Raw genomic sequence first — 72,089 nt, forward strand, 5'->3', positions numbered from 1 at the left:
TGGTAACAAATTAAAAACCTTTGGTCCTACGTACAAAAAACATCTTTTAAACAAAGTCAAATTTGGTTGTGGTAAGGGCACACTTATTTTACGCAGGGTAAAGGGAGAAGGCAGGGACTGAAATATTTTAGAGTTGCCACTTCTAGCATAAAAACATCGTAGGACCTTATAAATATATAGATGCCTCAACGGAAGCAAACCCAAATGAAGAAAAAGTGGGATGGATCTTTCAAATCTGTCCTTTTTCAAAATAATACGTACAATTCTTTTTTGTAAAAAAACAGCAGGTTTCAAGGAGTTTAGATATGCGCCACCCCAACAAAAAATGCCATAGCCAAGTCCTTCAATATGTTCTGTAGAACGTGAGCACCAGGAAAGTAGGTAGTGAGCAGAGAATGAGATCAATATTTGTGCGAGCGGAGTTTATTGGAAATACTTTTCGGCTTTTTTCTAATTTTATTTATCAAAAGTTTTTTGGGTAGCCGCGGTGAAAAAGAGAGGTGTGAAGTTTGGAGAGGAACTTTTGAAGGTCTTCAGGATTATTACAAATACTATGTCCCCGGACAGAGAGGGAATAAGGGATGGAACGTTTAAGAATGTAAGTAAAAAAATTAAAATACAATTTTCTTCTTTAATTTAGAACGTGCAGATGTAGTTATTTTTAACTGAGCAAAATTGCAGGCAAAATTGATTCATCAACACAATCATATCCACAAAAAATTACTTACATTCTTAATTTTCTCGAAGTGTTGTGCATTGAACACGCATGCTTCCAGCCATGTTCCTAATCTCTCGAGGACTGGATCCGGAGGCAATGGCAGATTATAGCAAATTTTTTTGTATATTTCCAAGCGCCATGGTGCTTTCAAAAATACCTTCGAAAATATTAATTATTATAGTTCTGCAGTTATATATTTGAAAATTTATTTTTAGTTTTATTAACGGCAAGTACCTACCTTCTTAATGGTAGATACCCACTTATTTACAAAATTCTTAAGATATTAATTATAATTATAAAAATCGTCAGATTCAAAAGTTGTATTGATACTCACGGTTTTTTCACAAGCATTGCAGTAAATACTGTTGCACAGTACTTGCAGGTTCTTGCATAGTGAAGCATACGCAGTCAGCTTGGCTTCTGAAGACACTGTCCTTTCACCTTGTACATTTTCTTGGGCTGGGCTGCACAAACGAGCGGACGATGGTCTTGCGACGCTTGGGCACCCCAGCAAATGACTGAAACTTTACGCGGGTTACTCGAATATATAGAATCGTGTTCATGCAATGTGTATACATTCTCCAGTCCTTGTGGAGCCTTCATTTTTCCTGCAATGAGCATTGTGAATGCCGAGAGGAGAGCTAACCTTATCCGGCGATGTTGCGTGTTCCTTTAGGATATTTGAAAGCGATACTAGCTGAATGCACAATATGACCTAACTATCTCGATAAAGTACTAGTATTCACGTAATCAGCTAAAATCTTGTTTGAATCCTTTAGAAATATCATAATTACTCGCGAAAATGCTGTGTTTCCTGGGAAATAGGCAACCTAGCCAAACATTCCCGCATTGATCGTTTTCCCGCATTCGTCCAACCCCTGCAAAGCGATAGATCGAGGTTCCACTGTGTAGATTCTAAGTGGCACACCACTTCCGGAGGAGCAAATGCAGACTAGGGAGCCTGTGACAGGTATATGGCCAAGATACAGTGATGCACTTGGAAAAGTACCCAAAGTCACCTTAGCAAAAACTGTTGAAGCTGAAGTGGAAGCTTATTTATCAGAGGTGAATGCACCACCAAATTCCTTCCCTGTGAAATACTGCGAGACCTGCATCTCCTACCCAAGGTTGAAAGTAGTAGCGAAAAAGTTTCTTGCCATACATTATATTACATTGCCAGACACTATATTATAATTACATGGTGATGATATGAAAGATGCTTTTGTCAACTGATTCTTTCACAGATGTAATAATTTTTAAGTGGTGATCTTGTTGCCTGGAATTAGGTGATATTTTTCTTGGAGCGTATGGCATCAGAATCCTTGGAACCGGTATCAGTAGAATCGGAATCGAAATGTCATAATCAGAATCGGAATCGTTAAAATTTTGGAATTGACCCGTCACTAATTATAACACAATAATATCCATCTATCCAATGGTCTGCATTTATGTAACACTAAAGTCTCTTAACTTAATCACTTCACCGGCCTCAGGCATCAAAAGCCATCCTGTCATACGTCTCCACGGTCTCGGGAAAGATAGCGAGGATTCTTGCTAAACACAATATTAGTAGCATTCACCTTCCTCCTGGCAAACTCTGGGATCAGTTAGTCCGAGCCAAGGACCCTATTGGTCTCAAGACAGCCGGCATTTACCGCATTCCATGCGAATGTGGTAAAGTGTAAATTGGAGAGACGGAGAGGACCGTTGAGACCAGGAGCATCGACATCACCTCCGACTCGGTCAATTTGAAAAATCGGCCATCGCTGAACACTGTGTCCAGGAAAATCACAACATCCACTGGGAAGGAACTTGGAAGAACAAGAGGCTATTAGGACCGTATTGCTAAGAAAGCCGTGCAGATCCGTCTTCACCCAAACAACATCAATAGAGATTGAGTTCTGCAGCTAAGTAGCGCTTGGAACCTGGCAATAAATAGGACGAGAAAGGAGGAAAAATCACGGACGAATCAGAGACCACCTAGGTGAAGGAGGAGGGTATATATATCAAAACACAGCGATATTGGCATCATCAGCTCTGAGGATGTTGGGAAAGTCTCCCAACGAAACGTCGGCCTACACAAAGCAGACCCTGACCCCGTTGGAAACCTGAGAAGCTTTCATCCATAATCACTTCACAATAAAGATCGTTCCTGAAAATGCACGGGAAAGTAAAGCATAAATATATAGACACTTGAGGTCTTGTAGCTTCGAGATACTTTGCATAGTATACATCTTTTGTAGGACAAACGAACTGATATAATTAACATTCTCATCATTTATTCCCAATAAATCATTATTATTACTAAGAAAAAATGACCTAACCCACCTGCACGCAACAATCATGAAATCTATCCAAACCACAAACAACAACAAACAGCTGATTTTCTTAATGAGATTTCCAGAGGGCATTAAATACATCCAAAATTTTTCTTAAAAATTTTTTATGTTAATAAACCCATTACTTATGTTTGCGACTCAATAATCATTTGAAATAAGAAAAATTTGTAAAATCTCATCTCCCTCATTGGTTGCCAAAAACTGTTTCAGAAAGTTTTTCACACAGGAGGAGGCGGAACTTCCAAAAAATATTAAGATTCTTCTTAGTATTTCGAAAATTGGCAGAGGAACTTTTTAATTTCTTAATCTGCCCGTAGTGCACTGGAAGGAAAGGGAGGCTCCCAGATCACTTCTTTAGTACTCCATGGAAACCTACCTTAATCGGTAGAATACTGTAATAATAAAGCAACTATATTTTTTAGTTTAACCAAATCAATTTTTTAAATAAGTAGGTACTTCACACTCTCCATTTTCATAGTATAGATAAGTAGGCATGTAGATATTTTTTTTCACCATCTTGAATAAAATCAATGTTCACCTTTCCATAAATATGTGATAGTGACTTCATGCCGCTAAATTGTGTCTTAAGATTCCCTTGAAGCTCTCATGATTCTTATGTGTGGGGCCATAGTGAAGATCACAATGAAATGGGAAGGGTGTTTCAACCAATTCTTAGATAAAATATAATAGAATGCTATAGTTCTAGGTGAACTATGGACAGACAACTAAGACATTGTTGCTTTTAGTACAGCCTTTTGTAACCGATAAAGTTAATTTTGTGATAATTTCAATTCACAATGCTCTATATAACTCCAACCATATTATATTGTATACTTTATGATGTAGATGACTCAGGATACCCTCACTTGACCTGGTTGCAAACCCCCATAATGCTAATGAGGCAATGTATACACACTGCAAGGCTCGATCCACTGTTGAGAGGTGTGTTAGAGTAATTCAAAATCACTTTAAATTTCTTTTAAAACACCACCTTTTGAATGCTCTACACTAAGGCTGGTGGAATAACAACAGTATGTTGCATGCTGCATAACATGTGTGTGAGAGGAAGTGCACCTCTCCCTTAGCATATATGTACAGGAAGATGATGAACCCCTCCCTGCTCCTAACTCCCCAATTATCCAAGAAAGAGTGTTAATTAATGAGGCACAATGGGTGAGAGAGGAAATAATGTTGCGAATTATTAGTTAGACCATACTTAAATATATTTTATGAGGGATATTTATTAATTGTTCATGCATTGTATTTACATCATTTACTTTTGGAAATAGACACATATGAGAAAATAATAAAATTTATATAAGGTTTATTTAGCAAAATATTGAGCCTAATGTCTCTATAGCCATTAAACTATGCCATTATATGATACTGAAAACTTACCAAAGGGTTTAAAGAAACACTATTGAGAAATGCATGTGTTTTACATGTATGCTAATGAGGCCATAAAACTAGCAAAATTGTCATACCAAGGTAAGGTGTTATCATTATTGATAGGTCATTAAGAGAATACCTTTTTCAGAAATTATGATTGATATTGTCAACAACTCAACATTTACATATATGTGTAGAATATTTTATTGAAGCAAATGATATATTTACATATGAATTCATGTTGGCCCTCCTCTGTCTATGTTGGGGACGAAAATAAAATATTTAGCCTTCATTGATTAAAAGATGAATGTACATTTCAATGTTATGCTACATTGAACCCTCCTCCCAGCATAATCCTTTACCTTGGAATACTTTAAAATGGAGATTTTGATGGGAATAAAATGTGCTGGAGGGATTTACTTGCATTTTTCATAAAGTTTGATGCATTAAATTCAATACTGAATTAAAATCCCACACTTGCTCTGGCATCCAATACTACTTGGCAGGCCATTATAATTTATTCTGATATTTCTTTCATAGTCTATGCCAAACTAATTAAGGCTATAACCTTTGCCTTGCCGTCGTCTACCCTTTCCTTTGATGCCATACCAATATAATTGGAATAATCATCTGCAAAAATAATAGCCTTGTTCTATAATTATCTGAAGACATTCATTTAATTATGTATTACTCCCCAGTACCTTAAAAAATTGTTATAACATCATGTACTTTCTAATACCTCAATCATGGATTATTCTTAGATTGTGTATTGATACAAGAATAATAATATTAACTAGAGGTTGTTCATGAGTTGTAAGGCAATACGACAATATTTCTATTGCAACAGCAGCTAAGCAATGAGGGATATACTTTGTCCCCTGTGTACCTACTAAATCTGTAATTAGTATTTCTCAATATTTGGTGAGAGCAGAGCAGCTCATTTCTCTGACCCTTGATAAGACATTAGGAGGCTGTTGTGCAGCAAAGTGGTGGTTAGGAGGATAACCCCCCCAAAATCTCAGAGAAATTTTTAAGTTAATCCGTTTTATTTAATTTGATTGATAGTACTAATAGAATAGTGCAAGAATTAATAAAATTTCCCTCATAAAATGTAAAACTCACTATTTTTTACCGGTTAGCTCAGTATTGCGCAATTAATTAATCTCGCACCTACCGCTTACCCTGGTGGGTATTCCATACCCCCACACAACCCGGTATTAGTTCCACCTAAACCCCCCACCAGCCTTAATTCCTAGCTGTGCCCCTGCTTGCAGGATTTGGGTAAGGAAGGGCTGCAGGGGAATTATTCTCTTCTGCTGAAAACGTTTTTAAGGTTGAAGCCATGGTTACATTTCAATATGCCTGGTAATTGTATTTTCAATGGCTGATGTATGACTCTGGATGAATTAAAAATTTCCTGGGATTTGGAATGGAAGTTGGTGGGATTCAGTTGATGTAATGTGATGAAATGCTATGATTAGAGTTTTTGTCTGGTGATGATGGAGGGAGAAGGTTATTCAGGTGCTGGGAAGGAATGTGATTCTAGGTTTTTGAATTGCTGAGGAAAGTAAAAAATTTTGTTAGACACCAAACCATGACAATGCAATACTTCAGCTATCATTAAGAAATCTTGGTTGCTCATGTCTTACATAGCCTGTTGTCTAAAAATATTATTATATAAATACTTTATTTAGATACTTCATACTAACTACCAGAAATATTTCCATACCATATTTACCATTTTTTCACTATCATAGAAGTTTAATGTCATGTGGTGCAACAAATAACCGCTCACAAATTTTAAATTCCTCATCAATTCATTACAAGATCTTTCATTATATTTAAAAGTGGAATGTTGGTCCAGAAAAGAATGGATAAGGTGAAGTGGACGGAGAGGAAGACGAACGACGAGGTGGGTGTGGAGAGGAAGCTTCTAGATAAAATATGGAGGAGACAGAAGTCATGGATGATACTTAGCGGGGAGGGGATGTTTAAAACGGTGTTGGAGGGGTGAATGTAAAGAGGAAGGAATAGAATTCATTCAGTAAAATAAATGATCTTACAGTCAATTGAAAAGAAAAAGTACATTTTTAAGATGTCGGACTAACTCGCAAAACGGTCATCTATGGACACATAACCCTGTGGAATACTGCATTTATAATAATTTAATAATCATGATCACTTTCACCAAAAACAAGATATTCTCATTGAGTTGCCTTTCCCATACTGCAACCCACATAGCACAAAATATCTTCTAGATGTCTAGAAAATATCTAGAATGTCTTCAGCTAATGTCTAGAAAATGTCTTGTAATATCTTCTAGATATTTTGTAGATATCTGTCCGCTTTTCCGATATCTTCAAGATATCTTTGAGATTATATTTTCTAGACTTTGATATCAAAATTGGATTTATTGGGAAAATTCGGGGTAAATGATTCGCTAATGATCCCAGCTAACATAGGAGGATTTATGGGGAACCAAGGGGGCATGTGCCCCCCCTAAATGGTTTAAAATTAGGCAAGAATTTCAACACAGTTTATCATTATGATCGTTTTATTTTGTGCATTACAGAGCCTCAATCAGGGGAATAGCGAGTAGGTGGGTCTGGGGGATCCAGTTCTCCCCCTTATTCCCCCCCCCAAATTTCAAATTTATTTTCTTTTATAAGGCAGGAAATGTGTTTTTATATTTTGGTGGGTCAGGGGGGTGGGGGGGATCCGGGTTCACGGGACCCCCCCGAAATATAAAAATTGACGATTTTTTCAATTTTTCCTCTTAGGAGGCAAAGTGAATGTTTTTTTATGTTTCGGATTTTGGGAGGGGAGGGGTTGAAGGGGGTCCGGACCTTCCCCCCCTCCCACGAAGAAATATAAAAATTGATTTTTCATTTTTTTTTCTTTCATGAAACAAAGTAAATGTATTTTCATATTACAGAGGGGTTCGCACTCCTGAAACCCCCCCCTAAATTTAAAAATTAATGATTTTTTTCTATTATGAATCCAAGGAAATGTGTTTTTATTTTTCAGGGGGGGTCTGGACTCCTGGAACCCCCGCAAAATTTAAAAATTAATGATATTTTAATTAAATAATGATTTAAAAAAATTAATGTTTTAATATTTCGAGGGGGGTAGGGAAGGTCCGAACTCCCTGGTCCCCACTGTGCAACACAAGAATATTCTAGGCATGATAAAGTAGGATGTATTATTTAGAGTATCCAAGACATTGAAGATATTTTCTAAACATATAGCAGATATTTAAAATATCCAAGATATTGAAGATATCTTCTAGATGTCTAGAAGATATCTAGAATGTCTTCAGCTTATGTCTAGAAAATATCTTGTTATATCTTCTAGATATTAGTAGATATCTGAATGTCCTCTTTCTAGATATCTACAAGATATCTTTGAGGTTTTTTCTAGACTTTCATATTCAAATTGGATCCATTGGGAGAATTCAGGGTAAATGTTTCGCTAATGATCCCAGCCAACATAGGAGGATTTATGGGGGACCAAGTGGGTTGCCATTATGGCCCCATAATGGTTTTGACCCCTGGTCATAGTGTGGCCCGCCATAATGCGGTTTATGTGTGGATAATACACTTTCTATATGTAAAGGCCGCTATACACGGCGAATGATCTTGCGTATGATCATGCTGAATGATCATGCGAATGAAATCATTCGCCGTGATGTAAATTTATGGGGTTATACCTCAGAGTAAGGATGTGGGAGAGTGCGCTTTGGCTACTGCGCATGTACTCAAGATCCCGCATATACAGCATATACATCCCACACTTCCCACAATTCTTCCCACAGGGGATTCCCGCACTACTTCCCACGATCACGTGGTAACCATGTTGACTACAAGAATCTGCTACTGCGCAGCCTGAAAGCGCCCTCTACCCCAATCCTTACTCTGAGGGTTATACACGGAGCATGACGACGCGCATGAAATTCGCGAATGATCTGCGCCCAGGAATGCGCAATGGTACGCCTTAGCAACAATAGAGCTGTTTTGTTTACCTTTGTGTTTACCTTTGCGGCTTGTGTGGTGGTGTAAACATGAACAACAGGCAAAGAAGAATAGCCATTCCTTCGGCCGTAGCCGTTATTGCTGCCGCGGCCGTGCTATTAATGCAGCGAAACCGAAGAAGAAGAAAGAGCGTGTGGACGAGGCCGTGGATAGAAAGGAGAGATAGTGGCCGAGGGACGCTGAACATGGTTCAGGAGGAACTTCTTTTGGAGGACCGGGCAGCCTTCCGGAATTTCCTCAGAATGACGGAGGAACAATTTGAAACTGTGTTAAATGTAACCCGTAGGGATTATGAGAAGGTCGACGCTCTCATGAGAGGAGCCATATCCGCGGACAAGAGGTACTATGTTTGCTCCATTGTCATGGTGAAAGTATGAATATTGTGCTGCTTATGTTGCAAATAAATAACTGATTTCAGGCTTGCGTTAACTCTACGGTTCCTTGCCACTGGCGAGTCGTTCCGGTCATTAATGTATTCGACAAGAATCCATGAGACCACGATTGGACGAATAATTCCGGAAGTATGCTCGAGCATTACAACTACCACCTTTCAAGGGCCCGTCGGGTGGTGGAGAATGCCTTCGGTATTCTTAGCAATAGGTTTCGTGTCTTCCTGACCACCATGAACCTAGCTCCAGAGAAAGTGGAAGTGGTGACACTGGCTGCCGTGACTTTACACAACTTTTTGTGTGGGAGTAACGTACCTACGCCTTATGTGGAGGACTACCTGAATGCCCTACCTGGATTACCTCAGCAAGGGGGAAACAGGCCTGGCAACTTGGCATTTCAAATTAGAAACGAATGTTGCTGTTATTTTAATTATTTGGCAGAGTGACTGTAATTTTTTAAATGTGCGCCCATAATTTCATTAATAAATAATTTTGTGATTATTTATTAATGAAATGATGGGTGAAATTATTTGTGATTTTGTAATTATTATTAGCATATTAATGAAGTTGATACCTAGTGCTGATTTCAATATAACTGCAAGTATCGTAATTCCTTGTCTTTGGATGAGCTGCTCATCAGGTAATTTCCCAATCTTCATAAAATTATTTACTCATGTTAGTGAGGGACTAGGGAAGAGCATAGTCATAGGGCACTTCAGTGAAGATGTTCCAATTATTCTTTTTTCCTCAAAAGCAAAAGTCACCCTTGTTTGAATGATGGCTTCCAGTTCAGTGATAATACAGGACTTTTAATACTCTTAAATAAATAATAAGGTAAGCACCCATGGCTATTTAGAATAGAATGCAAATAACTATAGTAGATAGAGCGTTAAAGGTAATAAATCATAAGGGCTTATTTCATTGTATAAATTTATTAAGTATATAATAGGGATTCCTCCCTCCTCATCATTCCATCAATAAAAACTTTTTCAATCTCAAACATTAGCCTGCTCTTCTCCCTCCTATCATTTATGGCCTTAAGCCGCTGGGCCACCAGCCTCCCGAAAGCGTCTTCCTCGGAATCTTCATCCGACCCTTTGGCCAGAGTCCCCAATGCTGCCGCCGCCGCTTGCAGGAGCTCTGCAGCTTGCTCCGGCTTAGGGGAATCCATCCTTCTCTTCTTGCCCCTAGCAGCAGAAGTGGATGGGCCGGCCATCGACTTGCTGCAGTCGGAGGGGGCAGGTGAGGGAGTGGCAGATGAATCTTGTACCTCCAGCACCGACCCATCGTCATCGAGGAGGAGCTCCCACTCCAGCTCCTCAGCAGGGACACCACTTTCCTAGAAAGGATGAATGCATTAACTGTAGAAAAAGTGTCCTCTGAGAAAACGTCGGCAGAAACAAAGAAGCCACAAATTCATGCAATTGTGCATTTATTTAGGCACTGCAGGAAATCCATTTTCCTTATTACCCTAGCGGGCTTGAGTAAATGGAATTATGCAGCGGAGGTATAACTCCTTTTCAACACTCCAAAATGCTTATTGTTTTCATTAGCTATTCATTATGAAATATCGTTGTAACATTATGAAGCAGAGCAAATAATGCAATTATAGCAACTCTTGTTCATTTCCATATCACTGCTTACCTCGGTCAACCCCAAGGGAGAGGTATGGGGCCTAACACTAATCATCTCCTCCAAAAACTGCATGGCCTTGAAATAATATAGCGAGGGTGTTCGCACCTGCAAGAAAAGCATGTGAAATTAAATGCGTGAAATATACATACCACAGGACATATGTCGACATAAACTTATTGAAGAGAATGTACGTACCGTATCGGCGCCTGAACCACTTTTCTTTGTGGCATCCACCTTCCTCTTCTCCGCCATGTAATTTGTGCGGAGGGCATGCCACTTCTTCCGGCACTCCTCCGCTGTTGTGTTGGGCCTGCCCATAGTGAAAAAAATGTCAATTGGATCATACCTTTTTCTGATATAATTGCGTAACTAACGCACCACAGTGGTCCCAAATCGAAAAAAGCTGGCCAAAATTAATTACGCCGTTGGTATTATGTATATATTTGACCTAAAGGTCTATTCTTATTGTTTTTGACCCGCTTATTCTGAATTTATAACTATTTTTTATGTATTTGCAATAATTTTATTGCTATTTCACATTTTGTTTAAACAATTAATTTTTTTAACATTGGAATTTGAGATTATACTGGTGATAGTAAATCAAAATTATACATATCATAAAACTGAATTAGTTATTTAAAACATACATAAATGCATATAAAATGACTGCATTGTTTATTTTTGGACAAATTTTGAACAACTTATTTTGAATGAACCAAGAGAACATTTTCTACTTTCTCATTTGTTTGATCGTATTTGATACGAAAAATAAGTTAATATTAATTGGAAATTTATATTATAAGTATATTATTAATATTATTGTACTGCATTAATTGTTTAAAAATTATAATATCTAATTCTAATTAAGTAGACAATTTTATAGTTCCTTGTAACGTGCCAATGGATTTGGAAGCAATTTTAAACGGGGTTCCGTATTTCACAAGTTTCAACGGAGGCATTATTACAATCATTAAAATGTTATAAACAATATTTAATAACTCCTATAACTCAAGTTAAACGCCAAATTTATTGATACGCTTGCAATAAGCTCTTTACGAAATGAGGCATCAATTTAACGAGCACATGATTTGGTACGAAAAATTAAATGAGATTTTCCATTAATTTGGGCTTTTTTAATTATCAAAAAAATAAGTTAACATTTCTCCTTATCTTTCTCAGTCATTGTTACGAAAAAAATTTAAATGCATTCATGATCACTATCCGACAAATCCTCATCACAGTCGTCATCCACTCAATTCTTCCAGGATTAATAAACTCTTTACCTCGACTGGTAATTGAAGTAATTTCCTTCTTTGAGCCTTAGAAATACTTGATATCATTGCATCTGAAGTTAGGAGTAATCTTTTAAACAGGTCTTCATTCGTTGCTATCCAGGAAAATTTCCTTGCATGGTGCTCCCTGAATCTTCTTATGTCCTTATTCCTCGCCTCCATTGCCTCCTCGGACAAGTGGACAATAGGAAAGGCAGCTTCTTTAGATGTCCGTCGGAGGAGCAAGTACTGATGTTTCGTGAAATTACCAGAAACGATCATGGAAAGGGCTTCTTCGTGGGAGATTTTACTTTGCCTCACATCCTTGGCTCTCCATTTTGATAACACTCGCCGCGCTCTTGAGAGAGTGGTTGTTGTCACCTCATTTATTATTTTCGCCACGAACTCATCACCTTTGCTTCGATAACTCATGGATGCTCTACTGGCGATGTGCTAGCTCTAAGATCCTCCGTTTTCCATCTCTAGGCCCTTTCACTGGACTTCTCAAATTGTTTAAATAAAGGTGGAGGAAATTTCAACTTCTCATTTAGGCAGTCAGCGAACTTTCTTCTAAAAAACCTGTCATTTCTTTTTCTTTCCTTCCACCGGCGAATATAATTTGAGAGAAAAAACACTTCTCCGCAATTTTTTTAGGATAACTTTTGAATTAACGTCCTCATCTAACTCTATCTTGTTGCTCCAGCAATCCAATAAGTATTGGTTTTTAAACGATACGGACCCTTTTCCACTTTCAAGAAATTTTTCATGCATCTCAAGACGCGTGAAAATTTTCAGAGTTATCGAACTAAAACACTATGGGCACTCTTCTTTAACCCCACAAGTCTTCTTTAAAAAGTTCGAGGATACTCGACTTTTTCAAGACTCAATCTTAACGCTTGAGGAAACTAACTTTCACGTCTTTCGTTTGGCAAAATCTGAGTAAAACTGAGTTTTGGCGAGAAAATTTCGGGCAAGCGATGTCTAGAAGTAATTTGGGGGTTCCACAGTGTGAGGTTCGCGATGCTATTATCTATATTTTCTAGTAAATATCACATTTGAAAGGTGAAAAGGCTTACTCCGTTCATCCCCGGTGGCCAAAGTGCAATTCATAACAAGTGTACGGAGAGCGGTGGAGTCGTTTTCCCGATGGGCGCAATCAATAGCCTAGGCCTTTTCGGCCGTCGTTTGCCCTGCATGTGGTTGAGGAGGCCGCTAAGGAGGCGACAGAGGGACAATGTGCCGCGTGAGGGCGAAAACTAACCCGTCTAACGGAAGGAAAGGGTGGAGTAGCATTTGAGGGATTCTTTTTTGTTTTGAATGCATTCATGTTTTTCAGGATTACTATAAGCACAGCTGCGAACTTTCGTTCCATAAATATATCCTTCCGCTCGAGTCCTTAAGCAATTTTTATGAGAGCATGGGCACGCGTAAATAAAAGGTAAGGTCAAATGGAAACTATTAATGATAAAACGTTCTACGTATGACAAGAGATTTTTATTCATATGGTAAATATTTTTTTTAGAAATAAAATATCCAACAATGTTGAATAATACCCATAAATACTGGATTTCCTCGAGCCCTACCACGCGCCAGCCAGGCCGCCGCCCGCGTCAGCGCATTGCATCATTATAGTTAAATCAATGCTGAGGTCGCAGTAGCAACTAGTAGCAAAAATTTCCTTCACTACTGCGTTGCATATACTTTTCCCTTTGTATTGGTGCAAAAGACACCGTGCATTCACGTGCCTTTCTAAACGATATTGTACATTTTATTTGAAAATTCGGGTAAAAAACACTAAAAGTTACAAAATATATATAAAATAGTAAACATAGTAAAATCCGAATAACATTTATGTCCCACTATGTAATAATGTTTATATTTGTAGTTAAAAATATTTTTGGCCAAATATATCGCGTAAAATTTGTCCTGCATGACGCTGAACTTCCTCAAAATCGACCGATTTCACGCAACTGTGATTTTTACGGTGAATGCTCCATGTTTGACGGATCACTGCAGCCGCTCTGATGAACAAAAATACTAACTTAGTAGTGTATTATGTAGACCATATCCTGTAGAATCCGAAAATAAGGTTCAAAAATTCCTTGAAAATTTTCGAAAAAACGACTTTTGGCCAGCTTTTTTCGATTTGGGACCACTGTGCGCACTTATTTAAAAATTCATCTTCAACGGTGCTATTGAAAAGCCCATGAGTATTTCCCGATTTGAGGCGCTTGTGTAATAGTGACGTATTGCAGATATTCATTAATATCATCCATTAAGAATTTGTTAATTTAACCTAATCAGAAATTCCGAACAGGTAGCGGCAACATCCTTATTACAATAACAACTCTGTTGGTCAGCCACATCAATCTACCGATTTAAAAACTGCTAGTACTTTATATTTAAATGTTTTTATCTAAGGTTCTTTCTATTGATACTTGTAACTTGGCACTTTCGGATAAATTTGAATTACGGGATTCATCACTTATGTATTTCATGTACATGTCTTTCTATATTACATAAAATAATAAATTTATGTACACAATAGCACCGTTGCATTTCAATAAATGAAAAACACTCACCTTATCGCACCTATTTCTTGTGCCACCTTTTCCATCTCCTTTGTCCGCAGCACCTTATTTTTATAATTAACGTCCTTGACGTTGTACAGCGTTGGCCGCTCCCGCACCAGCTGAATTAGGAATTCCACTTCGTCCTTTTTCCAAGCCATTTTTCCGTCTCTGTTGCTGCGAAAGCGTCCACCGTATCAAAATTGTCAACAGAAGTCCCGTTACTCCTAGTGAAAAACACCGCTTTTTTAATAAAAGACGGTCGAATTTCAGTATATTGATATGAGAAACTCCATGGGCAAGTCATGGTTCACTGGTTCCGTTTCTTCATCCATAGTTCCGTTTCCGAAAACAGACAAGATGGTCGCCGCGCGCTAGCGCACATCCATCATTCACAGGATCATGCGATCAAAAATAGAACATGTTCTAATTTTCGTTGAATGATCATGCGCATGACGGATCATTCGCGAATTTTTCCGTCATACACGGCGAATGATTTCATTCGCATGATCATTCAGCATGATCATTCGCCAGATCATTCGCCGTGTATAGCGGCCTTAACAATTGGATCAACCAACATCCATTTTCATAACTTACCAACTAACCTGTATCAATAGCAACCGTAATATACTTATGTTTACGAATGTTTGATTTGCCAATCTGTGGCCTTCCTGAGACGAACCAAAGTGTGGCCATAGTTGCGCATGTTTGGCAAGCCAAGCTATGGCTTGCCGCATGGCAATCACAGTCTCGCCATAATATGGCAAGCTATGGCTAGCCATAGCCATAGTTACCACAGGTAAACCACAATTTGGCCACAGTGTGGCCATAATTGTTGTGTTGACCATGTATGCAATGTTTCACTGTAAAATAAGTAACTAGGTATGTTTTTAACACATCCACCTATGTGGATATTCAGGCCTGCATGAATTTTTTCTGGTGCTAAGGGCAGAGAAGGAGAAAGGCAAAAAAGGAGGCAGTAAAAAACTGCTGTCTTATCATTTAATTGAAGTAATAGGATGTTATAAGATATTTTATTAGCCTTAAAAGTTTTATTTTATTTTTACTGTCTACATGAAAGAAATGTATTGTTTATGTGTGGATGACATATGATATCACTTTCATACGGGAATATTATATTAGTGTTTTCCATTTGTACTTTGCTTGGATAAATTTTGTCTCTATTTTGTTGGCATGATGGAGTCTTGGGTTTCACTCTGAATCATAACTTTAATTAGCAGAACTTAAAGTTCTTTTGATTCATCTTGTTATATACATGGCCCTATTTTGACAGACAATGTTGGAACAGTAACCTCCAAAAAATTATGTCCATCAGCAATTGAAATAAAACATTTCCATTGAAAACTCTGATCATTAATTTGTGAGACTTCTGTGCTCAATTCAACATATTTCACAAAATACAGAATTAATGTTAATTCGGAAAGCAAATAGATAGCATGAATTTTCTTTCAAATTGCTTTGTGCACCATTGGCAGGCAATCGGGAAACAATTGCAAAGGATGTGGAAAGCAAATTTTTTTCTGGTTCTATCTAATCTATCCACATCTCTCTCTTCTCATCTCTGCGTTCTCTAAAAAATCTAATAATTTAATAATGTATTATGTAATATAATCATGTAGGTATTAAAGGTTTTAATAGATGATAATTTTCCATGACATTTCTTCCCTGCATAAATGTTACCTGCTAGATATAGGTATTTTAGGCAGTCACATACAATTTCTAATAGTAAAACGAAATGTTTTCCCAGAATTAAGGATAATATTCTCACGCTGGAAAATACTCTTTTCTTCTTTCCTCCCACCCATGAGAATTCCATTGCTGCCTCATCTGTAAAAATTCTTCTCACAAGTACTAATGTGACACCTTTCACTCCATGTCCTCCCTAATTCTGCAGTCGTTTGTGCTGAAAACAAGAGAATGAAGGTAATAATTAAAAAGGGAAAACCACCAGTAGGTACCTCTTAAAAACTGAAAAGAATTAGATAATGCAAAAAGTTTATAATAAATTCTTTTTTCCTTGCATAACACATAGTGCAATTTAGTTTTAAATTAAATGCTTAAATAGTTATACAATTAAAAAGTGTTCCACAGAAGTTTCGAAAACATATTGAAACATATGAATTGTGAGGACGTGGTCAAAAATAGTCACCATCAGTTTGTGCAGGCTTGAGGCACTAATTATGAAAGATTGGCTGCCGCCGCCGTCAGTCGCAATGAACTCGCTGTAGCGCAGGAGGGTGACAGCGAACTCGCCGAGCTGCTCTGCTCAAATTCCTCCTTGCTCGTCCTGCGACAAGTAATACTCCCGCACAGTGAAGTGGCCCTATACTGTGATGTTTCTAATTCGAAAGACCGCCCCTTTGTGCTTTCCCAGTTACGCTGACGAGTCTTCCCCTCCCTTCACGGCCTGTCCCATCTGGGTGGAAGGGCGTCCTCGGGCCTGGTCAGGTCCTTTACGTTTGGCCCTTCATGAGGAAGGATTGCATTTCTTGGGCAAGAGAGTGCCTCCCCTGTCAGCGCGCGAAGATAACACGCCATGTGCAGTCCCCTATTGGTACATTCCCAACACCCTCCCACTGCTTTGAGTACGTCCACATGGACATTGTTGGGCTATTACCGCACTCCCGGGGCTGTAAGTTCTGTCTCACGGTCATCGACCGTTACACTTACTGGCCGGAAGCCATCCCCATAGCAGACATAATGGCGGAGACGGTGGCCCGATGCCTTCTTTTGTGAGTGGATCTCACGTTTTGGTGTCCCACAGCGCATTACCATCGGTGTTCAGAGTCTGATTACGTCTCAATCGCCCGTACTTCGGGCCTTATATGTACATAGTAAGGTTATGGGCCTAGATCATATTTTCTCTATAAGCTCATACTGACTTTTTTCTTTACCAGGACTGTGCATTCAAATAATAATATTAACTGTTGATGATTATTTACAGGTAAAAGTTGCAGCTTAGTACTTTGAGTATCCAATCTATTTCAAATCAAGGGAGCAATAGTATTAAAAAAGAGTAAAGAAAATATGTTATTCATTTATTTTAAGCATTAAGTTGCATCATGCGTTTTAACATCCTCTTACCAGATATTCTTTGACAGTCTTCTTCTCCAATCCAACTCCAATACTGCCACACCTGTGGCATCTAATGGGAAACTATTCCATAAGGTTTCATCTTCATTACTCTCTTCTACTGTACTAATTCCTTCTCTATTATTCACTTTAGCGCTGATTTCTTTTACTTCCTCTATCAGGATATTTAATTTGTACTTCATTTCTGATAAACCCCTCTTGACTTCTTTTAAGAATGCTGTAAAATCTGAAAAAATGCAAAGTTATTGGCTTCACTACATAAATATTCATATGGAAGATTTTTAATGTCAAGCTCATTACAACATCAGGGAATGATATGCTACATTATAGAAAAAGGAAAGAGTAGCTAGTTTGCATAAATGCTATATCCTTTTTAAGCACTTTAAAGTCATTCATACCTGTATCAGAATGTGAATTTGAAACAGAACATAATTCTTTACCTTTGAGGCCATCATCAGCCAGCATAACATTAGCTGAACTCTTTGTAACCCTATTGGGCACTGCCGGCGGAGTAGGAGGTGAGGGGAGGGTATCCTTTTGGGATTCTTCATCTTCCGTTGATTGGTATCTTGCAGGTTTTTTTTCTGTATGAGGCATCCTTGTCTGAATCCAGATTTGATGATTCCAATGATGTTGGTAATTTCCTTTTGGCTTTCTCGAAGGAATCTGCAACATTATCAATGAATAGATAAATGCTCTTAAATATGAAATAAAAAAAATACAGCTATCCAAACATCCAAATGACTGGGTACGATCCACTCAAAAATGATTACTATAATTTAAGGTAGTGACTCACCACATTTTCCAAGGATACTTATATCTACTCCAGGTATCCTCATTAACGTATTCCTTTTTATAAATGGTCCTGTTTACCCTGTCCCTCGACTTGTAAGGAGGCCACCAGCAGTCACATGTGCTTTTGAGCACCGGTGATTCATCTGCTATCCATTTTAATGGTACAACCTCAGATTCTCGGGTCCCTACAAATTCACCTACCAGATACATCTTCCTTCATTAAGGAAACAAATTTGAAGAAAAGTTCCATCAGCTATTTCTTAGTTTCCACAAACTCTTAGCTCAACTTATAATTTAGGATCATAATTATTTCATTTTTATTAAAATAATTATTTGAAGCCATTAAATCTTATAAATATTGTTTATTAGTTTTTAAGTCTTATTGCAAGATCTGATGGAAGCATAAACCATCGACCATAGAATTAAGGAATGCAAAAGGCAATAAATTATCATGTAAATATTATACATTGTGCAACAAGGAATAAGCAATATGGCCATGGTGCCCTTTCAAGTAATGTGGAATGCAGTAATACTTAGAGATCATTTCACTTAGTGGCCATGTTTTCATGCTGGACATTTTTCTTACAAAATATACCCCTGAGATGCTTGATAGAAATGGGTTTGAAAATACATCCCTCTTCCCCAAAAACTCTCCTCCAATCACATAGACAATCTGGTCAGTGCTGGAGATTATATTCTCAACTTTAATAATCTCACCACTCTGCAAACCAAATATGCTCTCTCCCTTTTTCGTGACATCCAGTTTATAATCCCCATTTACGTTTCTTTTCTAAACTGATAACAAACTGAGAGATCAAGAATAGGCCCATTGGAATGTTCAGAGTTTTGAATGACATTGCTTTTAACTGACCTGATTAAACCTGTTTGCTTCATTCCAATATTTTCAGCATACCTTCTACTTAGCTGCTGCAGAGGTTTATCACTTTTCCTAGTTTTTTTAAAGATATGTAAATGGTTCTCAAATTTAAATCCACTGAAACTGTCCAAATTGCCATGATTATGCACATCTGCAAGGTGTAAGGTTCCATGAATATTATGTGACATATTATGGGTGCCATATATTATTTTAAATGTTTTCACAAAATATTCTAAAAGGGAGTTTGAATATTTTAGTAGAGAAGGTTCAATACTACTGCTCCACAGGATTCTTATAACACCTTGAAGACAAAGGAAATTTTTTAAGATTCTGGAATCAACCACATTGAACAAAACTACATAGCATGTGTACATCAAAAACTGTCTGAATTCAGTTGCTTTCCATAATTTCACATATCCAAGTGATCTTAGTTGCCTTGAAAACTCACTAGGAGTATATTTCTTCAGACTTTCTAATGTCTGAGACATCTCTTCAATTTTTCGTGAGGGTAAGCAAAATCTCAAAACGCCTGATATCCACAGCATTAATAGTTTTTATCATGACACCCTTGATAAAAATAAACTCCTCCATTGTGGAGAGGTGTACCCTCCAATGAGGGTAAGGGAAGGATTGGTGTACCCTTCCTATACCCTTCAGCAAGGGTACACGAAGGGTATTTTAGAACATTGGGGGGTAGGCCCTCTCCTTCCTGGAGTTTAGACGATAGGTATTTTAGAACATTGGTGGGTAGGCCCTCTCCTTCCTGGAGTGTAGGTGAAGGGTAGAGGAAGGGTTGGGCCAGCCTCAATGAAGGGTAAAGGAAGGATAGGTGTACCCTTCCTATACCCTTCAGCAAGGGTACACGAAGGGTATTTTAGAACATTGGTGAAAGGCCCTCTCCTTTCTGGAGTGTAGGGGAAGGGTTGGGCCAGCCTCAATGAAGGGTAAAGGAAGGATATAGGTGTACCCTTCCTATACCCTTCAGCAAGGGTACACGAAGGGTATTTTAGAACATTGGTGGGTAGGCCCTCTCCTTCCTGGAGTATAGGGGAAGGGTTTGGCCAGCCGAAATGAAGGGTACAGGAAGGGAAGGAGTATTATAAAAACTAAAAATTCATAAATTAACATAATGTTAGAACGTAGGTTTCCGTGGCGATGGTTTGATCTCTGCATTTCTTCATGGTTTCCTTCCGCATCAGCTTGTTTGTAGACAACAGTTTCGCTGGCTATCCTGCCAGCGTCTTCAGGTCGAAGGTGTCGGCTGTCGGTTTCTGCCTCGCTTATATCCCGTAGGCTGGATGGGAGCTGCACTGTGATTGGCTGTCTGAATGGGCGCTTCTCTCTGATTGGCTCCTTGACTTTGTCTCTTCATCAAAATTTTCTGAATCTTTAGCATCGATTGTGGAAACATGATCACCTTCACTGACAATTACTTCCTGGGGCTTTGTAGAGGCATCGGCCTTAATTTCCATGGATGTCAACCTACGCAAATGTCTGCCACTTAGTGGCGCAGCGAGGGGGGGGTTTTTGGGGGTTAAACCCCCCCCCTCCAGAGCTCAGTGAAATATTTAAGTTTAATCCATTTTACTTAATTGGATTGATATTACTAATAGAATAGTGTATGGATTAATAAAATATCCCTCAGAAATCCGTAAAACTCAACATTTTAACCGTTTATCTTTAAATTCCGCAATTTATTCATCTCGCACCAACCGCTTATCCTTGTGGGTATTCCATACCACCACACACCCTATTAGGTATTAGTTCCACCTAAACCCCCACCACCCAGCTTTCATTCCTGGCTGCGCCCCTGATGCCACTAACTTCCACATTTCCTTTCCGCTTCAGCATGCTGGAATTCAGAGAGGCCTATACATTACCTTTATTTGTATTTTGGTTCTCAATAGGGTGGTTTCCTATTATTTTTTTTATTACCTAAATCGAAAGATTATTACTCCTGGAGTACCTATTTCACGCTTTTAGATTTTTAAATGACGACATCTATTTTTCGCGAACTGAAAATGAAAATTTTCAAGCGCGCGAAAACGCGACGGGTAAGTATGAATGCCGGGAAATCTCTCCGTGTGACGTTTTTCTCGTTCCCGCTGCCGCCCTGTGAGGTGACCTTGAGGGAGGCTTGAGCGCTGATACGACGCAGGCTGCTAGTGGGTAGCTGAGTACCCTGCTGCCTGGTAGCGCTTGGCCTAAATAAGGATAATTAATACCTTATCAAACGAAGAAAACTTTCCGACATTAGCCAGTTTTAATAGGTGATTATTAAGACATGTTTCCATGAGCTCTGCGCCTCATACATGCATTGGTAATCTAAGACGATGTATAACTCCTATCTTCTCGTATAGAAACTAGGTTCCTGTGACGTCACTTGGAGTGGCATCGCATGGGCGCCAATCTTGGCCTTTGCAAATGAGGATGAAAATGGTCCATTACCATTCGTCTAAACCGGTATTTCTAAAACGAAATAATTTGTATATTATGAATACACTAATGGTGGGTAACGAATCGCAATCAATGCCTTTCGTTTTCTTTGATGAAGGAAACTACCCTATTGTGATTTTGATGAAATGGAATGTACTAAAGGGTGCATTCCGAGAATTATGCAATTAAATTTTCCGCGACGCTTCTATTGGTTGGAGCAATTATTGGAGTGGGATCAGATCTCTTGGAGTTAGTGGGGTGGACAGTAAACTTAACAGCAAAAACAGTCTCGGTGTTCTCTAAAAGCATTGTGGAAAAGGCAGAACATCAGAAGTGGCACAGCAAAGGAGGGGTTTTGGGGGATAACGCCCCCCCCCCCAAGAGCTTAGAGAAATTTTTAAGTTTAATCCTTTTTTCTTAGTTAGATTTACTTAATAATATTACCCACAGAATAGTTTAAAGATTAATAAAATATCCCTGTGAAAGCCGTAAAACTCATCATTTTGAACCATTTATCTAATAAAAATTTCAGGGGGATGGCCCTACACCTCACACTTACTCTAGCGGGTTTTCCATATCCCCCAGACCTCCCAGTATTAGTTGCGCCTAAACCCCCCCCCCCAGCCTTAATTGATCCTAGCTGCGCCCCTTAATGTCAGTAATTGCAGTAAACCACTGCGTACCGACAGTGTCACGAAAAAATGTAATCCACGATATCGAGGAAAGCTTAAGTTTATGACTCATGAGGCTTACAGGGTCTCTGCTCTGTCACATCAACAAGTTTTGAGGTTATTAAAGTCCTTCAATGAGGGCCGGGAAGTCGTTCACGTCGGCATAGATAAGAATAAGCAAATCAAAAATGAAATCAAAGTTCATTGACTTTTTCGACAGCAAAGAAGTAGTCCCTAAGGCATTTTCTTATCAAGAACAGGAAGTTAACGATGTCTATTACATGGATGTGCTAGAAAGATGTCTAAAAACGATCATCAGGGCGAGAAAATACATCTCCGCTTCAAGACAAATCCATCTCGAAGTCGCTCCCTACCGTAATGCGCTACGAGAGCGCGAGTTAATCCTGGCCGAACACTAGGTTCAAACTCTGCCCCATCCCTCCTATAGTCCTGAGGTCGTACCATCAGACATTTTTATGTTCCCTCGCATTGAAGCAGCCATGAGAAAGGGCCCATTTTTTCGGCCATTGGAGAGATCTAATCAGCCGTGACGAAGACCTTGCGAGAGGTCTCCGAAGTAGCCGTTCCGGGTATGGCAGAGTCGCCGGAAAAATTGTGTAGAGGACCAAGGAGAGTACTTTGACGACTTATAAGTATTTGTGCAATTAAGGCCGTTTTTCGCGGGGCACAGGTTAGAACTACATTAATTTCTCTTCATGGCGTGGAATTGCGCGAATGTACGAACGAAATTAGAACTATAATTTATATCACTTGTAAATTACAATAAACAATTTTATAAAAGTGTACAGTGTAATTAATGCAGTTTTTACTGCACCTTTTCGATCACACGTCAGATTGAGCAATTGCGCGGCGCGTATAAAACGACAAAAAATAATGGGATAATTTCCGGAAAGCACCCTGTGTATACGCGATGCATATTTACTAAAATAGCATTAACTCACCTTGAGAAGAAGGATTCCAGTGAAGGATAGTTGCTAGATAGATCCCAGTGAAAAATAGACGCTATTAAAACATGTCTGACAAAAATAAGAAAGCTAAAATTAAATAATTATTTTGTTAATTTACATACATTAGCTTCAATTACGGAGAACAATCGTTGATTCCTTTTCAAACAGTAACTTGACGGGAAGCGCGTGGCGTTCAAGCTTGGAGGCAGTAACTATAGAAGAGAAACTTTATCATGCCTGGAATATTCTTGTGCTGCACAATGGGGACCAGGGAGTTCGGACCTCCCCTATCCCCTTCGAAATATTAAAACACGTTTACTTTGCTTCAAAAAAGAAAAAAAAATCATTAATTTTTAAATTTGGGGGGGGGGGTTCCAAGAGTCCGGACCCCCCCTGAAAAGTAAAAACACATTAATTTTGCTTCATAAAAGAAAAAAAAATGAAAAATCATCAATTTTTATATTCCGTTTGGGAGGGGGGGTCCGCACCCCATTCTACCCCCCGCCCGAAATCGGAAATATAAAAACACATTCACTTTTCTTCATAAAAAGCAAAATTTTTAAAATCATCAATTTTTATATTTCGGGGGGGTCCAATGAGGCCGGATCCCCTCCCCCCAGATATATAAAAACACATTTCTTGCCAATTATTAAAGATATTTATTAAAGTATCGAAGACATTGAAGATATCTTCTAGACATCTAGCAGATATTTAAAATATCCAAGACATTGAAGATATTTTCTAGATATCTAGAAGATATTTTGTGCTATGTGGGTAATGTAATTCTTTTTTGACTAGTCGCTTAAGTTGCACTTGAGGGGTAATTCAGGTTCTAATTAAGGATCGTCGACGAAGAATCAATATTTTTATAACCAAGCTACGTATAGTAAATAATGGCATCATTCCATAATTTCAGGTTAGCTCTGAATAACTTTATCATTGAGAGGAGGAGATAAGCGGAAATATGCAGGTATTCACTCAAGGGCAGCCAAATGGAAATATAACGATCAAACTTTCTCGGTGATCAAAATTTCACGATGAAACCGAGGGTATTTACAAGTACTTTGCTATGGAGAAATACAAAACACGACCGGCTAAATGTGAGTGGGGCGGACTAGATATATCGAAAGTTCCTTATATGATGCTCACGTTTGGTAGAACAGGGAATTGGCCAACTTTCCTCTGGCCAAATGCTTTCCAAAACTTCCAATGTACCATGCAATTAATCTCGGAGCAAACAAGCAATCCAGTGACCACTTTGTGTGCAACCAAATTTTTGGTTCTTTACTTTTAGGCGAAACTTTGCAACGAAAACTGTCAATCCTCAGTTTATTTTAAGAGTAGGGTCGTCGTCCACTCTTAAACCCCGAAATCGCAGTTTAAGTAAAAGAATTTTGTAGATGAAAGGTAAGAATAATTGAATTAGACGACAAAAAAACGTTCACTTGTGTGTCAAAGACACCGTAAAAGCATGCAGAAATTCGTGAGGCGCAATATAGTTTTTAAACCTCAAGTTTAAAAGTGATATTTAATGGCAAATAGTCAATTGTAATATTATCTTTAATATTATATATGTTTTGTGCAGCATAATGTATACGTTTTCATTCACAATTACTTATACTATAAGGAGTTATTTTCTCAACTCGGTCTCTCAATGTGTTGTCACAGATTGCGCATTTAAATGGGTTTACCAAAGTCATCGCTAACGAACAAATCGAGTTTCAGGGGGAAATAAGGTGTAATTAGGATATTTACATTAATGATGATACGATGTGTCAAATTCATAACTTTTCAACGCTATTGCCCATAATTAAAAACATTATACTGAAAATCATTGGAATATAATTGGATCGCATTGCACTCATCACATTGCCGCGGACATTTTTGGGAGCCGATTAAAATGCGACCGAAGTGGAAACAGCAATCAGCCTCCTATGTGATGGAATTGGGCCTCCTCTACGCATTGTCCTTGGTATCAATAATCCAATCGAGGTTCATCCCAGGGCTGTGACATTCGCCCACTCAGGGAAGTTTATGTCACGCATGAAAGTAATCTTTAGTTTTCAATTTTTACCCTATCCGATTTTGTTAATTCTAAGGGGAGAATGTCATAGGTACTAAATAAGATCAATTTTCATTTTTAAATCCAAATTCAAACTGCATCGAAAGACAGCTTTAACTTGGCAATCTACTTATCTCGGTTAATGCATTTTACTCTCATACGATAATAGCTTTCCTGGAAAAGATAAGTAATTTCAATAACATAATTGAAGAAAATACTTTTGATTCGATGGTTTATTCTCATGTGCACTCACGATAGACATGTTGCTCGTGTTTTATCATCTTATCCATGCTTCTTCTTGAAGGTCGTTTTCATCCTTAATTCTGATTTAAAATGCGATCACATTTTAAAATGTGTCAGCTTTTATGCTTTGTCATTATGATTGACGATCATGAAATTGTATCACCTAGTTGTCAAATCCATAACACGTAAGCCTTTGTTGCTGATAAAAATTATAGTGACAGAAAAAAAATATTGTCAGCCTTAGATGCCCCTTTGTGGCACTTATTTCTTACCCTGTTATTACTAAGATCTAACCCGGGATTTCCTAGCTAATTTCCTCGGCTGCTGGCTGCGGGGATTACCCTACTCAACGGTTGTTGGTAAGTGAATCTATTGAAGCAAACGATTGTTATAAAATCTATAACTAGACACAAACTCCTTTTTCGAGTGCTACTTATTTAAACTAATAATCACATTTAGAAACCTACTACACTAAAGGCGGAGTTCTTTAACAATTGTACGACATGAATTGAGTCAATGAATTTTAACAAGTGCAAAGAGAATGTTTATAATGTGTTTTTAAGGTAACACTCTGGGGGTCTGGTTGAGTGATAACTATAGTGGCTTCATACTCTGTGTTACCGAATATAAATACTAGTTATGAACAGTTATACTACCGGATACAAGTACTGGTAGGAGGAGATTTTTCAAAGATTGCACCTTACTTGCCGTAGCACTTTTAAGGAGGGCGTTTGGAACACATCACTCCTGTTTATCGGATGGCATTACAAGCTTCCATTACTATGAATAGTTACCATAAACGCTAACGTGATAGAACAGATCTTTACCTCTTAATTATCTCTGCCGCTGCTGCTCCATCGACGCTTATGTTTTGTCTTTATTTGTTACTAAATCAATGTTATACATTTAATCTGTTTAAATCAAATAAGACATTTGGATGGGTGGTTACAAAATGCTAATGGTACAAATTTTGGTATCGACATAAATTATTGCATTACAATATTTAACATCAAAGTTGGGCATTTCCCCAAAATTGAGCCATGAACGTCATTTAATAAGTTATAATAGATAGTTACAACAAGATCCTCGCTATAGTGTCCATTCGTCGTCAAGCCTTGCCAATAAGCTATTATTAATTGATACATTTATAAATGACCGTGTGGCAGACAGTGTTAAATCAAAATCATCCGGAACTCTTTTCTTCCGTGATGCCTTGTGATCTGGTATTTGTCCGAAACTTAGGGAAGCCGATAAAACCCCCAAAGAGACCACCGTGTCCTCATCAGGGCTGGTGAATAGATGACGTAGAGTGCTCGCTGTGTTGTCTTGCGATGCGCTCTCGTTGTCCATCGCATTATTCGTGCAGCGGATGTCATGGTGATGCCGTTTGTGAGGTGCTGTGATTTAAATTAATCGAAATTAGTCCACTACATTATAACATAACAAAGTTACCGCTAGACTGTGAAATTGCATGCGTTACAACGATATTCAAAAAGGGAAACAGGCATGACAGGCATCCACCGTCCAGTGTCATTAACCTCAAATGTAGGCTAGATACTTGAGCATATCGTCGTGAGCAATATTATGACTTTCTTGGACAGAGGTAACTCCCTCCGTGACTGTCAGCACGGATTCCGAGAGGGAAGTTTGTGCGAAACACAGCTCGCGCTATTTCTTCACGTTTTTCTAAAATCTGGTGAATCGAAAAGACAAGTTGACGCACTATTTCTACATTTTATGAAAGCTTTCGACACGGTACCTCACAACAAACTTTTATAAAAATTACCGTCATGCCGATTAAACGAAACAGTGGTGAACTGGATTCACGACTTTCTCAGTGACCGTACTCAAAAGGTATTTCATGACGAAATTAGGTCTGACGTAGTAAAAGTTACATCATTTGTTCCACAAGGAAGCGTAATCCGCCCCATTTTTTTCATTGTATACATTAATGATCTCTACTCCCGCATTAAATAAATACGGTTATCTGCTGACGACGCTTCCGTCTATCGCGAAATTAGTGATCACTCTGACTATGAAATTCTATCATCGGACTAAACAACGGTCATTTGTGGAGCCAAGAGTGGGAACTCGAAGGTAACCTGAGCAAATGCAAACGCAAGAGCGACACGGAGAATATATTATCAGAGCCACACTATATTTCCAGGTCCAATAGAAGCGATAAATTAAGAGATATTTTTTTCCGAACGTATAGATATGGGAATTCATTTTTCCCCCGAACCATAAAGCTCTTTAATAAACGCTAGTCCCATCTTCGTTAGGGCACTTCATTTTTATTTGTAAACGTATCCTAATCCCTACACTAAATCCTAACACCCCCACCCACATGCCTTTTAGGCGGCTTGCGGGGTAAAATGTAGATAAAGATGAACACTTCTTCATGTTTGAAAAACTCGTCCTTTTTGTTATAGCCTAGCCAATAAGGCTCAGGTCATTGAGATAATTTACAATATATATTTGAATTCAATGGTGGAGAAGAGTTTCCACAAGTTATCATTGCCAAATCAATTGTTTTATGGTCACACGTCCGTTTTCATGAAGTAATTGAACATTTATTAGGCGATGGAATCATGTATGCTCTCAACTATAGGATTTGATAATTTCAGAATAAAAGATTGACAATATGCAGCTGAAAAAAAGTAGAAGGGAAATACATGGTGCCTAATGGGCGTAAGATGAAATTTAGAATGATTTAATTAAGTAGGTTTTACGCTATTTCAAATAGGAATTGTAAGTATTTCATGTTATCGTAATTTGCCTAGGTCGCGAAGAAGTTTCTTTCAGAAACATGTGGCAGATATTAACTTCGATATTGTGAATCTTGGATTAATTTTATCTCGAGCAAGATACCTTACATGACATTCTATAATGGCCTGATGTCCATTGAAGAATTACTAATTAAATGTTAATTCAAACGTCTGAAAGGAAGTTACCTTAAATTTTAGGATGAAGTAGAGCTCAGGTAGTATGAGAATCATAGAAGACTATTTGAGATTATAATTTGATGAAAACAAAGATTTCTCCTCATTCGTCCGCCTTCCCAATTCGTCCGCTCATTCCAGGAACACACCGACTTATCTCCTTCCTCCAACACCATCATAAGCCGTTCTGTCCTGGACTTGGGCCACAGATATTCTCTCGGCTGGACATGGGGAGATAGCAGGTTCACTTTGGCGACCACTGACTCGGATGCAGGATCTGGGGAAGGGAGAAGGCAGAAAATGATAGGTAGCTCTGCTCCGCTTAATGCGAGTAGCAAGCCTCATTACCAAGATTACAGCCATTGATTCTCTCGCTTGGTGAGAACAATGGAGTGACAACAACGAAACTTGTTGAATAGGAATTGAAATTTCTTGTCATTTATGCGGATAAAAGAGAACTTTTTAAAAAATCAACTGAGTCTATTGATTAGACGGATTCCATAAGACGCACCTGAAACAAAGTTACAGTCAAAGGAATGGAGGCATTAAAAGTCAACAAGCAAACAAATGAAATTCAGGCGATCCTTAAACAATCGAAATATTATTCTTCTCTGTTTTGGAACCTATATGGCGAGTTACTTTTTGAATTCATTCTGGCGGGTTTAACGACAAATGCAAGTGATTGGTGTGAAAAAACAAGCTGATTGCGCAGATCCATTCGAAATAAAATGAGAGACGTTCTGAATTCTGTAAGTGTTCTGATACATGACAACGCCCGTCCGTCAAGCGGACGATTAGATTCAGGATGCCGGCATTCGCAGCAACGATCTATGAAGAACATCAATCGCCTGGGAGGTAACGCCGAAAGTTAAGCAAAAGCATACTTATATTAAGCAATGTAATGATTTTTAATCAATGACTTCGTGTTTTATTCATGACCCATTGGAGATTGAAAAAGACGGCCCTAGGAAATGAAAAAGAACATACAAAAAATAATTAAAAATACTCAGGCCCAGAATATTAACTCAAGTCAGGAAGATCAAAAAGAAAGAAATAAAATACTGAACACGCATGAAGGATATTCAGGCTTAAAATATTAGCCATTTTTTAAAACTATTTATACTTGAGGTGGTTGGTTTCCCGGGGGATCAAAATACCACAAACATCGTCACCTACCGCCATCCCCACGACCTCCACCCAGGTATAAAAATTTTGCTATAATATTACATATTAAGCGGTGATAATAATAAGTAATTTATTCCAGTTCTTGGTACCACAGTTGACAGTGACTACGAAAATTAATTGAAATTTGAATGGAAGTTAATCACTTGATATTTTATAGTTGAGTTGAGCCATTTAAACTTACTATAATAATCCAGTTAGGACTTATCATTGGAAATATTTATCACATGTTTCTTACGTGTGATTTCTTTCGTGGACCTTCGATAACCTCTAATGATTAAGTACTTCTCCTTGCTGTTTGTCTGTGATAATAGGATGCATTTAAACGTGGAAGGAAATGTGTTAAGTATTAATTAAGAATTCACCGCCAAACCGACCTAATTGTTAAGGCAATTGAACAGAAAATAATGCATGTTCTAATTCTTCTACATCAACCTAATTCTGTGCGAGCCACTTTTAGGGTGTTTGGCAGGGGGTGATTATTCACCAACCTGCAGTATATAAGAGGACCACCGCATTGCCATAGTAATATTACGCATAACAGCATAATATATATACGTCCATTTTCATGTTTTTTGGTTCATTTATTCACGTTTAACTCCTACTCGTAAATTCATTGCTTTGACACAATTAAATAAAAATAAGAGCTCACTGTGCGACTATTCGCCGTAAAGCGACCTTGTGACCTAAGTATGTGACGTCACGAGAGTAATTCAGAGGGTCTCTTTTGTGGCGCCTTGACTCCCCTTTCCCCATCCCCTCTCCTTCACCTTCAATACCTACCCTTAACAACCAGCTCTCCACCCTATGACGGGCCACCCGACCCTCTCCCCAACGCCTTCGCGATGCACTTTGACTCGAAATCGGGCCAACAATTTTGACTCTGCCTTGAACTATATGTGCACGGCAACCTCCCCTTACATCCTTAGTGATTCCCCGCCCTCCATTGCCTCTCAGGGCTGTTTGTAGGAAGTAATGCATCACTTTGGTATTCCTCCTCATTCTAACATGCCTAGTTAAGTTTTAGTCTCGCAGCAGTTCGGTCGGAGGTGAATCCTCCTTCGCTGAGGTGAACGGGTAAGTCCTATTCTCGTATATGACCTATCAATACATGATAATCTACAAATTTAAACATACTTGTTGATAATTTTGTTCAAGAATGATACATTCTTTGGCATTATGATTGGGTACAATTATAGGAGTTTCTGTGCCCACATTGTTCGCTTAGACTTCATGTTCCTTCCTAATATAATAATTAAGAACTTCTTCTTTCATCAGTTCCGAATTTTTAGTGCTATAGCTGAAAGATATATCTTTTTTATTTACAGTTTACGAAAGGTTGAGTGCACAATTCAATAATTCCAGTAGATGACACTTCAATCCTCAAATCAAGGTGTCAACTATCTCTTCAAGCCGTTTCCTCAACGCTTGGATTATTATCATTGGTTCTTCATTATCATGGACGCAGTGTGAATGTCTAATGGAATTATGTGAAGTTACCTGAATGTGTTACTCATCCCATTGAGCGAGTGTTCATTCAGCGAAAGAGTGAAGTGAATGTGTGTAGGGTTCATTGTCAGTGTTGTGTTCACTTGAAGTGCAGGTGAATATAAGTATTTTGGAGAGTCGCTGTTGTAAAGCTGAGCTCTGTCGACGATGGACCCGGAAGCAAATAAAAGGTAGGGAGTCTTCTCCTCTTGCAGCTTGATTCAACATGGAGGTTAAACAGTTTTGCAGAAAATAATTTTTTTAAATTGATTTAGCTCCATTTTTTCCTGATGAGAAGGAAAATTCTTTGACCCAATTCGTGGGGTCTCTTTGTAAATGAAATATACTCTTTGAATGTTGGATCTATCGTTTTTTTAGTACAGCGGGGTAAATAAAAAAGGATTTTCAGCTTAGTTCAATAGGTATTAAATGCTATTATTGCTCTTTCGGTATCGCCTGACCCGGTCACATATTTTCACATGCTCGACTAAGTTAATGTACGATACCTTGGAATGCATAAAGAATAAAGAATAAAGAAATATTTATTGTTCTTGGACCTTTATGGTCCACTAAGAACATACAAGGGCTTACATTCATATTAGAGCTCAGTGCACAGAAGAATAAGATACATGCAAAAAAATAGAAAATAAATTGTAACAGAATGTAGTGGCATATTGGTACAATTACATTTTTTCTTGTAATAGCATTTTAGTGAACATTAGATTTTTAAAAGACATCAGTGATTTTGCGGTCTTGATTGGTTTAGGAATACCATTCCATAGCCTTGACCCAACAACTGAAAATGAATTATCAAATGCAGTGGTTCGATGTTGAGGAACAATTAAAAAATCAGCTGATAATCTAGTTACAACATTGCGATATTTCTCTTTACTCTGAAAAAATTGCATAATGTATTCTGGCTGTTTGCAATTAAAAAGTTTGTATAAAAAAGAGGCAAGCATGTATTGCCTCCTTGTTTTTGCTTTAAGCCATTCTAATTTAGAGAAATAAGGGGATATATGTTCATCTTTTTTAAGATCATAAATGAACCTAACACACATATTTAATTGCCGTTGAATCAGGGTGTTAATCTTTTCGGTTAGGTCATTATATACAAGGCAACAGTAATCAATATGGGGGAATATTAACGAGGATACAAGTTGCTTGCGTGTATGAGAGGGCATAAGGTTTTTATGAATTTTTAGCTGAAACAAGATCATGTTGATCTTATTGCTGATGGCTTTAACATGGTTTTGCCAAGACAAATTAGGCATCAATAAGACTCCAAGATTTTTAACGGAGTTTGCATATGATATTTCGGCATCACCAACAAAAATCTTGGGCAGAACATCAAAGTCGACATGTTTGAGTAGTTTTGAGGTACCAAATAACATAGATTTTGTTTTCCTAGGGTTAAGCACAAAGTTAGATAGGAAATATAGGAATAACAGAAAAATCGAAATCTTTTAAGAGCTGAAGTAAACCACGAGACCTTTCCTGTTGTACTGCCATAACTCGTGAGTTGCGCCAGAAAATTCAAGTATATTGACCGAATATTTTGTCGGCTTATCTCATGTCTCAAAGTTATTAGGCAGACGAAGGATCTCTCCCCAGAAAAACTACTATGTGTTTTATTACTATGTGTTCTACTAATTATGGTCGTAGTCAACTATGTGATGACTACGACCATAATTATTAAATTACACAATAATAATCAGCATACCTCGCTTGCAAAGTCTTAATTACACATAAAGAAATATTACCTTTCAAAAACGCGTCTATTAAAATGACCGAACTCAATTAGTAAGTATTTATCAATTGACATTTCATTGTAGTAGAGGTTACCATGCTAATACCAATGAACTTGGCTTTTGCTGAAGCGGAAATTCATTGATTATTTCCGTACAGCTTTTTCTTGAAATTTGCAAGAATGTTAGTGTTGAATCACTGCTGCTGCGAAATCTCCATCACTTAACCTCTCTAAACAGAGAACATCTTATAGGCACGCCTGGTGGCGCCAAGAAGTGGCGCCTAAAATCCGCATTAATTCTAATTGACCTTGGTTTTATTTCGGGGAAAATAAAACCAAAAATGTGTATTAATTTTAAATATGTTTAAAGCAACTCAAGATGCCAGTTTTTATGCCTTCACTGAAGAATAAAATTTGTCATATCAAAGATAATTAAATTTAGTCGTTACCAACGGATTAGTTCTAATGATTAAATCATAAAGACTTACCTTGAGTAAGACTCGACGATGAAGACCAAGAATGTTGACTGTCTTCACGGAAAGAAATGAAACTTATCTGTTCGTTCTTATGCTCTCCTTGAAGTAGATACTTTCGCAGGTGACTTTTATCTTCAGTTGGTTCGCAATGAACCATTTAGCAATGTCTTTGTATAAAGTTGACGGCATCAGGTTTCTCCACCCGGATATGGCTCAAGTTGAGCTTGGCTAACATGGAAACGAACCTGCGAATGACCAGAAAAAATAAATACTACTATATTATTTTTATAATTCAATCAAGAGCTATTAATTTAATCGGCGTGCACATGCAAGATGATCGATCACATTGATGACTTAATTGAATATCACAGATCATATCGAAGACTGAAGATCTTCGAAGCAATTGAAAGCTCCTTATTTGGCTCTGTATTGATTTCATTGTTTACCATCGACCATTTAAAAAGATGAAAAATATATTTTGGGGGTAATTTGAAAGTATTTCTGCGATTAATATTATGGCACCAATTATGAGAATATCGAATAACACATTCGCAGGTGGCGTACGTCAATAGAACATTTCCGTTTCATGGAATCTTTTCCACCGAAATACTACGTCTAAATCTAAGCAATGCATACGACCTTGATTGAGTCGAAGCTATTAATGTTCAGTGTGGTTTTTATATTTAAATCGTCGCTAAATATGAAAACTCGATGACAATAATTGGATCGTAAAGTAGAGAATTTTTATGCACTAAAGAGAACACACAAATACTTATCCCTAATGTACTAATCGCATAGTGTGATTAGCAATGCTCTTATCGTTTGTGAACTCACTACATATCTCCGCTATTCACTTCCGTATGCAAACATTTTACATGATGAGCTATATGAGAGACATGTTTATGGGTAAGGATAATCATGATTAAAATTACTTTCTCTGTTCACTAAGTATTTCATAAAAATTACATGACCTCACTTACCTCAGTCAATACCGCTGTATTTCTTTTTAGTATTTCTGTATATATGTAGCTTGTAGTAATCGCTCTCCATCCTCGTTTCCGCTTAATGAGACGGCGACTTCAACGAACGGAGGAATGGCTGAAGCAGTCCAGGAAATTAATTTAACAAATTTAAAACATTCAGAAGAGTGACTCGCAGAAAGGACGGATGGTGAGGGAATGGGCTGTGCTTTCTTCGTAAGCAGGGGGAAGGGGAGGTGCTGCTTTGCGGGCCACAGTTGAATGCGGACCGTTGACACCCTGCTATACTGTTTTTCGTAATGCGATGACGTGTTTTGCAAACGTAGCTAATGACCTTCGCAGATGAATAGAATATTCTGGAACATTGATCACGTGTGTCTCGACCGTTGGGCGCTTGAGAATTTCCGCGCTATTTTTCTATAATTGCGGCAACTAATGAACGAATCTCATTGGCTAATCGTATTATTGATTTTCCGCGCGATATATTTTATTATTTATAATGTTTAACAAGACCGTATTTATTGATTTATTTTATAGGATAAAATTTCAAATGACCTATACGATATCCAGCGTTTTTTTAAAGATTTATCGTTGCCTAAATAAAGAGATCGGTTCGAATTTATCGTGACGTCACAGGCACACGTGACATGGCTTACGGAGTGTCGGAACATCCCCTCCCACTTTTTCTGGACTTCAGTTCGCGGCAAGTTCTCTTGGGGTAAAGAGGTGAGTACCATAACTTCTTCTTTGGTGAATCCTTTTCATATTATTTTCAATGCACTTTCAATTTATTCTGTGAAGTGTAGGATACTTCGCAAATACAATGTGTTAGACCTCATTCCGTTATCGTGATATTAGTGGTGTATATTTTGAGTGACAGTATTTATTACGCCAGCTGTCTTCACATTCCACCTTTTATTACCACGTGTGAAATGTGCCTAAAAGTTAATATCAGTGTCAAAGTAGTTTTTTTAAAAAACGCTAGTGATAGGGAAATACCCTGGCCGATTAATACCGTCCTGTTTTTACTCATTATCTTGTGACCTAAGAATTGAAATTTTGCAGTATTCGTGGAAATTATATCGGCAATGGACTAAATCCCGCACTTGGTTTGTTGCAAGAGTGAATATTCGATCATTAGACTCGGTACGTAATATTTGTTTCCGAGTGTAATAAGTTTAAATTGTGATGTTTGCATTCCATCATGAAGTGCCGACTTTTGAAATGAGTAAGTAACCTGTGAGTAGTTTTATCTTTACATTTATCGTGTTTATTAGAACATCAAAGATAACGGCTAGATTGCAGGAATTACGATCCTCACGGCAATCCGGTAGCTTGCTTCTAGTACTTCAGCAGATAAGTTACTTTTTGACGAAGGTTAAAGTGATGACTTTAACTCAGTGACTGTAAATATTAGGTATTAACATTAGACGTGGAACAGTGTATTTCATGCCAACCACGCTTCGTCATTATTGATTGTGAGAGAAATTGAAATTTCAAATTGAAGCTCCTAACCGCGAGTTCCTCAGTTGTTAGCCAGAATCCCTTATTCACCCTTCAAAATTTTTACCATAATTGGTTTACCTCAATGGCGAGTTACTCCGCATAATTAAAGTTGAAACGAGGCATTTCAAAAAGTGCTTGATATTTGAACCTAGGAAATTGCAACCAACTTAGTTCGTTAAGAAATGCATCTGACACTCCGAAACCGCTCTGCAATAATTGGTCATATAATTTTATGATGAGGAAAAGTAATATAATATTGGCGATCATAATTGGATTTGCAGCACTTCACTCGGAACTTTTTTATTCCACTTAATTCACCTTTGTGGTCGTTTGGTATGTTACTTTGTTTAAGCCTTTAATTTTACCATAATCCTTAAGTTATGCTCCATAAAAAGCGTGAACCTTTATTGCGTGAATATTGCTAGCCTTTAATGCGAACTTTTACTTTTCAGGTCCTCGATTGAATTAGGGGTAGCGGATCAGTTCCGTGGAACGGTTGGGGTTGAATGGGGCATTAGGATGAGGTTTCAAGGAAGAGGAAGACTGAAGAAATATGGTGAGTCAATATCATTCACTTCATTTGATAGGCCTTTGAATGTTCCCATACACAGATCTTATGCAGGTCTTTGTCTCTATTAGTACCAGAAGCTCGTTAAGATCTAAATCCAGCGTGGTGCGCAAGATGTAACTTATTTTGTGATAATTTTTAGGACGATATTTCATCATTTCCTATTTTATAGTAGTGTTTTATGCTACGAATTCTCAGCTGTTTACTGGTATGAATATCCGTGACTATGGAGGCAACTAGGAGGATTTAAAGCTGTTATAATTTTACGTAGTTCGGGTGAATTTTGAGAGGTTCATTTTAGCATTTAAACATGTCACGGTCTCTCAAATGCTCTTTCATTTCCTTCATTTTTGGTTTCTTAAATACGAAATCAGTCGTCTTACTTTTCCGCTCTTAGTAACCACTTGTCATTCGAGGATTGACTTCATTAGACCATCAACATCAGTTTTTAAAGATATGTTCGATTACAATGGTGTGTATTCTACTTTAAGTATTGACTAGGCTTTCTATTTTTTCCCACTTTTCTGAGGAATCCCGCAGTCCTCACTCGAACGATCCCTTTCATTTTCATACAGCCGAATATCCATAAGTTTCTTCACTGCTGTCATTGCCCATCAGTCCTTGCCATATAGAGAAGCATACTCGAATTGTATGTTCTTATAAAAAGTTTCCAAATTTCATAATAAAATTTCCTGCTTTTATAAGCAAATTGATACTTTATTTTTTCTGAAAAGTATCTTTGCCCTGGGCTGTTCTACTGATTATTTCTCTTTTGTTTCTACACTTCCTTATTCTGCCTCCGAAATATTTAAACTGGTCGACCTCTTTCAATGTTTCTTTCCCTAGTTTTATACTATTCTTAACCTCCTGTCGTTTGCTACACTCTAATATTTGATGGTGATTTTCAGATGGCATAGGTCTTTGTTCTACCCATCTTTATTCGACTCTTTTTCAATTTTGTAAACGTTTCAAGCGTGTGCTGATTTCTCCTCGGTGATAATCATAAATGTAAACTCCCAATTTGTTTCTGTAATCGGTGCCCTTTAAGTATTAAACTTTGAAAATTCTGGGAGGATTAACACAGCCTCAGATGACTTGACCTTGTTCCTAATTCTTGATTCCTCATAGCTGGGCCCTATAAAGTATCACTCCTACTTTTTTTAAATGAATTGTGGATCATTCACACATTTGTTCAGCTTTGCTAATTAACTTCATTCAATATTATAAGCATTGAATTTCAATCCACACTACTGATACGTCAAATTATTTAAGGAAGAAGAAGACTAAAGGAATTTGGTGAGAAACTGGTCGACCTCTTCCAATGTATGTTTCCCTATTTTAATGCTATTCTTTTGCTACACTAGTATTTAATAATCGATATCCATTTAAATTGATTTCGTACGTAGTCGCTCTCCTATACACGTCTCATCCAGATATTCAATACATGTCTTCAGTTTTATTAGTCACCAGTCATAAGTTCTTTGTTTTTTTCACTTACGGTATTCATCTAACGTTCATTAATTTGAAGAGGTTCGCCTAGCCAGCCTCTACTTTTCCATTCAAACGATGTTTTTATATTCCTCGACCATGTTTCTCTGGCCTCCCTGGCTTTATGTCAAAATCCTTCCTTATTCTCCTTTGATACTCCACAGCTTAAGTATTCTTGTACTTAAGTGGTGCTTTCAGTTAGACTCGAGACTTTTTGCGTGATCCATTCAGATGATTTTCCTTCTGCCAAGAACAACTTCAGCTGCTTCCAATAGCCCACTGATAACGTGTTTCTGACTATCTTCTTCTGATTTCTCGGTCACATCCGATGCTACTTTGGTCTACTCTGCGTCCTGAAATTACACTTGATACCGAGTTTTCTTAAATTTCTACTTGCCAAATGCTTTTCACCGCTTTGTTCAGTTTTTAATTTTTTTATTTCGGGTGAAATAGCATTGTCGCTGATGAGAGTCTTAGGGTAACTTTTACCGTCAATTTTCTAGTTCCTCAATTGTTTTCTTTTCGCTATCGTATCATCCCTGAATCGTTTTTTCCGTTTTTTCCTTAGAATCGCTTCGCCTTGGCTGTTCTACAGATTATTTCTCTCTTGTTTCTACACCTGGTTTTTCTGCTTCCGAAATATTTAAACTGGCCGACCTATTCCAATGTTTGTTTCCCTGGTTTTCTGCTATTCTTGACTCCCTGTTTTTTACTACGCTGTAATATTTTATGGTGATAATGTTTCTGACTCTCTTCCTCTAATTTCTCAGTCATTTCCGATGCTATTTTGTTCTCCTCTACCTCCTGAAATTACACTTGATACCGATTTTTCTGAATTTTCTGCTTACCAAATACTTTTCACAGCTTTCTTAAGTTTTTATTTTATTATTTTGGGTGACATGACATCTCTAATGAGACTCTAGTCTCGGTCGTTTTAAGCCTTAGGGTAACTTTTGCCGTCCCTTTTATAGTCGCTGAATCGTTTCATCTTTGAAGAATTTAATCAACTTAGAATCTATGAAGTCTACTATCACTTTCCTTATCTTCTTCGACTGTGATCATTTTTATTTTGTATTCGCAACAACTAGCTTGTGTTCTTTGTCAGTCTTTCATTTTGGATACATCATCCCTGTTTCTCGGCTTTCCAACCATCTTAAACATCGTCAGTGATGGTATTAAATTCACCGAGAATAATTACATTTTCTTCACCTCTAATCTGCATGATTATTCCCGCGGTATCTTGATTCACTTACTCCACTTCTGCATTTCTTAGCAATTTTTTAGGTTTAGAAACATTCAGAGATGCAGTAGTAATGGGCTTTGCTTTATATCTTAACCATTACCTACCTTTCATCATACATTTGGTGGCTTTTTAATTGGCGCTTTTGATAAGCATTATACTTATTCCAGCATTAATATGTAGCGATCCCTCGTGTATTAGTCTGTAGCTTACACTCCACAAGTCTCCCACTTCGGGCAACTGTATTTCGCCGATTCGTAGCTATGACATAAATGGATAGACGTGGTGGTCGACCCTTCCCTTCTACGTCACAGTATTTTAGCCATTTAACTGATATTACGGCGCCTGTAGTGAGAAAAGTATCGATTTTTTTGATAATGCTCTCGGATGTTTCGTTAAATTGCTTACTATCATTTCTTCCGTTAGTGTGTTGCGAAGTTCAACCTAATAATACTTAACAGCCCCACTAACAATGTGATAGCGATAATCACTATGCCAATGAAAAAAAAAGGCTATGTCACTGCCTCAATTTTCGGGTGGCCCTAACATTTCCCGACGAATGATGGTCGCCTTTCAAGTGAATCAAATGAAGTAGGAATTTTTGTTCTTATATATTTATTGGTATTCGTTTCAGGGGGGAATGTGAGTTGGAGGTTAGAGGAGTAGGTTGTTGAGTGTTTTTCCGAATTACGGTTGGACAAGTACGAATTATTTGAAGGCCGATGTCTCTGTTAAGATTGTTCTACTCATTTTTATTTCAATGGCTTCTCTGACGAGTATTTATTGAAAGCCTTTCACATAGGGGACCATTTCTGTTCCTTTAAGGTCGATTGCGTGGCCCAGCGCTGCGTGTTCGGCTGCCGTGGACTTAGTTGACTACCCCAGTTGAATTGCTCTCTCGTGTTCCTCCTGGCATGTTCTAACTGATCTGCGAATGTAGTTCTTCCCACGGGTTTCACAAGGGATCCGGTAGACTCCTTTGACTTGTTGTGAAGCTCTGTTCTTGAGGGTTTAAGGTGATTTTTTATCTGCACGTGAGGAGAGAAGATTGTCATTATCTGACATGTTCTTAGGATATTTACAAATCTGTCCGTGGTCCCCTTTATTCGCAGTAGACTTTATTTCGGTCGCTTACGTTATTTGTTGAGGAGTTCGCTGTTTCTGCGGTGTCTCCTTTGTCCACATCATTCTTTTTCATGACCTTATTCAGTGCTCGTGAGGTAATTCTTTCGTCAAATTCATTTCCCCGCAGAAAGGCTTCTAGTTTCCGCCTTTCTTCGGCAAAGTTGTTTTGGTCGATTTTTTGTTGGAGCGGTGACTCAGGGTGTTTACCACTCCATTTATTTGTGCGGAGTGATGAGTATATGCCCATTTTCCACTCTCCTCCCTTTCCACGAAATCGTCTAAAAAAGGAAGTTCTCCGTCTTCCTTCACCTCCGTTGTGAACTTCATGTGGTCGTTCATTCCGTTCAAATAATTTTACATCGATATGTTTAGTTCTAGTTGTATTCATCGCATTTTCTGAGCAGGCTGGTTACTATAGAAGTTACCATGAGTACACAATTCATCTTTCCAGTTAATTTATGCAGAAGATTAGTAAAGTATATCCTTTGGTACTTACTTTTAGTGAGAACTTTAGAAGTATTCTGCTTCTGTGCTGGAAATCGCTGCATTGTATTTCTTTCTGCTGTTTCATTAAAAAATACTCTTCTATTTGTGACGATAATATCGAGCCTTGTATATTATTTACGATTTAAAATATCATTAGCATGAGACGCCCATGATTATTATCTCATTTAAAAAAATAATCCGTAATCACAAGTCCCCTTTTAATAGCGCAGCACTCTCGTTGCCCACTAGAGATTTGGTCAACACTTCATTAAATCATTTGCTTTGATTTACCAATATGCCATAACTTTTATTTGTTACTCTCATATCAAGAGCAGTTTTCACTGCATCGAGGTCTTTCAATTCAAACATCATCAGAAGTTTTCTTTTGAGCACAACAAGCCTTTTCAACGCAATCATTGCAAAAAACGGAAATACAAATATCGCAACAACGGGAATACATTTCCCTCTCACCCTTTTATGATCACATGGTTCTCATTCAATTGACGTAGAACAATATATCATTCCTCATTCTATTCGTTAGACGTTTATTTTTAGAACACACAAAGCCTTTTTTTAACGTGCATACATTCTATTCTCCTGCAATTTTCTTACCCGCTGGTTGCATCTTCTTTCAGTGCTCCATTTGGAAATGCCGTCTTAATGTCCCAGTGGCCCATATGCCAGCCAAAGTGAGCTGATAGATCAATTAGTTCCTTCAACGCTGAGTTCTTAACATTTGCAAAAAAAAGTCGCAAAAATATAAAAACTTCTTACAATTAATTTGCTCAAGACCACTGCATTTACCTACGCGCCCTTTGCCCATTTTTTTTTACCTTTTTTCTTCGCTGCGATGGGCCGCAGGGCCATATTTTCACGGTTTTTTACTCCACTGGATTGCCACCGGTCACTCTCAGATAACATATTATTCATTAGTTCTTCAATATTAACCACTTAATTACTATTATCAATGGGCATGGTCAACGGTGCGTAATGATCAGTTAGAATAGATGAATATCCGCCTTTAATTATCGATATGACCCAATATTCGAAACATTGGTGTCTATATCTTTAAGCCGATGAACAAGATGCATTACTTTCGACAAATAATCGATCGGGATGCTTCCAATTTGCAGTGTCTCTGATATCTGCCTCAACAGTTGTCCTCAATACAAACCCGCGTCAAAGAGATCGCGTTTCGTGCTTCGGTGAGGAACACAGGTTCTAACAGTGTGCAAACGGTTGTACGAGCTAGTCTTTATCTCCATTTATCGGCAATTCATTACCGTCGTTATCGGTTTTGGGATCCACTGCTTTCTATAAGTTCTTGTTCTTGAGATAATTCTTTACTAGGAATTTCCATCCTTGTAATGTCTTGCACGCTTTTCAATTTAGAGTTCTCGCCAAGGAAAAATTTTTTCCAGCACATTACTTTCATTTCACTCTTTCAATCGCACATCCCACAGACATTGAAAGTCTCCAGACTATCTTCAAAATGATGATACTTATGAAAATCAATTTATAGCTTCACTAGTTATGTTGCCTGAAACCTGTTGGGATTACAAATGTCAATCGTTATCCGTATGCCTTGTTACCAAGGTCACTTTTTAATTTCCCATTTGCTTACCCTTTTTTCTGATAACCGTAATTGCGGTAGCCTAGTTATACCTGAAGGAAACAAATTAATACGGTGTGATTATGTGTAGGGAGAAGCTATTGAACTGAACATTTTCAATGGCCTTTTTGGTACCTTTCTATAAATATCAATTCTCTCTAGCGTATTCTTTAACTAACCTAAAACGGTATTAATCTTTTATTTCACCCACAGATCCCATTATTTCACATGAACGGTAACTTATAAATACGCCTAATTTACGGTAAATGGTAATTTTACTGTTTGATTTTATCAGTGGCCAAAGATCTCTCTCTGAGGGAGGAATTTTCAGAGCTCCATCACTAAGAGAAAGAGAACACGTAACCACATCACAACAGCGCTGTTGACTGCTGAGAAATTCAATGAAAACAATTCAAGAACAACTACTCCGGAGCAGATTAGGGAACAGACTGAATGACCCGGACACACGAGAGAACACACAACCACGCAGTGCTGCCGACTTAGAAGACGAAGTAGTTTCTTGGTTACACATTACCACGCAACAAATCAGAACCTCCTTTCTATTTTCTCTGAATTTATTTAAGATGTAAATTGATAGATACCGAGTCTTACGATAGTGACTCTCTAGCTCCATAATGATGCATGGTGGGCGCGAAGCAAACCACGGCTTTACAATATTCCATTTTCCGATATCATGTCTTCACCACCCCTCGTTTTGCCTACGGATTATTTGAATTAAATGGACTACTCGGTGGCCTTTATAATGCATTAGTCAATTGTCCCAAAAGCTTTATTACGTCATATGCAGAATAAGAAATTCATCAATAATATTACCTTTTGCAAGTACTCATCCAGTGTAGCCTTACATTTGTTATGGTTGCCTTGGAGATTTTACTCGCGGCCTGATTGGTTGTAGAAATTTACCATCTAATGAGTAGTAACAACTTCTGACTAATTAGTTTCTTTGTAGATCTCATTAGTTGGACTTGAATTTGTGAAGCTTAATAGATTTGATGGTAGTGACCCCGCTAATTGATTGGGTTCACTGCTATCACCGGCTCGTTAGCTTAAACTCACCCCACATATGCTTGTTATCTCCATCATGTACTCACATAGGTTGCAATTAATAACCTAAACTTCATCGTCACATAGTATCATATTATGATGCATTTCACCATCAATTGTACATCATCTTATTCGTTCACTTATCTGAAATGAAATCTGTCCGAAACTGCATCCAAAGCTCTCTTTAGTTTCTAAAGTTGGGTATGATTCATGAATCCGGAATCAAACCATCATTTTTCCATCCCTTATATTGACAGGTCAAACGATGGGTTTTCAGGGACCAAAATAGTCATCGCTCCCTGATCCATCATTTATTATGAATCTCGCGGTCATTCCCACCGTCCCTTTTTCCATCGCTTATTGCGTCACTTTCCGTATCCATAACTCTCATTCAATTAAGATCAAAGATTGGCATTAGGTAAATTAAATCAAATCTCTGTGAGCGGCCGAGCGTTCTGATTGGCTGATAATTGAGCCAATGAACCCTTTAGTTCCGTCGACGAATTATTCTAAGAGTCTCATCCTAAAAAAGCTTGCTTGCCTCCATGAAAACAAATTGTGAGCAAACGTTCGCAGTTGGCGTGTTTCCCAACTCAAAACTGGTGCAACCCTCGACACAGGTGACTCAAAGATGATAAACACTGAATTATTAAAAACGGCCGAATTTAATATAACGAAAACGTTAACGTTCGCATAATGAGTAGATTTGGCTCTGGTGAGTAGGTTTGTTTCACGCGCATTTTTTTCTATGAATTTTTTGGAGGGTGCGAATCCGAAAAAATATATTTATTTTTTGTGAAATAATCATTCTTAACTTTATCATATTAGACACAGGTGACTCAATTAATAATTAACACCGAATTATTAAAAACGGCCGAATTTAATAAAATATTACTATCTACATTAATGCATTTATTTTTAAGCAGATTCATTGACTGCTTGTGAGATGAAATGAACTGTGTTTGTATCTTCGTGTCATTTCGGCTAATTCTGTCCAGTATCAGTTGGGAAAAATTCCTACTCGTATTAAGTACAATTCTCACTAAATTACCAGGAACAAAATCATACTTTAAATCATCTTAATAACATAAAAGGAGTAACAAAATTAAAAGTAATTGGATTGATTACACTGGGGAACAATTTTTAACTTATTTTTTGTTGACTTCAATATTTTAGCTATTTTAGATTAGAATAGACATGCTGATTTCTAAACTGTAGTTAGTTTCCTTCTAACAGTTTTTCATTATTTCTTGTGAAAGTATGACAACACTCAGCTTGGTTGAGCGTCGTTTACAGGAGGCATCATTTCTCTACCATCGGATGACATTGCGACCTCATGCGACTGTTGCCGGCTGACTGACGTCATAGGAGGCCAGCGACAGGTATAAAGTTCTGTAATTAATCAGGAGATATTATATATCAGACGCAGGCACACCGTCCGAAGTTAGCTTAATACGCGGGTGGCAATCACATATATTTTACTGTTAATTCAAACGCATCGGTAAACTATACCTTTTTAAACATATAAAAGTATTCTGCCGATTGGGGTGTGTTTCCATGGAGTACTTCAGAAGCATTCTGGGTTCTTCCCCCTACTTCAAGTACTGCTCTTCAACTCACTCCCTTTAATTCTATCTAATTATTATATCCTTTTCCTTCCTCTCCATCGTATACCTAACATTGTACCATCTAACTCTGTTTTCAACATCCCCTCCCCACTAAGTACTCGCTCCATCCATACCTTATGTCTCCTCCGAATCTAATATAAAAGATGCCTCTCCTCAACCTTCATATCCAGCACTTCGTCGTTCCTCCTCCTCTCCGTCCACCTGTCACGGTTTCCACCGCGACGTCCTTGCCTAGCCGATTAGCTGACGGAATATTTTTAGTTCCGGGGTATTTCCGCGATTCACAGATCGCGCACGAAAACAGGTTCCGGCGTTCAACTACCCTCACCCCTCCCCTCCTTTCCCGCCACTCCTCCCGAAACATGCGACGTTCGCGTTCTAACCACGGAATCAGCAGGTCCTCCCCGCCGTGTCTCCCGATTCACCCGTCTAGGGTTCTTTCTCGGGCCGAGAGTTTCTTTTCTCCCGTAAGATATACTCCGTCATATGGCAGTAGAGAGGGTTTTTTTCCTCTCCCAAGTATGTGGTACCAGCAGCAGTGTTTTCTTAGGAAAACGACAGGAGTCATATTTTATTTATTTTTTTTAGTCTTACAAAGTGTTGTAAGTTAATGTTGTCGGAGAGTGTGACCCATATGTGTGTGATGAGCTAGAGAAAACTACATGAATGAAGGCAAAATTTTGAATGGTGAACAGTTTTGTTAATCTCAGAATGACTGAGAATTATCATTAAATCTTCTTGGTAATTAACTTTGTGTCTGCTCTAATCAATCTTGCCAAAAGAGACTTTGATGTACTTTCACATCCTATGTATGCACCTGGAGCTCTATAGAAATAGGAAGCTATCTTTCAAGGTTTTGGGGAACCACACCCATCTCTACCATCGGTGGTGCGTTCACCGGGGACGAGTAATGCCTGGCCAACAGACCGTTCAAGTTTGTAACTCGCGTTTCCAACAGCGTAGGAATGCGTCGAACACTTCTTCTTCTCCAGTTTTCGCCTCACCCACATCTCGAATGCCTCCGATCTTCTCTCGTCCTCCTTCCTAAGTGTCCTCGTTTCCCCACCGTAAAGAATTACGCTACAGATCAGACTCTTCAGCAACCTTTTCCTTACACTCTTACATAACCTTTCTCTCAGAAGGTCCTGTCCGTACATGAACGCCTTCTTTCCTAATGCTATTCCCTTCCTGATGATTTACTACTGTGTCCGTTTTCCTCTAATAGATTCTGGCGTTCATTGCAATTTCTTTTCGTTTTAGAATGTTGGCAGTTTTTTAGTTTTTATTTTTATCCGTATGAACTTAAAAATTTCCTATTTTGAATGTCCTTATTACACACGGAAAAATTCCACAGCATAACGCTTGAGAAATGCACTCAATGCGAGTATAAAAAAACACAGATCTCTTAAAGTCACTCTAAACACACAATTTTTCCCAATCCCTTCTTGTTCACTCTCCTCTCCACGTCAATAACCTCCGTTGCCAACGCTCTCGATGATTACTCCGCAAGGCTCTCGATGAATCCACCGTTATAATATCATAAAAATTGCAAAAAACACAGTGAATTAATGTCATTAGCCACCTGAAAAAAATTTGCCCGGAATCCCTTCACGGAGGGATTTCGATTTAATCTATCCTTCTACCTTATTATTGAGAAAATGTTTTATATACACACGGCTTCCGGAAACCCAGCTCGCGCTCTTTTTTTACGATGTCCTTCAATCTGTCGAATCGAAAAGACATGATTACACTTAATTCTTATATTTTAAGAAAGCATTTGACACGGTACCTAGCAATTAACTCATATACAATTTACAGTCATGCGGATTAGATGAAACAGTGGTAAACGGGATACGCTTCTTTCTGAGTAATCGTAAGTAACAAGTAGTTCAATACGGAATTATCTCTGATGTAGTTGAAGTGACATAAGGTGCCCCACAAGGAGGCGTAATGGGCCCCGTTTTGTTCATTAGGCATATACATAAATGACTTATGCCCTAGAATTAGCATTTAAATACGCTTATTTGCTAACGACGCCGTCATCCATGGCGAAATTAGTGATCACTCTGACAATGAAATACTATAATCGAATTTAAACAACGTTCATTAGTGAAGCCAAGAGTAGGGACTCGAACTTAATCTGATCAAATGCACGACGGTGAATTTTTTGCTCGGGTCGCCCATGTATTTTCTGTGGATGTTTTTAACATTATGGCGGCAGAGTGACACGTACGAGTTGAATATCGTGAATGAATGATTTTTGTGGATCTGAAGGGAACACGTATGAATGCATGACCCTAATTAGAACATGTTCTATTTTCTGTGCATCCATTCGCATAAGTTGGATGGTTACGCGGTGCATTTTGTCGTTTACTCTCGCGTTCATACATTTATACTCGTACGTGTTAATGTACCGTGTAAACAGGCCTTAAATATTTTTGTCAGAGCCCTGAAGAAGCTGGGATTCGTCAAGCGTTTAGTGGGTGGATTTTCGGACGAGAAAGTGACAGAGAGGTGCTATTTCGCACTCGCCAGGCCACACCTTGAATATGCAGCGAGCGTATGGGATCGGGTGCGGAAAGACTTAATTCGTGAAAATAATAAAAAACAAAGGAAAGCTGCACGATTCGTAATAAACCAGCTTCGGGCGTATGATTATTGACGAAAAATAAGCTTCAGTATTAAAAACCTTGTTCAACTTGTAATATACTAACGTCGTGTGGTCAATAACTTCGATTTTTTGAGTTACATTTTTAAATTTTGCTGTCTGCCTATTTTTTAAAACAAATAAGTTGATACGGTGTAATATTTCCCAAAATGTTTGTTTGCTATGTACTTCTTTGGTACTGCTTATTCTACGAATTCTCTTGTGGTGCTATAATAATAATTGAAGTTATATATTTCCAAGTTAGTTTACATATTTATACAAATATTTTACTGCTTAAATCAAGTGGATATAAAGAATTCCAAATTAAAGTGCAACAATTAAATCTGTTTACGAGGGATTTTAATATACCTACCCTATTCAATATCACTTTGGCAAGCTCCCTAAAAAGTAGCCCGTTGTTTAACAGTCATTGAAGAAAAATGTGAATTTCTAGAGAATTTTCTGGATGTCCTTCTCTTTAAATAAACAGCCATTGTTTAAGCATCCATTTTCATGATTTTTAAAGACAGACGTGTATAATAGTTTCAGACATTCCACCTCAATTCCAAAAAAGCTTGTCCCGTAGGGTCTCAGATTTTGATGAATTCATGGTTGATAGTTTATAGTTGAAGCTGTAGGTCATACTAGTATGATATAGACTACCATTCTATGTACACACGTCCATAGACTGGTATTAAAAGTAATCGGAAATCCGTACGGGAGAAAAAGTAAACGTTTACATATTTTCAAAAAATATCATTCAGGGGTTGATTTAAATTTAATTCTTGTAATTCTAAGGCAATGAATGAGCCTACATTCTAAAAAGTAAATGCTTGGGCAAATTCTGAGATGGATTATTTTAGAGAAGTTGATTTACAACGTTTTAAACATTTATATATAACAATAATAGGGAAGTGCACTTTATAAATATTTTACTCAGAGTGACTTCCGAAAGGACTTAGCTGCAAAATGAGCAATAAATAATGGCTCTATGACAATCTGATAGTTAAATTGTGGGATTCATATGATATATGGCAAATTTTTTTGAAAAAAATCGATAACGTATTAAAACCACATATGAAAAAATGATCTGAGTGTATTTAGTTTGAGGTTGATGTAGACCCATACAGGTATCAAAATCTGAGTCTTTTAGGGACAAACGTTTGTTGAATTAAGGTGGAGTGAGCCATGTTTAATAATCTAACCACCGAATTTATTTTAATTTTTTGCTCTCTTCTAGGTGCAAGCCATCCCTGGACGTGAGGGGAAGAATGAAAGGTGTAGCAGGAAGAATGAAGAAGAGAGGAAGACGATGGCCTCGCGGGACCTCCAATGCTTATTCCTTTTGTGTTATTCGGAGACATTTGACTCGAATTTTAATCCACATTTTTGCTTTTTCAATTTCAGAATGAATATTGAAGAATTAGAACACCAATCATCGACTTGAGTTGAAGGCTGTTAAGAGTGCAGTTTTCTTCGGACGCTGTGCATTGCCGTATATTTTCATCAGGTTTACATGAGGTAATCTTGAACGTGAAATGGTAAATAGGGCCGTCCTGGACCACACAACTGGAGTTATGAGAGACTCCTGGTGGAAAGTGAATTCACCCTCGATTATCAAAGCACGAGCTCTAGGTAACAAAAGTACACGAAAGGTAACGGCTCGAAGGAGCAGGTTTAAAGAGGTTTCGAAACAGCGCTGAAACAAAGGTACCAGAAAGTGCACTTTAAAGTTATTTTCTACGAATGAGACCGCTCCCAGGAGACAAAGAATGCATTCTTAGGCAGGAAATCCACGTGGGTATTTTTGTGTGGGTTGTTTTTTAAAGGTATTTGGGTGGGTTTTGTACTAACACCATTTATTCCAGGATTGAAGAATGAAGAAAGAAGACGTACCTGAGGCCCCGAAGATTGAAGACATCGCAGGGGGCCTCGAAGAATGAAGAGGGAAGATAATCTGTGTGTGTATAGGGAATGAATGGACTTTGATAATCCCTCGCCTGAACTGAGTGCTTTTTTGTACTTAAATGTAACATGTCTGTAACTCTTTCCCTTCCAGCCATGAAGATTGAAGACATCAAATTGAGCTCGAAGAACGGCAAGAATCCGATTGCGTGTGTTTTTTTATCCATCGTGTGATTTCGTGTGATATTTTTCTGCGTGTGATTTTTTTATATTTGCGTGTGCTGCGAGTATTTTTCCGTTGCGTCGCGTTAGGGCTTGCATGTTAGTGTAATTTATTTATTTGTTTGTTTGCGCATGCACTAATCTTACCTCTTCACAGATTCAAGCCATCGCTGGACTTCAAGGAAGGAAGAGTGAACACTTCACAAAGAAGAGGATATTGAAGACGCAAGTATTCACAGAAGAAAGAAGAGGAGCATCGCAAGAAGACGTGTGCGATATTTGCGGCTTAGTTTTGGGCCCTTCTGGCCAAATGAGTAAAAATTTGCGTAAGGCTAGGCGTTTCTTCCGTGCGTTAGTTTTAGTTTTTTTGTGCCGTGGTTTTGCATTACGGATTCCATTGCGTCATGCAGGAATGGGGCTGTGGCTAGGTAGGAAATTTATGATTTGCTATCGATGCCATTGTCACGTTCTTGTATGCTGCTTTGGAGTGGTGCAAATCCTCGGAAGGGTTATTTATTTGTGTATGCACTAACCCGCTCTCTCCCTAGGTCCGTAAGCCATCGCTGGATGAGAAGAGAAGAATGAAGATTCATCGGAAGAAGAGAAGACAGAAGAGGATGGCATCGCGGGACCAGAAGAAGACGACATCTTAGCTTTGGGCCCTTATGGCCAATGAATATAAATTTGCGTAAGGCTAGGGGTTTATTTCCGTGCGTTAGTTTTAGTTTTTTGTGCCGTGGTTTTGCATTATGAAATCCATTGCATCATGCAGGAATGTGGCTGTGGCTAGGTAGGAAATTTCCTATCGGTGCCATTGTCACGTTCTTGTATGCTGCTTTGGAGAGGTGCAAATCCTCGGAAGGGTTATTTATTTGTGTATGCACTAACCCGCTCTCTCCTTAGGTCCGCATGCCATCGCTGGATGTGAAGAGAAGAATGAATATTCATCGGAAGAAGAGAAGACAGAAGAGGATGGCATCGTGGAACCAGAAGAAGACGACATCTTAGCCTTGGGCCCTTCTGGCCAATGAACATAAATTTGCGTAAGGCTAGGCGTTTTTTCCGTGCGTTAGTTTTAGTTTTTTTGTGCCGTGGTTTTGCATTGAGAATTCCAAGGCGTCATGCAGGAATGGGGCTGTGGCTAGGTAGGAAATTTAAGGTTTCCTATCGGTGCCATTGTCATGTTCCTGTATGCTGCTTTGGAGTGGTGCAAATCCTCGGAAGGGTTATTTATTTGTGTATGCACTAACCCGCTCTCTCCTTAGGTCCGCAAGCCATCGCTGGACATGCTGAGAAAAGGAAAATGAAGACACTTGGAAGAAGATGGGATGGTGCACTTTACCGAGCCGGCTTCTGTCGGCTCTACATGAGTTGCAGCAGATAAGGAGCGGTATGATCTCATAATATTCATTCAAATGTGTTTCATTTTTCCTGTATACATTTTAAAATTTAACGAGTTTCTTGAGAATGTTCAATGTTTTTTTCATAAACGGAGCTGAATTGTGCTTACATTGAACTTATAATATCCCCATAATGCCATTTAAATTTACAAATAAACTTAATATCCTCCTCAATTTAGTCATTGACTACTCAGTTTGAAAATTGTACTTGGTACTTAGTAACTGGAAGTGATTTAATTTCATTGACCTATACTAACTTTGAATTGAATATAAAAATATTTGCAATGGGCTAAATATTATTTTGTGCCTACTTTTTTCTGGATGAATTATAATAACACATCAACGTATTTTCTTTACAAATGTTTTCGAGTAAAAGTATCACCTCCATTAACAGTCTCCGCTAAAATATTTTCACATTATAAAGCAGTCCGAATAACTTCTATTTATAATTCGTATCTAATTTATCTGTTTATTCATTACAAATTTTATTTTCCGTCATGAGTTTTCATTCTGAATCAGAATTATTTAACTTTTTTTGCCCTGTGAAAGGTTACCCACTTCAAAATCAATCCTTAATTTTTCCTATTTAATCAAAGATACAGTTCCATTTAATTGGAATTTTTTACGATAAAAAGTATTATTTATTAATTGAATATTATTTGATATCCTCTGCAGTACGGGAAATTTTATTTCGCACTGGAAGTTTTTAAATCCAATTTAATGGTGAGCCTATTCACTCTGTAACGTCCATGTGCCATAAGAAAATTTATTGATTGATTCGGCCATGAAGCCGATTTTCGAGGACATGCTTTGTGTCTTTATGAATGTTGTTTTTTTTCAATTGCAGAGTTCGTTGGATGGTAATGTGTGAGTTGACTACTCGAGGCCTCGATGAGACCACGTGCAAAGAGATCGAAAGAATACCGCTCGTTGCCGCAGGCAGACGGTAAGATTTCATTCATTCCTCTTACAAGGTTTGAATTCAGTTCAGAACCATTATTTAGTGATCACATAGGTACACTATAATTTTTACATTTCGGAACCTCGATGATAAAAGTAATGATTGTGTGAGAAAATAAATAAATATTTTCAAATATTTTCGATTTGAAACTTCATTTCTAATAAATTAAATAATTCGAATGAAGGACAGTTATGGCGATTTTCGTGAATCTATCATAAGTATTTACTTTGCTCTTTAATTTTCTCATTGTAATGTGGTGGTCGAGGATTTCCATATTGGCCTTGCTTTTGGTAACTCAGCATCCGTCGTGCGCGCTCATGTAATAACTTCCTCGGAGACCCTACCTGAGGGAAACATTGGATTCCATAATATTTTCTACTTTTCTGAATTTTTCGTGATGGCTGTTTTTGACGTTATACTTTGACCTCTGGCTCTTTGCATGATCTTGAGCATTAACTTATATTATTCCTTTCGTATCAGAAGACTTAATTATTAAAAAACAACCTACAAAAATGTATTAAAATACATCCTCCTGGATAGGTGGTGTCCTTGATATAGATTCCATATTTGTAACTTCTGCTTTCGTCTTTTTAAATAATTTCATCGTATTGATTTTTATAATTTCATTATTGTTTTCCATTCATAAAATAGTACATACATTAAATGTAGAATGGGTATTTATTCTATCAATTTTTAGTAACACCCATGAAGTCCAAGTAAGTCGTAAAAAAAGATATATTAATAACACACTCAGCTCACTGTAATTATTTCCGGGAAAATGTTTAATATTGCCAAATCATAACTATGAAAGTTTTAAAGAATAATGAAAATACATTGGAATGTCGCCGATTAGATAATCGTAAAATAATTTGGAATTACCCACTCTTGCATTTTTTAATTTTAAAAATTTCCAGACACTTAAAAAGTTTATATTTGCTATACTTCATCCTCGAAATGATATTTCTGAGCTGACAGTTAACTTTTTAGGTCTCCCCTTTGTTGGATTATGAGAATTTTTTCTTGTTATATTACCACAGGTCAAGCTTGTGGACAGCGACAGCGATTGCTTTTGGAGACAACTCTTCAGGTCCATGAAATGGACATCTGAAGGTTACTGCGCCGACAACTAGAGAATTGAGGATTTTATCGTGAAGAAAGGAAGAATGAAGATTGGAAGAAAGAAGACACCAAGCCTGAAGATAGTTGTTTTTTTGTTGCCTTTTTTTGTTGCAATTATTGTACAGGGTGTTTGTATATTTTTTTATTAATGCATGTATTTTTTCCAGGTATAGTTAGGATTTGCGGCAGGAGAGTAGGGATTTTATATTGCGTCCTACCGTCGAGTAGAAATAACTCAAATTAGGCAGGTCTTCGTGTATCGTGGCCACGATTCCGTATTTAGGCGTTTAATTAATTCAGGCGTATAAAGTAGTATTTAGGTAGGCAGGGCTGTATGAATGGATGAATGTGATTTTATTAATGAGTGAATGGAATGTGATTTTATGAATGAATGAATGGAATGTGATTTTATGAATGAGTGTGTGCTTGTAGCAGTAGTACTAATGGTAGTGTTAGTAGGAATACTGACACTAACTGTCCTTTCCTTTCACTAAAAATCCCTCCCCACCCTCCCTCCCCCTCAAAATCCAAACTGCTCCCTCTACGTGGGGAGGGGGATAAACAGAGGAAAGTCTATACCAATCAATTATTGATTTTAATGAATCATTTATTTTATCTCCTGCTTCAATTATAGCGTTGGACTTTCCTTTGGCTAAAGCAGTATGGTATCCTAGTGCAATTTCAAATTCTGTATTTGTGCCATGTATTTAGGAGGTTTGAAGTGGTAGAATGTTATCTAATTTTGTTCTGTTTATAATGTTTTCATTTTTTGTTATTTTTATTCTTTTGGGTGAAATGTGCTTCATGGTAACATCACTGATTTATTTTTCAATCCCCTTTTTTACTGTTTGGTACCAATTTTGGTATTGTTTTTTATATTTTCTCATTACAATGATATGGTAAATAAGTATTACTGTGTTTTTTTAAGGAATTAAAGTAATTTAAAATTTATTAACTATCTTTATTTATTTTCACTGCTCTTGATAATGTTTTGCTGTGTAATGGTATACTCTGTAAAATTAAATATTAAGTTATATTCCCATTTAAGCATTTTCGTTGTAAAATACATTTTAGTTCCTCCTTTTCGTTAGTATTGGGGATTTATTGTAAAGTGCATGATTCTAATTTCTCTGCATGCTAAAATATGACAATTTTTCTATTACCTTTTTGCATATCATTTTTTGTAAGTATATGTAGAATTAGCTTGAATTAATAAAAATTTGAAGTACTGCGATTTTTTAATCCCTTTTTTGGTAGGCTTTTCTTCAATGCTGTTATTATGTGCCCAGTCAGAGTTTCTGACCTGCCAGCCACGTTGATGGCTTCCGCTGAGAGTATCAATATTGTAATATTATTTTTGTCTCGTTTACTGGTGAAAAATTTATAATTATATTTTTGCTCCTAGTTTTCATTTTAGTTACACTAATACACAACAGTAGAAATTAGAATATTGTTGACCTCACAATGTGGATCCATAAGTAAAATTTTGCATGGGTTTTGCATGCTAAGAAATTTCGAGATTGAAAAACTTCTGAATACCTAGGTGAAAATGAAACAACCGCGGTTAAAGGTCTTGAGAAAATAAAAACACTACTTTGTAATATACCGTGGCCCTAATGAAGACACAGGGGTGGTAAGCACCGATGTCAAAGGGATGGCATAAGCAGCATGGTTGGTAAGATGTCCAAGTTTCCAATTATGCTCAAGTCAACATACCGATATTGTCAACTTGTGATCGCCAAGGTTCATGCGTTAGGTAAATGTTTATGATGTTTATTTTGCACTACCTGGGCAGCCGAACTGACCTATCATTGCGTTTTAACTTGGAAAAGTTATTGACGAGGTCTGCAGATCACCCAGTTCACCACCAACGGCTATACGGAGGTCATTTGTTATTGACGCATGAGGTGGAGTATCTGGACAAGCAAGTTGTTAACCCTAGTCTTGGAAGTATGAGTCAATGAAATAGTTTTTGATTAACTTTAGTGAAAGTTCTTTTTTTTTGACCCCCTTAAACTCCTGATTTTCCAATTCAGGCTATAATCGAGGCATTACTCTGCATGGACGTCTGTGCTAATAGCATAATATAGACCTAGACATTGATTTCGAGTCTTGTTGATCCTCGATTTACAAAAAGTGCAACTGCGGAGTGATTTTTTTTGCTATGCAGGTATGGTTTTGTTTTTGCAGCGGTTACATTTCACCATTCTTACGCGCTGCAGTGCTTTCACTCCTAATTTTTGCATTTGGGTTTTTTCATAAAATGAATAGGTAAGGGAAGGATCTGATTCTTAAATCGATATTCCTTTGTATGAAGATCATAATTTAGGGTAAAAGAATCCCAATTTTTTTCCTCGAATACTAGAAAGAGGATCTTCTAATCGGCTTCTGTGTTGTTACCCATTGCAAATCCGAGATATAAATACGAGTTTTTACGCGGAAATTAAGAATAATTAGGATCGTCCACTGAAGTTTACATTCATGTTGATGTGATTTATCAAATTTTAGGCTATAATCGAGGCATTACTCTGCATGGACGTCTGTGGCAATAGCATAATATAGGCCTCGACATTGATTTCGAGTCTTGTTGATCCTCAATTTACAAAAAGTGCAACTGCGGAGTGATTTTTTTTGTAATAAAGGCACTTAATTTCCACGCGTATTTCTTTGGGGGCTATGTTTTTTTTTTAAATTTATCACCATTCCTCATGTTATTAGTGCTTTATATTTTGCATGGTGGGAGGTATATACATACTCTTATAGTACTACGTCTATTTATACATGACCCAAGACAAGAAAATAAGCATAGGATTCGATGCGTATGTTTTTTATGTGCTCATGTATTCGCATTTTTATTTGAGGTATATTTTACTAAAAATCACCGTTTGACGGAATAAAGATACTTAACTTAAATTTAATCTTCGAAAGGGCTTGTTGTTCTATTTCAGAATAATCTACTATTACAGGCGGAGTAATCTAAGGTAATGCGAGGACTGTAAACAAAGCATATATTTTTCGATAGAGAGGTTCTTAAATCGCTTTTCAAAATCTTTTTAGCAGAATGTGCCTGACTTTGTCTCTTAATTTGATTGAAGAAAAGACATGGTGGTATTCTCGCGTTATAATTCAGTAATTTTATTAAAATTCAGGTTTAATCAAAGAAACAGGATTTTGAGGTGATACCCTCAATGGTTAGCGTTCAACTTGGTAACCCTCTAGATGAATTTTAAGCGATATAAGCGGATGGATTTTCTTTTCTTGTAATTGAGAGGTCGGGGTGACCAAGTGGGCCGCTAGCTATGTCCCAAACACAATTCAGTCGAGCTTTATTGGTAGGTCGTAAGGAAAACAATGCCGAAGCATCTCTTTAGATGCCACACACGAGAACTCTTAGGTGATTGGCTCTGGGCACAGCCGACCTCTCTTTTTCACATATTTAAACATTCAAAGGTCAAGTACAACTCGCAGCAAAGACTAGCAAAATGCGTTTTTAAAATCTTTTTAGCAGAATTATCCTGACTTAAGCTCTTAAGCGGATTATTATCTACTTTGTTTATGGGGAATTATTCACGAAAACCTCAATTTTTCCGAATCCTCGCCAATGTCGACGCGGTGACGTATAAGGAGTACAACTGCAGCTGTCATAGTTAGAAGGTCATAGCTCAAATGCTGACGTACGTACGACGGTGCATATCACGGTCTTTATACATATATTTAAGAAGACAAAATAGGGATAATGATACGTATAAGAATACGATAATAATTACGATAATAAGTACGATAATGATAAGCTCAGAGAATTGTATAATTTTATAATATGACCAACTGACTCGGCGAACTTCTTACCGCCTACCAGTCATTGAACTTAAAGTTAAATTCACCATTTATAAATCAAGAGTGGCTTCATCGTTTTTAATCATATTTGATTTATTTAATAAAATAAGGACACAATTTCTATAAAAATACGTTAATGAGTATCAATATTGCTTGTCAGATAGACATTTTCTTTATTTAATCTACGTAGGGTGGATCGGACCACGTTTACGCGGAGCCTTTTCAATAAATATTCCTACATTTTGTTTAAGAAGTATTGGGCATTGTGGTTTTGTAAAGCAGCTAATGAAATTAAAATTATACGAATTCAGTTGTTGGCTATTTGTGTTATTAACCGTAAAAAAATGTTTTTCGGCCCAAATTCGTTGCGTAAACTTGGCCCGTTCACGGGGAAGGTTAACACAACGCCGGACCGACGCTTGACTGATTCTCAAAATCGTGTAAGAAAAGCCCGTATGAAGCAGCAGTCGTATCAAATGACTTAAGGCGCGCCAGTTATAGTATCTCTGTTTGGAAAAAACGCACTGCGTAAACGTGCTGCATGCGTAAACGCACCACGGTGTGCACTACACATTCGGGTTTAATGACTTGAGTCAAGCACCTTCTGATAAATAACAGTTTTTGTTTTGATATCAGGCGCAAGATAATGCGGATGAAGCTAAATAAATGCAGCGAAGCGAAGCAGTGACACAGCGAGGGGGGTTTTTGGGCGTTAAAACCCCCCCAAGAGCTCAGAGAATTTTTTATAAAAGCTTTTGTTAATAATATTAGGGGGACGGATGAGTCACTAACAAAACATATTTAACTATTCACACAGCCGCAAAACCCACTATTTTGAACCATTTGTCTCAAAAAATGTCTGGGGGAGGGCCCCCACGCCTCTCGCTTACCTTAGCGAGTTTTCTATACCCTGCAGACCCGTAGTATTAGCTGCGCCTAAAACCCCCCTATCCTTAATTCCTAGCTGAGCTCTTGAATAGAAGGAAGAAATACAGTAATTAGTAATTAAAATGTTATAATGCTACGAAGTCCAGTTATTAAATTGGTAAAAGCAAAACAAATAATTTAATTTGTAATTTTGACCGACTTATCAATGGGGAACATGCATATTTTTTTAAAAGTGCTTTAATAAGAAGGTCCCTACCTCAAATGTACTCACCGAAAATTTCGCGGATGAATAATGTTTTTAGCCGAGTTATGAGACGTCTTCGGAGCGTGACGTCACGGCACAGTATCCACTGATGGCATGCTGAGGCAGTGGATAGAAAACCGGTCTATACAGGGGCAAAAACGCAAATTTGGCGAAAATGATTGTTGTTATATCGTCAAAATGCAGATAATGAATATATTGGGTTGCCAAAGCGTCGTTGAAATAAATAAAGGGGATTGTTTGCGGAGAAATGGAAAGATTAAATGAAAATAAGTTGATTGCATATTATGATCTACGCTGCACACCTACATCATTTGCTTAGTGGAATAAAAGTATTGCAGCATGAATATCCAATAGAAAAACGTGTGAAATCGTTTATAGTGCCACGGCGCTCAATTTCCTCTATTTTCTTGCCGGAGAAGGTTTCTGCTTGTGTTCCAAAGGACAAAAATAATAGAAGGAAGTGGTTGACGACCTACAGAATGGAGTTATATACTTTGTCTTCATTGTCAACGGAATATTTCTCAACGTAAGTACACTCTTGAATCAGGGTTGCAGTAGGGTTCCATCGAATTGCCACTGTTTTTCTCGGATAGCCACCAAATTTAGGATGTATCACTCACTTCACTTTGTAAGCAACCCTAGGAATGTACCTAATAGTCTACTCGTTGTAGGATTAAACATAAAGGAAGGTGGCTTTTCACGAGAATAAATACAGATAACGATTAAACCACGGAGAAAAAACGGAATATACGAGAAATGTGACACTTTTGGCAAGGTTAACTCAGAGTCCTCTATATTGCCATGTAATAAGAGAGTAGTGTTGAGAGTGCAATCTAGAGGACTCTGGGTAAACTCAATATTTACCGCTGCCATGCCAAAAAGTTCGCAGCATGTCAACGCAAAACCTCAAATTTCGACTCGTTTCTGCGGTGGATTTCGGATCAAAAACAGGAACTTGTGTAAATAAAGCGTAAATAGTGCTTGAAACTTATTTCTGTGTCTATAAAATGTAGGAACGGATCAGGATTGGAAATAAATAAGACGGATATTAATTTCACACGTCTATTCGCGATCTCGGATGAACAACGACAAACAAAAACAAGCAAAACAAAAAGCATACAAAGAGGAAGATAGTTCACCTTCATAACACTTGGTGTCTCTGCGTAGATATTACAATTATAAGATTACAAATAACACACCCCTATAATCTAATAATTGTACCAGCTTAATTGTACTACAACCAAGAGTATGTTCAATTTGTCCAAGCACAACAATATTGATTAATTCAAACCAAGACCTTCAACACAAAAAATGTGTTTTGGACTGTGAAGTCCCTTTGTCATAACATCAGCTATCATCTCATTCGTGGGAGGATACAGTAAATTTATCACTTCACTTGATACCACCTCCCTCACAAAATGATGCCTCACATCTATATGCTTTGTTCTATTGTGGAACACAGGATTTGAGGCAATCTTTTTGGCACTTTGGTTGTCATAATATACATTTATGACCCCACAGTTCCCTAGCAGTTCTCCAACCAATCCCTTTAAGTACACTGCTTCTTTTGCAGCATCTGATATGGCCATATACTCAGCCTCGGTGCTCGAGAGAGCAACAGTCCGCTGCTTCCTACACTCCCACGACACAGCAGCACCAGCGTACATAAACACATACCCGGTATAAGATTTTCTGTCACTCACATCACCTGCCCAGTCTGCATCAACATACCCACTTATGTCACTTCTGTTTTGTCTGTACACAAGTCCAAAATCAATAGTCCCTTTTACGTAGCGCAACACTCTCTTGGCGTACTCCCAGTGTTCTTTACCATGCGAAACATTGAATCTGCTCAAGTAATTCACAGCAAACATTATGTCGGGCCTTGAGCACACAGATATATACAAGAGTGAACCAATGAGGTTCTGATAAGGGAAATTAGTCATGTCATTTGAGGAAGCCTCTAATTTCAAATTGGGTTCAATAGGGGTCGAACCAGCCTTTGCATCTTCCATACCAAACATTTTCAGTAACTCTACAATGTACTGCCTCTGGTCAATTTTTATGGTGTTTTTGCATCTATCCCTGGTAACTCTCATGCCCAGGAAATGACTTACTTCCCCCAAGTCCTTCATTTTAAATTTCATCATCAACTTCTCTTTAAGGTGTGTCACCTCAGACGAGTCGTTGAAAAATACAAAAAAATCATCAACATACACCGCATTAATGACAATTTTTTCACCAGTAATTTTGAAATACATGCCAGACTCGTAACCAGATTTACTGTATCCCATTTCAATTAGTGAAACGTGAACTTTATCGTTCCAGTTCCTTGAGGATTATTTCAGCCCGTACACTGCCCTTTTCAGAAGGCAAACTTTGTTCTCATTACCTCTAGCAACAAAACCCTCTGGTTGGTGCATGTATACTTCTTCGTGCGTAGGTTTCCGCGGCGTTGTTCACGATGACTGCTAATTTCCGGGTTCTTCAGCCGCGTCTGTCGTTTTTGGTTGACAACAGTTTCGGAAGCCATCCTGCTTCCGTCTTCAGGTCGAAGGTGAGAAGTTTTCATTTTTTGCCGTCTTATATAGCACTGGCCGATCTCCTCCTGTGCGCTGATTGGTCAGAACTCTCTTCCAAACGTTGCTGATTGGGTAGCCATTGTCCCTGTTAATATTTTGTCTTTTGTAAATTTCAATTGCTTCCCTGATTTGCCTTGGGTAGTAGCGACTCTCTTTTGCCACTATCTTCGCTTCCATTGCAGAGCATGTTTGGAGTGAGGCCGGCCATAACATTGAATTCGAAAAAGCGAAGATCTATATCTTGTGATACCATGTGAACTATAAATTACTTTTTTCATCGTGTATCGATTTCCTGGGGGTCTATTCTCTAACTATGACTTCCCCTCTGGTAGCTTCGAACTAGCTACCAGGACTTGATACCACTAATATTCCATAACTGGTTTCCATTTCAAGGTTAAATATAATAATTACTTATTGCTTTTATTACATACACTTCTATCTCTTATTTTGGTGATTAACTGAGGTTTTGCATTATTAGTTGTATTCAAGACGCGATGCTAGTTAGTCGAAAGCCATCCGACTAGAAAGCTACCAGCAAATGCGAGTAGTTTCTACCGGAATTCTGCCAAGCATGTACATTGTACATACAATGAATTCTCACACCTCTAGATCTCATGTATATGATCGTATCTGATCCCATTTCCTATCAACAGTGGGCGGAGTCACTTTTTCGAATCACTTGGTCGTGTATCCTATACTGCTTTGAGTTGAAATGCCAATTGATTTCGCTCCCTATGAGACACATGCGGTGCGCCCATTCGACCTCGGGCGAATCATTTCTTCCGATCTTATACTCGCCGTCTGCATTTCGTATTTGTCCACCATCAATGACGGCGCGCGGGATTGCTCCCTCCGAGGCATAGGCGGATCCAGGTGGGGGGGGGCACGGGGGCACGTGCCCCCCCCAGACCCTCAAAAATATGCAAGATTTTTAATACGGTCCCATTATCATTGCGTTCGTCTTGTATTACGAGGTATCCTTGTGCCCCACCCAGAACAAAATCCTGGATACGGCCTTGCTTGTGCCCCTCCCAGAAAAAAATCCTGGATCCGCCCCTGCTCCGAGGTCCGTACGAGAATCCGGAAAATTTCTCATTCCTATTGTAAACTTTCTTGTACCGAAAGGAAATTTATTATTCATATAGGACCAATATAGGATCCTATAGGGACCTTAATTTATTGGAACCATTGTGATTCCTATTGGAAATTCAATTTCTCATAGGAATTTACATGATTCCTCAAGTATTTCTTAAAACCCTACAGGAAATAGAATTTCCTATTGGAATCACAATGGTTCCTATAGGAACCTTAACAGGGTAGTTTCCTTCATCAAAGAAAACGAAATGTATTGATTATGCTTCGTTACCCACGATTAGTGTATTCATAATATACAAATTATTTGGTTTTAGAAATCCCAGCTAGACGAATGGCAATGGTCAATTTTAGCCTGATTTGAAAAATGCCAGATTGGCGCCCATGCGATGCCACTCCACGTGACGACACAGAGACCTAGTTTCTATACGAGTAGATAGGAGTTTTGCATCGCCGGAGATTACCAATGCATGCATGAGGCAGAGAGCTCAGGGAAACATCTCTTAATAATCACCTATTAAAACTGGCTAAGGTCGGAAAGTTTTCTTCGTTTGATAAGGTATAAATGATCCTTATTTAAGCCAAGCGCTACCTGCTAGCAGCCTCCGTCGTATCATCGCATATTTCCTCGCCCCAAGGTCACCTCACACGCCTACAGCCGGAACCAGAAATACGTCACACGGACTTTTCCCAGCATTCCTACTTAGCCGTCGCGTTTTCGCGCGCTTGAAAATTTTCACTTTTCGTTAAATCGCAAAAAATAGATATCGTCATTTGAAAACCTAAGAGCATCAAATGCGTACTCCAGGAGTTATAATATTTCGATTAAGGCAATAAAAAATAATAAGAAACCACCTTATTGCTCCCATAGGAACCATTGTGATTCCTATAGGAAATTCTTTTTCCTATAAGGAATTAAGTATCAGCGGACATTGTAAGGTGGTCCGGACCTCCGCCCCCCGAAACATAAAAACACAATTATTCCCCTTCGTAAAAGAAAACAAATTTTGAAAAATCATGAATTAACAAAATATTTTTTTGACAAATTAAGTATTTTCGATTATGAAAAGCGTTAAAATTAGTTTAACACCCATTACTTAATACCCTGTTTTTCAAAAATTTCCCCTCTGGTTTTGGACCACCCCGAACAAAATTCCTGTGTCGGATCTGTGTATTTGTTTAGAATTTTTAAAGTAGAGCTGTAAATATTCCCAAAGTCCACGGAGGAAGTAATTAAAAAAAACAATGGTAGTAAATGACTTTAATATTGAGAGAAGGAACAGCGTAGGTTGGTTAATCATTATGATGGTCATGTTCTAATGAATCACCCTCGCTTGCAATACTGCAAGGTTGGCGGTTGGCATTTAATACTGATTTATAAACCATTTAAATAATAATTTAACCGTCGGGAGAATGGCACGACTGTAGAATTTTGTGTAAATAATCGTTTGAAGTATATCGTGAGCCTAAAATTATTGCTTAAGTAAGAATGGGGAGGAAAGGAGTGTGTTGGACAAGGGAAAGGAGGGGAGAGGTGTATGGGGGGGGGTTAGGAATAGACGTTAGGATGCGACGTTCAAACCCGGGAAGCTATTGGCTTGAAAGTGCCAAATGCACGCCAATTCGAGGGTGTGGAGATTTGATGGCGGAGTCAGTGGGAGGGAGGGAGGCAATAATGGATACTTTGTAGCATTGATTGAAGACGGAGTCGGGTGACAGACAATGTGTAGGAACTTGTAGAGAGGAGTGGGGGGACGATGGACGTTCAAACCCGTTAGCCATTTAAGCTTGGGGAGAAAAGAGGCAGGGGATGGAGAGAATATCTTGCAGGTTTTACACCTGGGACGATTGCAAGGTGAGGGTGTGGAGATGGTAACTGACTGCGCCTTTTCAAGAGGGCGGGTGGCTTTAAATATGGTATTTAAATTCGGTGGTCTCTTAAAAATGAAACGAGGAGTGGAGGGGAAAATCTGAGAGGTAGACTTGTGTTTAGAAAGGATGAGGTACAAGTCCTTCAATATGTTCTGTAGAACGTGAGCACCAGGAAAGTAGGTAGTGAGCAGAGAATGAGATCAATATTTGTGCGAGCGGGGTTTATTGGAAATACTTTTCGGCTTTTTTCTAATTTTATTTATCAAAAGTTTTTTGGGTAGCCGCGGTGAAAAAGAGAGGTGTGAAGTTTGGAGAGGAACTTTTGAAGGTCTTCAGGATTATTACAAATACTATGTCCCCGGACAGAGAGGGAATAAGGGATGGAACGTTTAAGAATGTAAGTAAAAAAATTAAAATACAATTTTCTTCTTTAATTTAGAACGTGCAGATGTAGTTATTTTTAACTGAGCAAAATTGCAGGCAAAATTGATTCATCAATCACAATCATATCCACAAAAAATTACTTACATTCTTAATTTTCTCGAAGTGTTGTGCATTGAACACTCATGCTTCCAGCCATGTTCCTAATCTCTCGAGGACTGGATCCGGAGGCAATGGCAGATTATAGCAAAATTTTTTGTATATTTCCAAGCGCCATGGTGCTTTCAAAAATACCTTCGAAAATATTAATTATTATAGTTCTGCAGTTATATATTTGAAAATTTATTTTTAGTTTTATTAACGGCAAGTACCTACCTTCTTAATGGTAGATACCCACTTATTTACAAAATTCTTAAGATATTAATTATAATTATAAAAATCGTCAGATTCAAAAGTTGTATTGATACTCAAGGTTTTTTCACAAGCATTGCAGTAAATACTGTTGCACAGTACTTGCAGGTTCTTGCATAGTGAAGCATACGCAGTCAGCTTGGCTTCTGAAGACACTGTCCTTTCACCTTGTACATTTTCTTGGGCTGGGCTGCACAAACGAGCGGACGATGGTCTTGCGACGCTTGGGCACCCCAGCAAATGACTGAAACTTTACGCGGGTTACTCGAATATATAGAATCGTGTTCATGCAATGTGTATACATTCTCCAGTCCTTGTCGAGCCTTCATTTTTCCTGCAATGAGCATTGTGAATGCCGAGAGGAGAGCTAACCTTATATGGCGAGGTTGCGTGTTCCTTTAGGATATTTGAAAGCGATACTAGCTGAATGCACAATAGGACCTAACTATCTCGATAAAGTACTAGTATTCCCGTAATCAGCTAAAATCTTGTTTGAATCCTTTAGAAATATCATAATTACTCGCGAAAATGCTGTGTTTCCTGGGAAATAGGCAACCTAGCCAAACATTTCCGCATTGATCGTTTTCCCGCATTCGTCCATCCCCCTGAAAAGCGATGGATCGAGGTTCCACTGTGTAGATTCTAAGTGGCACACCACTTCCGGAGGAGCAAATGCAGACTAGGGAGCCTGTGACAGGTATATGGCCAAGATACAGTGATGCACTTGGAAAAGTACCCAAAGTCACCTTAGCAAAAACTGTTGAAGCTGAAGTGGAAGCTTATTTATCAGAGGTGAATGCACCAACAAATTCCTTCCCTGTGAAATACTGCGAGACCTGCATCTCCTACCCAAGGCTGAAAGTAGTAGCGTAAAAGTTTCTTGCCATACATTATATTACATTACCAGACACTATATTATAATTACATGGTGATGATATGAAAGATGCTTTTGTCAACTGATTCTTTCACAGATGTAATAATTTTTAAGTAGTGATCTTGTTGCCTGGAATTAGGTGATATTTTTCTTGGAGCGTATGGCATCAGAATCCTTGGAATCGGTATCAGTAGAATCGGAATCGAAATGTCAGAATCGGAATCGTTAAAATTTTGGAATCGACCCGTCACTAATTATAACACAATAATATCCATCTATCCAATGGTCTGCATTTATGTAACACTAAAGTCTCTTAACTTAATCACTTCACCGGCCTCAGGCATCAAAAGCCATCCTGCCATACGTCTCCACAGTCTCGGGAAAGATAGCGAGGATTCTTGCTAAACACAATATTAGTAGCATTCACCTTCCTCCTGGCAAACTCCAGGATCAGTTAGTCCGAGCCAAGGACCCTTTTGGTCTCAAGACAGCCGGCATTTACCGCATTCCATTCGAATGTGGTAAAGTGTATATTGGAGAGACGGAGAGGACCGTTGAGACCAGGAGCATCGACATCACCTCCGACTCGGTCAATTTGAAAAATCGGCCATCGCTGAACACTGTGTCCAGGAAAATCACAACATCCACAGGGAAGAAACTTGGAAGAACAAGAGGCTATTGGGACCGTATTGCTAAAGAAGCCGTACAGATCCGTCTTCACCCAAACAACATCGATAGAGATCGAGTACTGCAGCTAAGTAGCGCTTGGAACCTGGCAATAAATAGGACGAGAAAGGAGGAAAAATCACGGACGAATCAGAGACCACCTAGGTGAAGGAGGAGGGTATATATATCAAAACACAGCGATATTGGCATCATCAGCCCTGAGGATGTTGGGAAAGTCTCCCAACGAAACGTCGGCCTACACAATGCAGACCCTGAACCCGTTGGAAACCTGAGAAGCTTTCATCCATAATCACTTCACAATAAAGATTGTTCCTGAAAATGCACGGGAAAGTAAACCATAAAAATATAGACACTTGAGGTCTTGTAGCTTTGAGATACTTTGCATAGTATACATCTTTTGTAGGACAAACGAACTGATATAATTAACATTCTCATCATTTATTCCCAATAAATCATTATTATTACTAAGAAAAAATGACCTAACCCACCTGCACGCAACAATCATGAAATCTATCCAAACCACAAACAACAACAAAAAGCTGATTTTCTTAATGAGATTTCAAGAGGGCATTAAATACATCCAAAATTTTTCTTAAAAATTTTTTATGTAAATAAACCCATTACTTATGTTTGCGACTCTATAATCATTTGAAAACAGAAAAATTTGTAAAATCTCATCTCCCTCATTTGTTGCCAAAAACTGTTTCAGAAAGTTTTTCACACAGGAGGCGGAACTTCCAAAAAATATTAAGATTCTTCTTAGTATTTCGAAAATTGGCAGAGGAACTTTTTAATTTCGTAATCTGCCCGTAGTGCGCTGGAAGGAAAGGGAGGCTCCCAGATCACTTCTTTAGTAGTACTCCATGGAAACCTACCTTAATCGGTAGAATACTGTAATAATAATGCAACTATATTTTTTAGTTTAACCAAATCAATTTTTTAAATAAGTAGGTACTTCGCACTCTCCATTTTCATAGTATAGATAAGTAGGCATGTAGATATTTTTTTTCACCATCTTGAATAAAATCAATGTTCACCTTTCCATAAATATGTGATAGTGACCTCATGCCGCTAAATTGTGTCTTAAGATTCCCTTGAAGCTCTCATGATTCTTATGTGTGGGGCCATAGTGAAGCTCACAATGAAATGGGAAGGGTGTTTCAACCAATTCTTAGATAAAATATAATAGAATGCTATAGTTCTAGGTGAACTATGGACAGACAACTAAGACATTGTTGCTTTTAGTACAGCCTTTTGTAACCGATAAAGTTAATTTTGTGATAATTTCAATTCACAATGCTCTATATAACTCCAACCGTATTATATTGTATACTTTATTATGTAGATGACTCAGGATACCCTCACTTGACCTGGTTGCAAACCCCCATAATGCTAATGAGGCAATGTATACACACTGCAAGGCTCGATCCACTGTTGAGAGGTGTGTTAGAGTAATTCAAAATCACTTTAAATTTCTTTTAAAACACCACCTTTTGAATGCTCTACACTAAGGCTGGTGGAATAACAACAGTATTGGGAATAAATGCTGCATAACATGTGTGTGAGAGGAAGTGCACCTCTCCCTTAGCATATATGTACAGGAAGATGATGAACCCCTCCCTGCTCCTAACCCCCCAATTATCCAAGAAAGAGTGTTAATTAATGAGGCACAATGGGTGAGAGAGGGAATAATGTTACGAATTATTAGTTAGACCATACTTAAATATATTTTATGAGATATATTTATTAATTGTTCATGCATTGTATTTACATCATTTACTTTTGGAAATAGACACATGTAAGAAAATAATAAAATTAATATTAGGTTTATTTAGTGAAATATTGAGCCTAATGTCTCTATAGCCATTAAACTATGCCATTATATGATACTGAAAACTTACCAAAGGGTTTAAAGAAACACTATTGAGAAATGCATGTGTTTTACATGTATGCTAATGAGGCCATAAAACTAGCAAAATTGTCATACCAAGGTAAGGTGTTATCATTATTAATAGGTCATTAAGAGAATACCTTTTTCAGAAATTACGATAGATATTGTCAACAACTCAACATTTACATATATGTGTAGAATATTTTATTGAAGCAAATGATATGTGTATTTACATATGAATTCATGTTGGCCCTCCTCTGTCTATGTTGGGGACGAAAAATAAAATATTTAGCCTTCCATGATTAAAAGATGAATGTACATTTCAATGTTATGCTACATTGAACCCTCCTCCCAGCATAATCCTTTACCTTGGAATACTTTAAAATGGAGATTTAATGGGAACAGAATGTGCTGGAGGGATTTACTTTCATTTTTCATAAAGTTGGATGCATTAAATTCAATATTGAATTAAAATCCCACACTTGCTCTGGCATCCAATACTACTTGGCAGGCCATTATAATTTATTCTGATATTTCTTTCATAGTCTATGCCAAACTAATTAAGGCTATAACCTTTGCCTTGCCGTCGTCTACCCTTTCCTTTGATGCCATACCAATATAATTGGAATAATCATCTGCAAAAAAATAGCCTTGTTCTATAATTATCTGAAGACATTCATTTAATTATGTATTACTCCCCAGTACCTTAAAAAATTGTTATAACATCATGTACTTTCTAATACCTCAATCATGGATTATTCTTGGATTGTGTATTGATACAAGAATAATAATATTAACTAGAGGTTGTTCATGAGTTGTAAGGCAACACGACAATATTTCTATTGCAACAGCAGCTGAGCAATGAGGGATATATTTTGTCCCCTGTGTACCTACTAAATCTGTAATTAGTATTTCTCAATATTTGGTGAGAGCAGAGCAGCTCATTTCTCTGACCCTTGATAAGACATTAGGAGGCTGTTGTGCAGCAAAGTGGTGGTTAGGAGGATAACCCCCCCAAAATCTCAGAGAAATTTTAAGTTAATCCGTTTTATTTAATTTGATTGATATTACTAATATAATAGTGTAAGAATTAATAAAATTTCCCTCATAAAATGTAAAACTCACTATTTTTTACCGGTTAGCTCAGTATTGCGCAATTAATTAATCTCGCACCTACCGCTTACCCTGGTGGGTATTCCATACCCCCACACAACCCGGTATTAGTTCCACCTTAACCCCCCACCAGCCTTAATTCCTAGCTGTGCCCCTGCTTGCAGGATTTGGGTAAGGAAGGGCTGCAGGGGAATGATTCTCTTCTGCTGAAAACGTTTTTAAGGTTGAAGCCATGGTTACATTTCAATATGCCTGGTAATTGTATTTTCAATGGCTGATGTATGACTCTGGATGAATTAAAAATTTCCTGGGATTTGGAATGGAAGTTGGTGGGATTCAGTTGATGTAATGTGATGAAATGCTATGATTAGAGTTTTTGTCTGGTGATGATGGAGGGAGAAGGTTATTCAGGTGCTGGGAAGGAATGTGATTCTAGGTTTTTGAATTGCTGAGGAAAGTAAAAAATTTTGTTAGACACCAAACCATGACAATGCAATACTTCAGCTATCATTAAGAAATCTTGGTTGCTCATGTCTTACATAGCCTGTTGTCTAAAAATATTATTATATAAATACTTTATTTAGATACTTCATACTAACTACCAGAAATATTTCCATACCATATTTACCATTTTTTCACCATCATAGAAGTTTAATGTCGCTTGGTGCAACAAATAATGCTGAAAGCAAGAATAATTCACCATGTATTTGATTGAAGACTTCGGATGTTGGAATATCTCGCAATGATGCCTGCCTAGCCTCGTATTAGCGATACCACACGCACTGCGAATGGATGCAGACATAGAATCGAAACGGATATGGCTACAAAATTTATAAGGGCAGCTATTGAAGTACAAGTAAAATATTCTACAGGTGAAGGCAGGTTTACATGGAGCAATCACCCCGACCTGTTCCGCTCACAAATTTTAAATTCCTCATCAATTCATTACAAGATCTTTCATTGTATTTAAAAGTGGAATATTGGTCCAGAAAAGAATGGATAAGGTGAAGTGGACAGCGAGGAAGACGAACGACGAGGTTGGTGTGGAGAGGAAGTTTCTAGATGAAATATGGAGGAGACAGAAGTCATGGATGATACTTAGCGGGGAGGGGATGTTGAAAACGGTGTTGGAGGGGTGAATGTAAAGAGAAAGGAATAGAATTCATTCAGTAAAATAAATGATCTTACAGTCAATTGAAAAGAAAAAGTACATTTTTAAGATGTCGGACTAACTCGCAAAACGGTCATCTATGGACACATAACCCTGTGGAATACTGCATTTATAATAATTTAATAATCATGATCACTTTCACCAAAAACAAGATATTCTCGTTGAGTTGCCTTTCCCATACTATAACCCACATAGCACAAAATGTCTTCTAGATGTCTAGAAAATATCTAGAATGTCTTCAGTTAATGTCTAGAAAATGTCTTGTAATATCTTCTAGATATTTTGTAGATATCTGTCCGCTTTTCCGATATCTTCAAGATATCTTTGAGATTATATTTTCTAGACTTTGATATCAAAATTGGATTTATTGGGAAAATTCGGGGTAAATGATTCGCTAATGATCCCAGCTAACATAGGAGGATTTATGGGGAACCAAGGGGGCATGTGCCCCCCCTAGATGGTTTAAAATTAGGCAAGAATTTCAACACAGTTTATCATTATGATCATTTTATTTTGTGCATTACAGAGCCTCAATCAGGGGAATAGCGAGTAGGTGGGTCTGGGGGATCCAGTTCTCCCCCTTATTCCCCCCACCAAATTTCAAATTTATTTTCTTTTATAAGGCAGGAAATGTGTTTTTATATTTTGGTGGGTTGGGGGGGGGGGGGGATCCGAACTCACAGGACCCCCCCGAAATATAAAAATTGATGATTTTTTTCAATTTTTCCTTTTAGGAGGCAAAGTGAATGTTTTTTTATATTTCGGATTTCGGGAGGGGAGGGGGTTGAAGGGGGTCCGGACCTTCCCCCCTCCCACGAAGAAATATAAAAATTGATTTTTCATTTTTTTTCTTTCATGAAACAAAGTAAATGTATTTTCATATTGCAGAGGGGTTCGGACTCCTGAAACCCCCCCCTAAATTTAAAAATTAATGATTTTTTTCTTTTATAAAGCCAAGTAAATGTGTTTTTATTTTTCAGAGGGGGTCTGGACTCCTGGAACCCCCGCAAAATTTAAAAATTAATGATATTTTAATTAAATAATGATTTAAAAAAATTAATGTATTAATATTTCGAGGGGGGTAGGAAAGGTCCGAACTCCCTGGTCCCCACTGTGCAACACAAGAATATTCTAGGCATGATAAAGTAGGATGTATTATTTAGAGTATCCAAGACATTGAAGATATTTTCTAAACATATAGCAGATATTTAAAATATCCAAGATATTGAAGATATCTTCTAGATGTCTAGAAGATATCTAGAATGTCTTCAGCTTATGTCTAGAAAATATCTTGTTATATCTTCTAGATATCTTCTAGATATTAGTAGATATCTGAATGTCCTCTTTCTAGATATCTACAAGATATCTTTGAGGTTTTTTCTAGACTTTCATATTCAAATTGGATCCATTGGGAGAATTCAGGGTAAATGTTTCGCTAATGATCCCAGCCAACATAGGAGGATTTATGGGGGACCAAGTGGGTTGCCATTATGGCCCCATAATGGTTTTGACCCCTGGTCATAGTGTGGCCCGCCATAATGCGGTTTAAGTGTGGATAATACACTTTCTATATGTAACAATTGGATCAACCAACATCCATTTTCATAACTTACCAACTAACCTGTATCAATAGCAACCGTAATATACTTATGTTTACGAATGTTTGGTTTGCCAATCTGTGGCCTTCCTGAGACGAACCAAAGTGTGGCCATAGTTGCGCATGTTTGGCA

At 37.9% G+C, this 72,089-nt stretch overlaps 2 protein-coding genes and 1 long non-coding RNA gene across 3 annotated transcripts; 1 reads left to right on the forward strand and 2 right to left on the reverse strand.

Annotated features, from left to right (window-relative positions):
* The first annotated feature begins 8,441 nt into the window (after positions 1 to 8,441).
* LOC124163196 lies at positions 8,442 to 9,340 on the forward strand. The gene is made up of 2 exons (XM_046539930.1): positions 8,442 to 8,817; positions 8,896 to 9,340. Exons 1-2 carry the CDS (start codon positions 8,507 to 8,509, stop codon positions 9,092 to 9,094), a joined length of 510 nt encoding a protein of 169 aa, XP_046395886.1. The 5' UTR covers positions 8,442 to 8,506; the 3' UTR covers positions 9,095 to 9,340.
* A 281-nt stretch (positions 9,341 to 9,621) lies between these two features.
* LOC124163195 lies at positions 9,622 to 14,801 on the reverse strand. Its single transcript, XM_046539929.1, has 4 exons — positions 14,355 to 14,801; positions 10,697 to 10,811; positions 10,511 to 10,606; positions 9,622 to 10,205 (listed from the first exon to the last, which is right to left on the reverse strand). Exons 1-4 carry the CDS (start codon positions 14,501 to 14,503, stop codon positions 9,801 to 9,803), a joined length of 765 nt encoding a protein of 254 aa, XP_046395885.1. The 5' UTR covers positions 14,504 to 14,801; the 3' UTR covers positions 9,622 to 9,800.
* Positions 14,802 to 26,458: 11,657 nt separating this feature from the next.
* On the reverse strand, positions 26,459 to 34,477 carry LOC124163197. The gene is made up of 4 exons (XR_006865729.1): positions 34,327 to 34,477; positions 33,359 to 33,591; positions 28,463 to 28,727; positions 26,459 to 26,905 (listed from the first exon to the last, which is right to left on the reverse strand). It is a non-coding gene; the product is annotated as an uncharacterized LOC124163197 (long non-coding RNA).
* Between the last annotated feature and the right edge of the window lie 37,612 nt (positions 34,478 to 72,089).

Source organism: Ischnura elegans, chromosome 8 (assembly GCF_921293095.1).
Source record: "Ischnura elegans chromosome 8, ioIscEleg1.1, whole genome shotgun sequence".
NCBI classification, from domain to species: domain Eukaryota; kingdom Metazoa; phylum Arthropoda; class Insecta; order Odonata; family Coenagrionidae; genus Ischnura; species Ischnura elegans.

Bases quoted from the DNA above. Each gene is read 5' to 3' on its own strand.
- LOC124163196 (XM_046539930.1), top strand. From the start codon at position 8,507: ATGAACAACAGGCAAAGAAGAATAGCCATTCCTTCGGCCGTAGCCGTT. The intron at 8,818-8,895 runs GTACTATGTTTG...AACTGATTTCAG, and splicing joins GCCATATCCGCGGACAAGAG to GCTTGCGTTAACTCTACGGT.
- LOC124163195 (XM_046539929.1), bottom strand. From the start codon at position 14,503: ATGGCTTGGAAAAAGGACGAAGTGGAATTCCTAATTCAGCTGGTGCGG. The intron at 10,607-10,696 runs GTACGTACATTC...CTTTTCTTGCAG, and splicing joins GTGGTTCAGGCGCCGATACG to GTGCGAACACCCTCGCTATA. The intron at 10,206-10,510 runs GTAAGCAGTGAT...CATCCTTTCTAG, and splicing joins CTCCCTTGGGGTTGACCGAG to GAAAGTGGTGTCCCTGCTGA.